The 67,673-nt window shown below is 45.4% G+C and overlaps 1 protein-coding gene across 1 annotated transcript; it reads left to right on the top strand.

Moving 5' to 3' along the window:
- The first annotated feature begins 21,924 nt into the window (after window positions 1-21,924).
- Window positions 21,925-62,502, top strand: prr35 (proline rich 35). The gene is made up of 3 exons (XM_033041021.1): window positions 21,925-22,447; window positions 57,963-59,681; window positions 61,407-62,502. The coding sequence occupies exons 2-3, from the start codon at window positions 58,105-58,107 to the stop codon at window positions 62,344-62,346; spliced, it is 2,517 nt and encodes an 838-aa protein (XP_032896912.1). The 5' UTR covers window positions 21,925-22,447; window positions 57,963-58,104; the 3' UTR covers window positions 62,347-62,502.
- Window positions 62,503-67,673: the final 5,171 nt, after the last annotated feature.

Here is a 67,673-nt window from a genome sequence, read left to right as displayed (position 1 = left end):
CAACTCCTAAGGAATCCAATTTCATCCTTCCCTCTGTACTTTAACACTATCATACCCTCTTATTGACTTAAAGCCCCCTGTTAGACTATCTCTCATCTTTTCCCGACCTTTCAATTCTGGCTTTTCATTCCATTACATATTTGGCAACGTGTTTGTTATTTTACATGATACAGGGACCAGAACTGTGCGCGGTGCTCCATGTGTGGTCAAAGCAAGGTTCTACAAAGTTTAACATAACTTCTCCAGGCATTTTCCCTCTTTACCCTCCCATGAGATCCATCTGGGAAGCACGTAAAGGTCGCTCAAAACTGGAATCACAACATATGTACTTGTATTGCTTTCTAGTCAGACTATTTTGCTTGGAATCAAGCAATTTGCAGCACAGAGAGAGGCCACAGGGACACTGTGCATGCGCCTGGTCTTTGTGATGCCAATGGTAGACACAGAGTGCTGGAGTAACTCAGGGGGTCGGGCAGCATCTCTGGAGATAAAGGATGGGTGAAACGTTTCAGGTCGGGACCCTTCTCCGGTCAAAGATAGGCACAAAGTGCTGGAGTAACTCAGCGGGTCAGGCAGCATCTCTGGAGGAAGGAGATGGGTGATGTTTTGGGTGGGACCCTTCTTCAGACTCAAAGTGGGGGGATGGGGGGGAAGGGGGAGGGGAGGTGAAGAGTTAAAGGTGAGATAAGACCTGGACCGACCAGTGCCAGCCATAAATGACCTCAGGCCAAGCGATGCCTGGTAGGACCATTGGTAAAGGTGTGATCTCAAGAGAAACAATGTGGAGAACTTTTCACCACAGTTTCATCATTGTTTCTCTTGAGCCACAGTCGTTTCTCAGATAAAGGGCCAAAAACTGCACACAATATTCCAAATGTGGCCTGACCAGAGCCTGATAAAGCCTCAGCATTGCATACGAAAGCCCTCAGAGGCAGTGGAGGGCGATTCTCTGGATGCTTTCAAGAGAGAGTTAGACAGAGTTCTTAAAGATAGTGGAGTCAAGGGATATGGTGAGAAGGCAAGAACGGGGTACTGATTGTGGATGATCAGCCGTGATCACATTGAATGGCGGTGCTGGCTTGAAGGGCCGAATGGCCTACTCGAATAGTGAAAGGCTTAGATAGACTGGATGTGGAGAGGATGTTTCCACTAGTGGGAGAGGCTAGGACTAGAAGTCACAGCCTCTTGAATTAAAGGATGTTCCTTTAGGAAGGAGATAATGAGGAATTTCTTTAGTGGGTGGTGAATCTGTGGAATTCTTTGCCACAGAAGGCTGTGGAGGCAAAGTCAATGGATATTTTTATGGCATAGATCGATAGATCTTGATTAGTGCAGGTGTCAGGGGTAATGGGGAGAAGGCAGGAGAATGGGGTTCGAAGGGAGAGATACATCAGCCATAATTGAATAGCGTAGACTTGATGGGCCGAATGGCCTAATTCTACTCCTATCACATGATCTTATGATACCAGGCCCGCAAAGTCGGCCTCGGAAGTCGGCTATGGGAAGCCATCCACCAGCTCCGGCCGGGCCAGAGTTCCGGAGATCCGGAGCCCCAGCCGCAGGGGGCAAATTCGACCCGCCGATCGGCCGTGGAAGTCCCAATGAGGTTGAGATTGGCTGCCTCTCCTGGCCGAGGTGCCACATTTTCAGGGGGATTTCTGGGGAGGGGGGGGGGGGGGGGGGAGATTTCATGGAATTGTAATTTTGTCCAGATTAATGGAAGTGCTGGACCATCAGTCGTCGGAAAATCATGGATCTGTAAATTACACGATGTCTTTAAATGAGTGGAATAGTGGCAGAGAAAAGTTACTGCAAAATCGTAAGCATCCTTCACTTTGAGGGGAAAACGGGAATCACACTTACAATACTAATGGTGCAAAAATAGTGGTGCCCTTGAAGGAGATACGCTGCATGGCGAGTTACTGTACAACATCAGTGCACCAACGTACAGAAGACCAAATTCAATTCATATCAATTCCAGAAAGCCGGCAAAAAATTAACAATGAACTTCAGTAGAAGCAGGCATCATCTAAGGCTGCAGAGTGGTGCAGCTGGTAGAGCTGCTGCCTCACTGTGACAGATAGCCAGGTTCGATCCTGACCTCGGGTACTATCTGTGTGTAGTTTACACGTTTTCCCTGTGTCAGCGTGGGTTTCTTTTGGGTGCTCCAGTTTCCTCCCACAGCACAAAGACGTGCGGGTTTGTCGGCAAATTGGCCCCTGTAATTGCCGCTGGTGTGTGTGGGCGAATGGACGTGAAAGTGGGATATCATCGAAAGTGGGCTGAAGGGCCTGTTTCCATGCTGTATCTCTATACTAAACCAAACTAAACTAATCATGTCAAGTTGTCAACTCATCGTCTGCCTCGACATATGAAAACAAGCTGTCAGATCTCAAATGTTAACAGGAAGGTTTACACCACAGTCCTTCACTTACATTTGGACGAGAAGCCTGAGGGACAAGCCCAAATATTTCAGGCTTCTGCTTTGGGTACAGACTTTCAGTGGGATCATGAATCGCAGCCTCTATGAACGCATTGAAATTTTCAAAAACAAAGTATGCAGTCTGATTCAATTTAAGCATTTTATTTCAAATTTTTTTTTTTTGCTTCTCCATGGATTGTCACCTTGTCGTGGTGGAGAAGCTTGTGTGGTCCTGAGATCCTGAGAGTGATGCCGTCTGGACCTATGCTCCTGGTAGGGCCACCCATCCATAATCCTTGGCATCTGTTCTAATCAAGAATCTGTTTATCTTTGTCTTAAAAATATCCACTGACTTGGCCTCCACAGCCCTCTGTGGCAATAAGTTCCACAGACGGACTACCCTCTGACTAAAGAAGTTCCTTTCTAAAAATGTGCCCTTTAAGTCTGAGGCTATGACCTCTGGTCTAGACTCTCCCACTAGTGGAAACATGCTTTCTACATCCACTCGATCTATGACTGCTGTCGACATTGTCGGGAACGTCACCCTTTTGTTTTGTTTCATCACTGTAGTTCATATCTTGGTTTCCAGTGCCATTCAGCCTTCCAATATTTGTGTTTTCATTGGATTTATTTTACAAGAGCTTGGCCAAACTGGTCAATTAACAGCAGCAGCAGCAGCAGCAGCAGCAGCAGTAACACAGCTGGGATCAGGTGGAGGACTGAGACTTGGCAAAGTCATGTTTTTTAGTCAAGTATAAAGTGATGTTTGAAATAGACACAAAATGCTGGAGTAACTCAATGGGTCAGGCAGCATCTGTGGGAAAAATGGAGTAGGTGACCTTTTGGGGTCGGGTGCTGTGTGTACGGAGTTTGTACGTTCTCTCCATGACTGCGTGCGGTTTCCCCAAGTGGTTTCCTACCACACTTCAAAGACATACAAGTCTGTAGGTTAATTTGGCTTCGGTAAAAACTGCAGTGTGTGGGATAGTGCTTGTGCGCGGGAATCGCTGGTCAGCGCGGAATCGGTGGGCCGAAGGGCCTGTTTCCCCTGCTACATCTCTAAACTAAACTAAACTAAACTAAACTAAATCGATCCCTAGAGTTCAGACCCACGACTACTGGCAACACACTCGTAAATGTTACTTAAGAAATGTAAGATAAGACTGCTTCCGCTGCGCGTGGAAGACTTACAGATTTTTGAAGTGCTCATCAAACAGAGAGGTGTTTCAAACTGGAAGAATGGCTACACTTGACTTCGTGTAAGTCTGTTAATAGTTTGCAGCTCTATTAATAGTTAATAGTTAATAGTCTGCACCACATCCATTACCTGTTCGGCTGCTCACAAGATCCTGTACCTCCGATCCAGGCTGATTTAGTGCAGACCTCGAACTAGGCCGTCAAGTCCAGCTCGCAGTGTCAGGGGCAGCCTCAACATACAAAGTGACAGCATAATTTTACTCCCGGGGGCACAGACTTTACTCGCAAAACTAAATGCAGATGGATCAAAGCCACTGCTTTATCAGAGAGATGGATACTCAGACAGCTAGGAAATTTATTCAAAAACATTTAAATGTCCTTTTTAGCTCTGATGTAGCTACAATCTTTGGCTTCATGCTATTCGGGTTTAATTGAGGCACTGCTTAAAGTCATATTAGCAAAATGTAAATAGCTCTTAGGGGTTATTAATTATTAAATACCCCTTGCACGCTTGGATTTGTAATGGCAAAGCCTGTCTTGCACAGAGAATGTATTCAAGTTCCCGAGATGTGATGTATTCTCACTCTGAGCTCCACGCTTTTCCTTTCTCTTCCCCAATGCTTCGAGCAGATCGAAATCCACATTCTCCTTCAAATCCTTTATCCATTTGTCTACATTTTGCAAGCTTTTGGCGGCACAGTGGTGCAGCAGTAGAGTTTAGTTTAGTTTAGGGATACAGCACGGAAACAGGCCCTTTGGCCCACCGAGTCCGCGCCGACCAACGATCCCCACACATTGACCCTATCCTACACCCTTTGGGGACAATTTTTGTATTTATACCAAGCCAATTAGCCTATAAACCCGTACGTCTTGAGTGTGGGAGGAAACCGAAAATCTCAGAGAAAACCCACAAGGTCAATAGACAATAGACAATAGGTGCAGGAGTAGGCCATACGGCCCTTCGAGCCAGCACCGTCATTCAATGTGATCATGGCTGATCATCCACAATCAGTACCCCATTCCTGCCTTCACTCCATATCTTCAAGAACCCTATCTAGCTCTCGCTTGAAAGTATCCAGAGAACCGGACTTCACCGCCCTCTGAGGCAGAGAATTCCACAGACTCACAACTCTCTGTGTGAACTCCTCTGTTGCGGGGAGAATGTACAAACTCCGTACAGACAGCACCCGTAGTCCGGATCGATCCCGGGTCTCTGGTGCTGCAAGCACTGTAAAGGCAGCAACTCTACCGCTGCGCCACCGTGCAGCCCTCAAAGTAATTTGTACGTTCTCCCTGTGACCGCGTGGGCTTTCTCCGGGTGCTCCGATTTTCTCCCACATTCTAAAGACGTAGAGGTTTCTAGGTTAATTGAACTCTGTAAATTGCCCGAGTGTGTCGGATGCGAAAGCGGGATAACATTTAACTATTGTGAACCTGTGATGGTCAACGTGGACTCGGTGGGCCGAAGGGCCTGTTTCAAGGCTGTATCTCTAAACTAATCTGAACTTTTATAACGTGGTTTAATGTTGTGCCTATAGGTTCACTATTTTTATCCAGGGATGGACTACTTCTTGTTGGGAACTCCGAGAAAACAAACGCGGCTGTGGTAGGTCGGAAGAAGGGTCTCGACCCGGAAAGTCGCCCATTCCTTCTCTCCAGAGATACTGCCTGTCTCGCTGAGTTACTCCAGCATTCTGTGTCTACCTTGGACTGCTTCCTTGTTGCCTCTGCATTCAGTTATTTAAATTCCGTTATCCAAAATAAAATCAGAGCTCCACTCAGAACCGTTCAATACACCCAGCTGCACTTTGACACTTGCCACTAGCGCCTACACTTTCAGACACACGTGTTTCCCGAGTTTGAATCTCACATTATTTTTCTACCAGGAAGGGAGTCAGGAAGGGGCTATCCACACACAGCCGGCGTGCAGTAAGGAAGGTGACCTCCTGCATTTCACTACTCTACCAACTACAGTTATCCGTGTCAGACCAAAGAACGACTCATAAATTCACCGGAGAGACATTGACTGGCCGGGACTTCCAGAAACCTTCAGCCAAACTTCTGGGCAAACTAAGAAGTCATGAAGGTCATTTCAATCCGGCGCCTATTTTTATCCCTATTCTTTTCCAAAGGCGATGGGTACATCAATAACATCCTGCAGTCTGCATCCTGGGATGCAGCAAGCAAATGATTTATCGTTTGCAACAACGAGCAATTGCATCATTCTCCCCTGGGGCAAGGGGGCCGGGAGAAGCAGAGAGACATTAGGCTTTTCCCAAAGGTTGGATTGCCCAACATTGATGGTGTAATTGGTGGAACATACTAGCCGATGGTGCTCTATAGGCACACGGTAATGCTTTATATCTGAACCACAAGGGATCCACTCAATCAATATCCAAACAACCTGTGACCTTCTGACTAGGGTAATGATGAATGCTCACTTCCCCAGAAGAATCGGGTTGACTGCATTCCCCTGTTGGCATGAATGGTGACTCAATTTCAAGACGACATTCTCCGTCATCATTATAGACCCCTATGCTGGAACACAGAAGATACCAGGTTGAGGACGAGACCCTTGTTCAGACTGAGAGTCAGGGAAGAGGGGAACTAGAGAGATAAAGAGGTTCAATGAAACAAATGATTGAAAGGTACGCAAAACCTTTCGCATGCCTCTCATTCATTTGTTCTTCCTGCCTCTTCATATCTCACGTCTCCCTCTCCCCTGACTCTCAGTCTGAAGAAGGGTCTCACCCCAAAAGGTCACCCATTCCTCCTCTCCAGAGATGCTGCCTGTCCCGCTGAGTTACTCCAGCATTTTGCGTCTATCTTCGGTTGAAACTAAACATAGAACAGGACAGTAGAGAACCATCCCTTCAGCCCACAATGTTTGTGTCGAACATGATGCCGGGTTAAACTGATCTCATCAGCCTGTACATGATCTATATACCTCTACCACTGCAGAGGGTGGTGAAAATTGCCCAACGCATCACTGGTTCCTCACTCCCCTCCATTGAGTCTGTCCAAAGCAAGCGATGTCTGCGAAGGACTGCTCTCACCCCAACCACACACTGTTTACCCTCCTACCATCCGGGAGGCGCTACAGGTCTCTCCATTGCCGGACCAGCAGGTCCAGGAACAGCTTCTTCCCTGCCGCTGTTACATTACTTAACTCTGCACCTCGGTGATTGCCAGTCACCCCCCACCCCCCCCAGACACTCCTTTCACCAGAAAAAATTGCACTACTACGACTGTATGTACGTAAATATATTTATTTATTGTTCATATTCTATGTCGCTCTTCTAGGGAGATTCTAACTGCATTTCGTTGTCTCTGTACTGTACACTGCACAATGACAATAACGTTTGAATCTGAATCTGAATCTGAATCTGAATCTCTATTTCCAGCACATCCATTTGTCTATCTAAAAGCCACCATGGTATCTGCATCCAACACCACCCCTGCTAATGCATTCCAAGCCTCCACCACCCTCACTGGAAAGAAAATGACCTGCGCTTCGCCATTAAACGTTCTCCCATCATAACAACCTTATAGTTGTCCCTCAGATTTGTATTAAGTAGCCTGGTTTTTGATTCCCCTACCCTGTGTGAAAGTCTCTTTGCATTCTCCTCATAACTTCATGCACTTCAGATGATCATCCCTGAGCCTCCTGCACTCCAAGGAATAAAGACCAAGCCTGCCAAACCTCTCCCCATAGCTCAGTCCTGCAAGTTCAGGCAATATCCTCGTTAATCTTCCATCAGTTCAGTTCAGTTCAGTTTAGTTTATTGTCACATGTACCGAGGTACAGCAAAAAGCTTTTGTTGCGTGCTAACCAGTCAGTGGGAAGACAAGACATGATTGCAATCGAGCCGTCCACAGTGTACAGATACACGATAAGGGAATAACGTTTGGTGCAAGATAAAGCCAGCAAATTCCGATCAAAGATAGTCCGAGGGTCACCAATGAGATTGATAGAGAGTAGCTTAGAACTGCTCTCTAACTGTGATAGGATGGTTCAGTTGCCTGAGAACATCTGGGAAGAAACTGTCCCTGAATCTGGGGCAGGTGTGCGTTTTCACACTTCTGTACCTTTTGCCCGATGGGAGAGGGGAGTCCCTCTCTTGATTGTGAACTAAATTGTGTGACGTTGCACCCAGGGATATTATGCCACATCCCCGGATGATCATATCCCTGTAACAGCCATGGGGAGAGAAGACCGGAAGCAAAATGAACATTGTGTTCCTGCGACAGGGAACTGCAATTGTGCTTCAGACATGATAGAGGAACAATTCAGCTCTCTGGATATAAAATGACTTTGTTGCAACCTACCTCCCTAAGGGCAGTCCTTGCAACCTACCTCCTTAAGGGCAGTCCTTGCAACCTACCAACCTAAGGGCGGTCATGGTGGCGCAGCGGTAGAGTTGCTGTTTTACAGCGAATGCACCGCCGGAGACCCGGGTTCGATCCCGACTACGGGTGCTGTCTGTACGGAGTTTGTACGTTCTCCCCGTTACCCGCGTGGGTTTTCTTCGAGATCATCGGTTTCCTCCCACACTCCAAAGACGTACAGGTTTGCAGGTTAATTGGCTTGGTAAAATGTAAAAATTGTCCCCAGTGGGTGTAGGATAGTGTTAATGTGCGGGGATCGCTGGTCGGCGCGGACCCGGTGTACCCCACGGACCCAGTATCTCTAAACTAAACTAAATTAAACTCCCATGGGTCATCAAGGATCATTGCCTCTTCCACAACAAAGAACGCAGGAGGATGAGGGGTGATCTCATAGTGGTGTACAAAATCATGAGAGGAATAGATCGGGGACAGGGGATTTAAGAAAGAACTGCAGATGCTGGAACAATCGAAGGTAGATAAAATTGCTGGAGAAACGCAGCGGGTGAGGCAGCATCTATGGAGCGAAGGAATAGGTGACGTCTGAAGAAGGGTCTTGACCCGAAACGTCATTTATTCTTTCGCTCCATAGATGCTGCCTCACCCGCTGAGTTTCTCCAGCATTTTTGTCTACCTTAAATAAAAAATAGATTTGGCAAGAAGGTCAAACTGAGCAAGTTGGTTAATAAACAACATAATAGATTATCCTCAGGGGTTGTGCTAAAGGTTTGAGCATAAAGGTGTCTTCAGAGAATAGTAAGAACTTCTTACCTGCTAATTCCACATCCCACATGTATATTTACTCAGTGGAAGTGGATCCAATAAAGACTGCATTCTTTAAATTTTTCCAGTTTAACAAAATGCAAGCTTTTGAATTTTTTTCTTAAGCAGGCCATCATTAGATTTCCTCAAAAACAGTCCAGTACAAAATGCACCAGACTTGGGCATGTAGCACCAACATTAATTCAGTTGAAATGTAATTAAAACAAAAGGAATTGCAGAAGCTGGAATAACTCAGTGTGTCAGGCAGCATCTCTGGAGAACATGGATAGGTGAAGCTGAGGCAGGTACTATCATAATGTTTAAGAGACATTTGGACAGGTACATGGATAGGATAGGTTTAGATGGGTATGGTCCTAGTGCAGACAGGTAGGACTATTGTAGATGCTGCATGTTGGTCAGCGTGGGGAAGTTGGGCCGAAGGGCCTGTTCCCATTCTATTTGACTATGACTTTATGAATGTGCTTTTCCATTCATGTGATCAAAGAGAGGAACCCCATAGATTTCTCACCCACTCTTCCCCAAGAAACGTGTAGGAAGGAACTGCAGATTCTGGTTTACACTGAAGGTAGACACAAGATGCTGGAGTAACTCAGCGGGACAGGCAGCATCTCCGGAGAGAAGGAATGGGTGACGTTTCGAGTCAACACTATTCTTCAGACTGAAGAAGGGTCTCAAGCCGAAGAGTTACCCATTCCCTTCTCTCCAGAGATGCTGCCTGGCCCACTGGAGTTACTCTGGTATTTTGTATCTATCTTCCCCTAGAAATGACCCATCAGGTCGGACCTTAACAAATTCTGGCCATTAATTTGAAATCATGTCCCAGTTTATTCTTTGAATTTAATAGAACCTGAACTAAGCTACTTTGTTATGCAAAATACTTGAAATTAAAACTGAAGGACTAAACCTGCAGGGCTATAAACCGATTACACACATAAGAAAAATAATTCTTTCCTAATGAGCTAAGAAAGTGCAATGTCACCTGCCATAAAATTTTGTGCATTTACATTTTTAGCACAATGGAACTTAAATCTACATTTGACAAAACTGTGCATCTGCATAAAAAGCACATTGCTTATATTTGTTTCCCAATTAGTTCACAAAAGAATTAAGACATTCCCAAGTGCTGTATTAATTGTTAAGAGTCAAAATTATTTTATTTTAGAAGAATCCAGTTTAGTTTAGTTTAGTTTACTTTAGAGATACAGCACGTAAACAGGCCTTTGGCCTAGCGAGCCTGCACCGACCTGCGATCCCCGCACACTAACACTATCCAACAGACAATTTACACTTATACCAAGCTAATTAACCTACAAACCTGTATGTCTTTGGAGTGTGAGAGGAAACTGGAGCACCCGGGGAAAACCCACACGGTCACAGGTAAGAACGTACAAAACTCTGTGCAGACAGCACCTGTAGTCAGGATCGAACCCGTGTCTCTGGCTCTGTAAGTCAGCAACATTACCGCTGCCCTCTCCCCTTTTATCTCCCCACGCCCCCCCCTCTCTCCCCCTCCCCCCCATCCACTGTGTGCCACCTATACTCACACCTATTTCTCCCCTCCCCTCCATCTATATTCCTTCTTCTGGCTTCACAATTTGCAGCTCTTCAATCCTTTTGGGTCACACTTTTTTTTCCATCTCTGTCCTTTATCCAATTATCTGCCTATCAATCTCTCCCCGTCACCTGTGTTTACCTATTACCTGTCGTGACCCTTCTCTCTTCTAGATTTCTCCCTCCCCACCTCCCCTCTACAATCAGTCTGAAGGAGGATGCCAACCCGGAATGTCACCTATCCATATTCTCCAGGGATGCTGCCAGACCTGCTGAGCTACTCCAGCACTATATGTAATTTTTGTTCCATTACTTCTCTCTTTGTGGGATCGTGGAGTATGCAACCCAACTACTGTGTTTGCCTACATAATATTGTGGTATTTTGAGATATCATGAAGGGGTGACAAGGTGCCAGCTTTAACAAGGCTGAAACTTTATGAGTACACCATTATGCGGCACGGTGGTGCAGCAGTAGAGTTTCATGCCTTACAGCGCCAGAGACCCGGGTTCGATCCTGACTACGGGTGCCGTCTGGATAGAGTTTGTCCATTCTCCCTGTGACCGTGTGGGTTTTCTCCAGGATCTCCGGTTTCCTCCCACACTCCAAAGACATATAGGTTTGTGAGCTAATTGGCTTGGTATAATTGTAAATTGTCCCTAGTGTGTGGAGGACAGTGTTCGCGTGCGGAGTGATCGCTGGTCGGCGTGGACTCGGTGGGCCGAAGGGCCTGTTGACGCGCTGTATCTCTAAACTAAACGAATCTAAAGTGCAAAATAGCAGCAGTCAAATTCTTTAATACAACGTAGAATTTCAGTTTTAAAGAAGTCAGTGACTGTTGTTGAAACTTGAAAAATAGAGTTGTTATTAGTGTATGAAAATTGCAACAGACACCATGGCCACGGAACTGCTGCAATGAAACTTCTGCCTCACAATATTCTTTGGCAAGATGATGCATGGACCAACAAGCAATAAAAATCTGTTTATCCAGCTGTCAGACCAAATTCGTCATAAAGTACATTTACTCAGGCTCTGCAAAGACTATGCTATGTCTTCCTGAGTAGCTACACCAACCTATGCTGTACCACCATCATCTGCCCACGAGACACCTTAACCCCTTGTGTTTAGTGGTGGTCATGGTCATTTACTGCAGGCTGGCATTTCTAGCCTGGGGTGCCCAAGCTACAATCTTCCCTCCTTGAGACTAAAAGATCAGCAATTCCCTTCAAACGCCAGGTCGATTCACACAAATTTTCTTCCTACATCTTCACCAAGATAACAAAGGCACCAATAAGAAAATAGCGATATCTACGCGTCTTTCCATCCTTCAAGCCACTAAATTATACCAATGTAGATAAACTGAGAGATAATAAGCAATCGCAATAAGCCTCCTTTGTGAACAACGTCTAATCCTACAACTAGAACAATAGATATGAATGCGTGCAAGAAGGAACAGCAGATGCTGGTTTACACCAAAGATAGACACCAAATGCTGGAGTAGCTCAGCGGGTCAGGCAGCATCACTGGAGAAAAGGAATAGGTGACGTTTTGGGTCGGGATCTTTTATCAGACTCGTGAGGTCAAACAGTCTGAAGAAGGGTCTCAACCCAAAACATCACTTATTCCTTTTCTCCAGAGATGCTAGCTGACCCGCTGAGTTATCCCAGCATTTTCAGTGTGCCGTGAACCAGCACATGCGTTGCTTTTTGTGGAGACCTGTGGTAACTCTGAACACAGCAGTGGCTGCCCCGCCAACAGTATGTCTGTCCTTTCTTCTTTTAGTTATTTTTAGCATGTGTTAAAAAGTAAGTTTTAGTGTTCCTTGGTTTGTTTTATTTTGGGGGGGAGGGGGTAGTTGGGGGAAACTTTTTATTCAATCTCTTACCTCGACGGAGATGTGATTATTTTTCCCGTATCGTATCTCTGTCCCCACTGCGGCCTAACACCGTGGAGTTGGCGGCCTTTCCTGGAGACCGGCTGGCACTCCAAGCCGCAGGAGTCTGCGGGACTTTATCATCGTGGAGTTTGCGATCGGCGCTCCAACAGCGGGGCCTGTGGACTTTAACATCGTGAAGCCCGTGGTCTCTGGTAAGAAGAGGCCGATTCGGGAGCTCCATGCCGCGGAGAGTGTTCCAACCGCCGCGATGCAGGGGTTTTGATCACCCCGTCTAGGGCTTTGATCGTCAGCTGCAGGGGCTTTGACCGCCCCTACTGCGGATGGTTTGACTGCCTCGACCACGGGAGAACAAGAGGAAGAAGATTCAAATTTATTGCCTTCCATCACAGTGAGGAATGTGGAAGCCACTGTGATGGATGTTTATGTTAACATTTATGTAGTTGTGTGTCTTGTTGCTTTTCACTTAGTATGGTAACGCAAATTTCACTGTACCTTAATTGGTACATGTGACAATAAACTGACCTTGAAACCATGAAACCTTAAAAAGGCTCCAAAAATTAAGATGGATCTTTTGAACATAAGGATGTAAATGGGTATGCTTAAACGGGTTTTGTGTTTTTTTCCCCTAAGAAATTTACCACTGCCTTCTCTCCTATTTCTACTTTACACTTTTTCTTTTTTTTATATACACACTTCACATTTTTCTATTCTCTACCATCTATTTTTCCTCTTTTTCCCCTTTCTATTGTTTTCTTTTTCTTGTCTTGCTTACTTCCTTCTCAAAACATAAAACTAGAGGCTGTACATAGAACGGATTACGGTATGACATAGTTGGCACCTAAAATTAGGTTCCACTGTACTGTTTTGTACTGTATTAACTTCTAATAAAATAAACAACAAAAAAACAAAAAAAAAGAAATTTACCACTGACACCAATCAAAATAAAAGCATTTTGTGTGTATTTTAACCGCTATCATTTCTTCAGAAAATCACTTCAAGTAGTGGACAGTGATTAAAATTGCCATACTAATATTAAACACAGTTTCAGCTGTTTTAATCCAATGTTAACAGATTATTGAGGTTTAGGTTTATCGAGGAAACTGTTTTAAAAGAAGATTATTTTTTAATGAATTAAAAAGCAGGCTAATATAGAAAGTGCTGGAGTAACTCTGCAGGTCAGGCATCATCTCTAGAGGGAATGGATAAGTAACATTGCGAGTCAGGACCTTTCTTCAGGATCCCCATGTGGAACGTCACCCATTCATCCCCACCACAGATGCTACCTGACCCACTGAGTTACTCCAGCACTTTGTGCTTTGCTCAAAATTCCGGCATCAGCAGTTTAGTTTAGTTTAGTTTATTATTGTCACGTGTACAGAGTTACCGTGGGTCTCCATAAAACGCAACGCATGTGCTGGTTCACGGCAGACTGAAAATTATCCAAAAGAGTTTGAGTTTAAACTAAAAGAAATAATCTGATTTTCAAAACAAATTAAGCTTTGGGAACTTCGCAGGAGGGGTAATGAGAAAATAACCATGTCAATGAATATTGTTGAGATGGAGATTGACAGATTCTTGATTAGTAAGGGCATCAGGGGTTATGCAGAGAAGGCAGGAGAATGGGGTTGAGAGGGAGAGATAAATCAGTCCTTGATTGAATGGCGGAGTGGACTTGATGGGCCCAATTGGCCTGATTCAGCTGCTAGAACTTATGAGTTTGAGAGCAGTGTGAAGGTTAGTTAGCTTACAGGGGGAAGCCGCTGTGGGGATCCACTGCATATAGTACCGTGGCCTGCAGGGGGAGGCGCCGAGGCAGCTCCGGCACGTCTCCCGAAGGCCAGAGAGCGGGAGGACGAAGCCGGCGATAATGACGGGCGAGGGCCAAGAGGAGAGGGGACCGGGATCTGGCCCACTGGGCCCTCGAGATCGGCTGTGGGAGGCTACCACCCCCCTCCCCCCCCAAGGTGGACAGGCGAGGAGAGCCTGTCCAGCCTGTCCAGAACCAGGGGCCACAGTTTAAGAATAAGGAGTAAGCCATTTAGAGCGGAGACGAGGAAACACTTTTTCTCACAGAGAGTGGTGAGTCTGTGGAATTCTCTGCCTCTCTCTGGATACTTTGAAGAGAGAGCTAGATAGGGCTCTTAGAAATAGCGGAGTCAGGGGATATGGGGAGAAGGCAGGAACGGGGTACTGATTGGAGATGATCAGCCATGATCATATTGAATGGCAGTGCTGGCATTAAGGGCCGAATGACCTACTCCTGCACCTATTGTCTATTGTCTATTGTCTATTGAGAGGGACGTGGGCTCACTGGTCGATCCACACTTCCAAGGAAGGCGATGGCTGGAGGCCTTGCAGCAGCCTGGGGCTCGCCTAGAACGGGCACCGTTCATAACAACTAGAGCTCAGACTGGACTTTGCAAACGGAGCACCCAGGAAAACTCACACGGTCATGGGGAGAACGTGCAAACTCTGTGCAGACAGCATCCGAGGTCAGGGTCGAACCTGAGTCTCTGGTGCTGTAAGGCAGGCGGCAGTTCTACCGCTGCACCACAGTCCCCCCCCCCCCCCCCCCCCCCCCCCAAGTAGTTAAAACCTATTAGTTTTGTTTAACAATCTTCTCCCAATAAAATGGTTCAGGTTTGAAAGAATAATTAGGGTTAGTTACTGAATGGGTCTTTTAAGCTCAGTTTGCTTCCAGTGTAGGGAGAAAACATGGTGGTGACATATGTATGCACCTAATTAGACCGCTTAACTAAAGCGAGAAAGGAAAAGAACAGGAGCCAAGACTTGGCTTCAGGGCACAGTTTGGATGGAAACATTCACAGGGCAGAATGCAGCATTTGCATACTTTGCAAGTATTTTATTTTGAGTGGACAAGTGTTTTGCGCCATTCACCATTGGGGAAAGATACTGCAATGTTTTTATTTAGACGTCAGTCTGGAAGCCCTGAATCGCAGAGAAAAATATTTAAACAGTGTATAAATATGTACACTGAAACATATCGGTAGAGTTGCTGCCTTACAGCACCAGAGCCGGAGACCCGGGTTCGATCCTGACACCGGGTGCTGTCTGTACAGAGTTTGTCCATTCTCCCCGTGACCACGTGTGTTTTCTCCGGGTGCTCCAGGTACCTCCCACATTCCAAAGACGTGCAGGTTTGCAGGATAGTTTCAGTTTAGTTTTATTGTCACATGTGCCGAGGTACAGTGAAAAGCTTTTGGTGCGCGCTATCCAGTCAGCAGAAAGACAATATATGATTACAATCGAGCCATTTACAGTGTATAGATACATGATATGGGAATAACGTTAAAATAAAGCCAGCAAAGTCTAATCAAGGATAGTCCGAGATTAATTGGCTTCTGTAAAAATAAAAATAAAATTCCTTTGCGTGTGGGATAGTGCTAGTGTACGGGGTGATCGCTGGATGGCGCAGACTCGGTGGGCCAAAAGGCCTGTTTCCGCGCTGTTTCTCTGAAGTATAAATGTCTAGACCAGCTGGTTGTAGATGGAAAAATTAAAGATATATTTAACATTTTCAGAGATGAATATGATTGCAATTATTTCCCAAACGGCCCCAGAAGAGGCGTCCACGGTTGCGTGGTAGAGTTAAGGGCCTGTCCCACTTGAGTGTCATTTGCGTGTCACGCAGATGGCGCACGAAGATTTTGTACATCCCAAAATCCTGGGGCGCCGCGCGCGACCGCGCATCACTGTCTACGTCACCACGCACCATGTGGGCGTCACGTGCTCGTCACGATGCGCGCGTCTTGCATCGTGACGCGTAAATGATGTAGCGTAAATAACGCGCAAATGTCACCCAAGTGGGACTGGCCCTTAAGTACCTTACAGCGCTTGCAGCGCCGGAGACCCAGGTTCAATCCCGACAATGGGTGCTGTCTGTACAAAGTTTGCACGTTCTCCCCGTGACCACGTGGGTTTTCTCCGAGATCTTCGGTTTCCTCCCACACTCCAAAGACGTACAGGTTTGTAGGTTAATTGGCTTGGTGCAGGTGTAAATTGTCCCTAGTGTGTGTAGGATAGTGCCAATGTGCAGGGATCGCTGGTCGGTGCAGACTTGGTGGACCAAAGGGCCTGTTTCCGCGCTGTATCTCAAAAACTAAACTAAACTAGAGTATAACGTGGGAGTCCTTCCATGTGTTTTTCAACACATCGATACATTTAATGCTTAACGTTCACTAAACATGGCCCTACAGTCATTAGCAGCAGAGTTATTTTACAATGAGTCTTCACACATTGAGATGTCCGTGGCAACTTGTAATGAGACCACAAGACCATAACTGACATTAGAGACATGGTAATATAGAAACTTACTGCATTGCTAACACAATCTACAAAGCAGAAATATGAAATTAATTGGAACTTCATAATTGGAAATACATACAATGTAGATTTTAAGCCAGTTGAGACTAAATTTTATTGTGTAAATTTAAATTAAGAAGTCTTTTCAGTGAAGGTGGAAGGTGATGGTTGGAATAGCGTCATAGAGTCATACAGTATGGAAACAGGCCCTTCGGCCCAACTTGCCCGCAACGACCCTATCTACACTAGCCCCACCTGCCTGCGTTTGGCCCATTTATATCTATCTATCTATATAATATTAAAACTGTGTGTGTGTGTGTGTTTCTGCCTGTCTTGTGGTTGCCAGCCTGTGGGTGTCAGCCTTTGATTCGTTGCTACGCTAACACCAGACCCACAGACGCCCAGATGTTTTCCATTTCGGTAGATATTTCACTTTTCATTCCAAGTATCCATTCCTCATTAAATTTCGTCGTGTTTATGTACACATTTTTAATAAAATCCTTCTCCAGTGACCATAACGGCTGCTGGCGCCCGCCTCTCGCCTCAAAGACGCCATTTAAAAACAGCCGCACTGCTGAGTGCTCGAATCTTCAGTTGGAGGACCACGTCTCCCGTGGGGGCTACGGGTAGGGAACGGCTGCGTTGGGGGAGCAGACCCAACGGGTCTGCACTTGGTCTAGTATCACTCTAAACCTGTCCTATCCATGTACCTGTCCAAATGTTTCCAAAACATTGCGCTAGTGCCTGCCTCAGCCATCTCATCCGGCGGCTTGTTCCATACACCCACCACCCCTTTGTGTAAAAATGTTACCCCTCAGGTTCCTATTAAATCTTTTCCTGCTCACCTTAAACCCATGTCCCCTGGTTCTCGATCCTCCTACTCCAGGCAAAAGACTCTGTGCATTTAGCATATATCTGGCATGAAAGACAAAGACAAATTAACAGTGCATCCTCTTACTAATACAGTAAATTATCCAGCAGGTTTAAGAGTTTAAGAGATACACCGCGAGTTGTGAATCTTCACAGACTATGATTTACACCATTGCACTCAAAGCTAAAACTTGCCCTCAGCCTCTCCATTATTCCTAAGATCTTGCGGGATTTACATATTAATTGACCATTATACTCGCTACAGAAAGTTAAGTTTCACAAATAATTGTGTAAGTACCTTTTTAATAACATGGTAGTTGTTATTGCAATGCCAATCAAACACCCTCTTCCAGAAATTGATGAATTTATTTGTGCAATTTCCAGTCTTTAATGGTGTAATTGTTTGCAATCTTTTTTTTGTTATGTGTCAGTTATGTCTCTTTCTCCTTTTTCTTCATCAGAACCGTCTTCCCACATTTTAGTTTTCTTTTTGGACCTAAATTGATTGGACCTAAGGGTCTGAAGAAGGGTCTCGACCCGAAACATCACCCATTCCTTCTCCCCAGAGGGGCTGCCTGTCCGATTGAGTTACTCCAGCATTTTGTCTCTAAATTGATTCTTGTTCTCCCTGCTTATCTGTCTAAAAATACTTTTAGACTCTAGACTTTAGAGATACAGTGTGGAAACAGGCCCTTTGGCCCAATGAGTTCGTAGTGACCAGTGATCACCCCGTACAGTAACACTATCCTACACACGAGAGACTATATACAATTGTTTAATGTTTGATTGTTTAATCTCATTGTTAGAGTCATATAGCACGCAAACAGGCCCTTTCTACCAACTCATCTGGATGGCCCATTTAATCCCATCCCACTTTTGGTCCATATCCCACTTTTCCGGTCCATATACCTGTCCAAGTATCATTTCAACACTGTTATGGTATCTGCCTCAACTATCTCCTCTGGCAGCTCCTACCATTATACCTACCACCCTCTGAATGGAAGCTGGAGGCTTTGCTCAGACTCACTGTGAGCCCCTCCGCGAGGCGTGGACTTACCATCGGAGCCGATTCCTTGCCTGCGATCGTCGCTCCAACCACGGCTTGCAGGAGCCTGCGATCGTCGCTCCAACCACGGCCTCAAGGAGCTCGCAATCCCGGGTAAGAGACCGAGGTCGGGAAGCACCAAAGGCCGCACGACGTACAACAAGCCCCGAACCGGGGTAGATCGCCCGGCGCGGGGGAGCTCAGATACCCCCCCCCCCGATGCAGGAGCTTGATTGCCCGACGAGAAAGCCCGCAGTCGGCTACGAGAGTAAGATCATCCCGTCAACGGAAGGTGAGAGGCCCCTGACCGCTGGAGGACAAAGAAGGGAAGAGACTGAACTTTTATTTTGCCTTCCATCACAGTGAGGAATGTGGAGGAGTCACTGTGGTGGATGTTCATGTTAAAATGTATTTTGTGTGTTTTGTTGCTTTTTATTGGTATGACTGTACGGCAAATCAAATTCCTCGTATGTTGCAAAACATACTTTGCTAATAAAGTCTGATTATGATTATGATAATGCAATAATAACAAATCATACAAACCGCAAATAACCTAGAATCTTATCAAAAATCAATACTAACCAGGTTATTAAGCTTATGAGAAGGGTAAGAGGGAAGGGTAATATGGAGGTAGCAGTGCAGAACAAGTATACAGTGACTCATAGTGATCAATGGACGTTCAAAAGGGTGGACTATTCATTTATGTGTTGCCCCATCCCCTAAAAGTGTCAACGCCTCATCTATGAGGCTTTCTATGCATTTACATTTATTCCACATTGTAATTTTACTCAGAGCTGACTTGGTCCATTTTGTTGTATTCAAAGATATTATGGAGGGAATGCCAGGGAGAGGGGGTGATGACCAAATTTCAGCCGTAGCATCTTGCCAAAGAGCTACTTCACTGGGTCCACTCGTCTGCTATCAAGCAAATCAGACAGAAATAGATTGTTGGCACACAAAATTGCTGGAGAAACTCAGCGGGTGCAGCAGCATCTATGGAGCGAAGGAAATAGGCGACGTTTCGGGCCGAAACCCTTAGTCTGAAGAAGGGTTTCGGCCCGAAACGTCGCCTATTTCCTTCGCTCCATAGATGCTGCTGCACCCGCTGAGTTTCCCCAGCAATTTTGTGTACCTTCGATATTCCAGCATCTGCAGTTCCCTTTTGAACAGAAATAGATTGTTAATTTAGTTTAGAGTTACAGCGCGAAAACAAGCCCTTCGGCCCACCGAGTCCGCGCCGACCAACGATCCCCGTACACTAACACTATCCTACACACTAGGGACAAGTTACAATTTTTACCGAAGCCAATTAACCCACAAACCTGTATGTCTTGGAGTGTGGGAGGAAACCGGAGCACTTGTGGGACATCCACATGGTCATGGGGAGAACATACACAGACAGTATCCGTTGTCGGGAGTGAACCAGGGTCTCTGCCGATGTCAGGCAGCAGCTCTACCGCTGCGCCACCATGCCGCCCTGATCTATCATGAAAAATTATGTCTCTGGTTCCTCTGACTTATACAAAATATCATCTGCATTGATGCAACCGCAGAGGAGGCAACAAAGAGTCTGAAGAAGGGTCTCGACCCGAAACGTCACCTATCCCCTTTTCTCCAGAGATGCTGCCTGACCTGCTGAATTAGAGAGGTTCATCTTCGGTTTAAACCAGCATCTGCAGTTCCTTCCTACACAGTATCTGAACGCTGGCCTAATGAAGGATGTGTTTACTGCAAGTGGGTATCTAGATAGGGCCAAACCTTTTAAATCTGGTCATACAGATGCCAAAAGTACGATGCACTATTTGAATAATAACTACACAATTTCAATGCAAAATCATTAGTATCTCCGCCATGATCTTTTGTCTATCTGACTTTGCTTTTGGTTCAGATTGGAAAGATTTCCAAACCCATGTACCTTGGCAAATGACAGCTGGTGCTCCTGACAGGGAACATTTGATTTCCCTGCGCTTTATGCTTAAGGCTTCTTGTTTTAATTCTGTTCAAGGCAGACAGATGTGTATTCAATTTGAATATTAATTTAAAAAAAAATAACTTTATTGCAAAAAATGTAGATTGTAAACCTTGTGCGTTGAGGTCAGTGGTTTAGCACAAAAGCACATAGGACTTAAATAAAGAACGTATTTTACGTTTCACTTTTTTCTCCAGCAATTTTTTTTCTCTCTCTCTCCCACAAATTTGCCCGCTGACAAATTTGGTACAGATGGTTGGAACAGTGGAGGAGGCTGTCAAGGCTGATTTACCACTGCGTACATGACAAGAGGTCTGATTGTATCTGAAAGCCTTCATGAAGACCACATGGACCCTGACATTTTGTGATGAGCCCTGGAGAAGCCTTCCAGTGGACTGGAGGGAAAGGCTGCGCACCCTGAGCTGCCTGCAGGCCGTGAGACGCAGCACTCAGAGCTCGCGTCGGGCCGGGCTGGATCCACCGCCGCTGGACCTGAAGCACAACCGCACTCTCACAACTCACTGGAAACTGCTGCCAAACCGAAACTTGGAGGCTGAACCCCTGCTCCCTTCCATAACGGCTCGCCTGAACCCGCCAAGCTGAAGTGCTCCTGGAAACCGAGAGATTTCGGTAAGCCCTGTCCTTGACAAAACATTGTATTGACATTTATCGGTCTGAAGAAGGGTCTCGACCCCGAAACGTCACCCATTCCTTCTGTCCAGAGATGCTGCCTGTCCAGCTGAGTTACTCCAGCATTCTGTGTCTATCTTTAGAATTCTAATCAACCTGGCCTTGCAAATCCCTTTAGTATTAAAATAATAAACCATTTATGAAATTGCCTCAACTTTTTTTATAATACTGGGAATCACGAAAAAACATAAAAGTGAATTTTGCTAGCCTGCTTCATTTATGATCACCTAAATTATAAATAATGCACAATTTTGTTTCCTTAAATCTCTGGTTAAAGTTTATTCCATACTCTAATCCAGTTTGAATATCTTTCACAGCAGATGCATTTTATCAACAGTCACTGACAAATGTTTATGATGGCACCCTTTTTAATAGCTTGCTGCTTAAGTGCATTCTGACTAATTAAAGAAAAACACTTTGATCAGTATGAAACTTTACAATAATTCATTAAAATATTTTGTGGTACACTTGAAAAATGTGGTCTATGCATTGTAACGTAAATGGCTTTAAAATAATGATTTTACTGCTAAATAGCCTGTGAATTATTTGCACAATGTTCTGTCTTCCAATATTCTAAGTGAAAATGGACTCCAGACATTCTATATATTGTCTAAAGTTGTTGAAGTTCTAAACAAGATAATAAGAATCTCTTCAGTCGCTTGGCTGTGCATCACAATCTTTAACCCCTTTCAACATATGACCATTTATTATGCTGAGGACCTTTGTGTTTTCCAATTGAACGCTACCCACTAAACCCTATTTTCTCAGGTTGCTATTCAAGGGACGATTCTCCACGTGAAACCCCTTTCTCAATACGATCTATCGCCGCGATGCCGGAGAGGAATTGGCAAACGGAGAGAAGAAAAAAATGAACAGTAAAAGTTTGAAACGTTGCCCTGAGAAAAAAAAACTCTCCTTATTTCTCCAGCACGACGGTCTCATTAAGAAGACACGAAGGCAGCAACAAAAAAGTTCTGGTGTAAGTTCGGGACCAGCTTTGCAAACAAAATGGGAAAAGTGTGCGTCTCTTGCCGTGTGCTAACAACTACATCAAAGGAGCGAACGGCGTATTTATAAAGGTTTTGTGACTGAAAGGGAAATAGCTTGCAGGCACAAGGCACATGACTACTCCATTTAGGGGAAAGGGGCAGATCAGCTCAATCAGTACAGCCTCGGGGCTCAAATCCTAGACAATAAATACCTTACATAACATTTAATTGTTTTCCTTTTCAGTTAGGGAGATCGAAGTGAAAAGCCACTGAACACATCACGCTGGTGAACATAAACTGCAGAGCCAGAGAATAGCATTTTTCGAGGTAAGCCGTTCGGTTATTTGTATAAAAGACTGCACGATAACCTGTCATATATTGCAAGCATGCAGCATTCTGTTTGCAGATAAAGTTTGGCACGTCTGCAAAATAAAATGATTTATAAGATCCCCCCCTCCCCCGTTAAATATTATTTCCCTGTCTCACGGTTAAGATGGTGATGGAGGAAAACTGAAATTATTTATATCTCGGTCCGTATGTAAATATAATCCAAACTGTCTGAATCTGCTTTTGACTTCAGTTAGATATTGTGGAAAGTGTATGAAATCTCCAAGCTGAGGTGGATCTGTGAAAGGTGGTGATCTCAGAATGCACCATGCTCAATAGTTTTTGCTGGCTAAATGTGACATATATATTAGGGATGCTGTTAAGAGAGGTAGGTGGAGGACGTTAGTTGACCTGCATGGTGCTAAAAGTGTTGTATGTTCCTTCTGCAGCCTCCAACTGCTGCTGTGTGGACAGATCAGGACTTGACTATGGATTGGGGATTGGAAAAGTTTAGCTCGCAATAGCAAAGCCTCGTATATCAAGTACAACTTCATTTTCAAGTATTCTTCGCTGTGTCTCAGCATTCAGTAGCAGAGACATTTACACAATGGTTCAGGTGTAGTGGTTGGAGCAATTATATGATTATCCAGCAGTTGGAGAATCGGAAACAGAACAATAAGTGTGACATGCTTTTTTCACCGATGCTTTACAGCCACTGAATGGTGCTTTATGAAAGTGCAGCCATTTCTGTAAATGCCTGAAGCTGGCTTCATTTGGTGCAATGACATGTATGTGTGCAACGGGAGATTATCAACACCAGTTTAAAGAAATGATTAGCTGTCATCCGTTAAAAGATGTGTATTTCAGTAGGGAATTGCCGGCTCCCTGTTCCCGGGCTGGTTAACATTTGAAATAAGAAAAGACAGAAGCATTTGCACAAATGCATCAGATCCCATCACCCATTGACTTGGAGATTGTCTCATGTGCAGGAAGGAACAGCAGATGCCGGTTTAAACCGAAGATAGGCAAAAAAAAAAGCTGGAGTAACTCAGCGGGTCAGGCAGCATCTCTGGAGAGAAGGAATGGGTGACGTCTCGGGTCGAGACCGAGTCTGAAGAAGGGTCGAGTCTGAAGAAACTTCACCCGTTCCTTCTCTCCAGAGATGCTGCCTTTCCCGCTGAGTTACTCCAGCTTTTTGTGTCTATCTCCGGAGTTTGTCTCACTGTTTATCATCAGTGACTCTGAATTTTGCCATCCGGGCTCTTGCATCAAACCTTATGAAGGCTTCTTCGCTATTCCGTGGGGAGAAAGGAAGATTGCAGGTGGGCAATGTGAAACGGTGGCACAGGATCAGTCACTTGTAACACTGCACTTTTTAATTTTCACTCCAATTTAATTTATAGATTTGAAAATGAAGTAGCTGGGTAACAGGTCACCGAATCAGCGTAGCTTATTTTACACTATCTACCAGTCCGAAGTGCACCCATTGTGCATCTAGCATTGGTAGAATGTCGAAACAAGGAACTGCAGATGCTTCTTTACAAAAAGACACAAAGTGCTGGAGTCAATCAGCGGTTTAGGCAATCAAAATCCCCCCTCGCCTGTGTTCACCTATTATCTGCCATGCTTTCTGCTGCTTCTCCTCTTTCCTACTTTATTCACCCCCACCCCCTATAATCAGTCTGAAGAAGGGTCCCGAACCGAAACGTCGCTTATCCATGTTCTCCAGCGCCTGATCCGCTGAGTTACTCCAGCACCTTGTGCCTTTTTTTTGTTAGCATTGTTACAAGTTTGGCATCTAGAATTGGTGGTGTCACTTTAACAACTGTGCTCCACGATCAACACCTTCCTCTCTTTGGGGTGATCGCTGAATGTCAAACGTGCCAGAGAGTCTGTTTGTCCCTGTGGGGGAAAAGCACATACAAAAAAACAACGCTGTCTTGAACAATGAACTTTTCTTCATTTAGTAATCTCCCCCTGTTGATAGTTTACATTATTATCCAGCATCTTGCATGAAGACGTACTGACATCAGTAATGAAACTATAATGAGTCATTGGGTTGGTGCTGGGGGAATTGGCTATAAATATGATTATTTACAAACAAGGAAATGCAGCTGCTGGTTTAGAAGAAAAACGCCATAGAGTGCTGGAGGAACTCAGCGGTCAGGCACATCTCTGGAGAACATGAATAGATTATCCAATTGGCTGCTGATTTCAACCATTGCATTCCCTCCCTCCCCACTCTAGTCATCCTGCTAGTTCCACTGTTCACATCGTTGTATCCCTTCATTATCACCTCATCCCCAGCCAACAATGGATCATTATGGGCTCCACCCTTCCTTGGTCATCTGTTGCCGGTCCTGCTTTTCTTACCTCCAGTTCCCCCCCACACCCCCCACTCTACTTTCAATCTTCCTCCCACAATATGTAATATGTAAAAGAATATGTGATTCTGTTCCATTCTGTTTATAGTTTGTTTGTTTGTTTTTTGCACAAAGTCCGCGAGCATAGTCACTTTTCATTTCACTGCACATCTCGTATGTGTATGTGACGAATAAACTTGACTTGGCTTGACTTGACTTGAAGAAGGGTCCCGAATCGAAACGTCACCCATCCTTTTTCTCCAGAGATGTTGCCTGACCGGCTGAGTTACTCCAGCACTTTGTGTCTATCTTCTTATTTGATTGCCAACTAATATGATTATTTAATTGGCTGTACTATTTTGGAGCATTCCTGCAAAATTCACTTTCAAGGCGCACATCATTTAGTTTAGTTTAGAGAAACAGCATGGAAACAGGCCTTTCCGCCCACCGAGTCCTCACTGACCGGCAACCCCTACACATTTACACTACCCCACACACACTAGGGACAATTTTAACATTTACCAAGCCTGTACATTTACCTAAAAACCTGTGCGTCTTTGGAGTGTGGGAGGAAACTGAAGATCTTGGAGAAAACCCACGCAGGTCACGGGGAGAACGTGCAAACTCCGTACAGACAGCACCCATAATCGGGATCGAACCCGGGTCTCCGGCGCTGCAAGTGCTGTTATGCAGCAACTCTACCGCTGTGCTACCTGCCCCACCTTATAATTATTCAGTAAGAAATTTGTGATGCTTAAGAATGAAATAAATGTGAAATATTCCTATTTCCCCTAAGCTGAGAAAATAGATAGTTAACAGAGAGATCTGGAAAGTGGATTTTGCAGCACAGATTATTTTGTGCTCCACGTGATAGAGAAAGTCAGGCAGGGGCTCAATAAGGTAAATGATTTCCCTCATATTGATATCCCAGGTTTGTAGATCAGTTGGCTTCTGTAAATTGTTCAAGAAGGAACTGCAGATGCTGGAAAATTGAAGGTAGACAAAATTGCTGGAGAAACTCAGCGGGTGCGGCAGCATCTATGGAGCGAAGGAAATAGGCAACATTTCGGGCCGAAACCCTTCTTCAGAATTTTGTCTACCTTCTGTAAATTGTCCCTAGTGTACAGGGTAGAACTAGTTTAGTTTAGCAAAACAGCACGGAAAAAGGCCCTTCGGCCCACCGAGTCCTCACCGACCAGCGATCCCCGCACGCTAACATTATCTTACACACACTGGGGGCAATTTACAATTATACCAAGCCAATTAACCTACAAACCTGTACTCCTTTGGAGTGTGGGAGGAAACCGGAGCACCCGGAGAAAACCCATGCATATCCGGGGGAGAATATACAAACTCCATACAGACAGGCACCCGTGGCCAGGATCGATCCTGGGCCACTGGCACTGTTGCTTAGCAACTCTGCTGCTGCGCCACACAGTGTGTGGGTGGTCATTGGTCGGGACGGACCCGGTGGGCCGAAGGGCATGTTCCCACGCTGTATCTCTAAAACAACAAAAAAACTAAGAACAAAGGTAAGCAGATATCACCTGGATTTCATTCATCGCTGAGGATGCTTGGCCAATAGATGGCGCTGGCATCTGCAGATGGAAACCATTGAGGTCTATGTGGTCATGAATTATGGAGCCCAGTGCTGAAAACCTACCTCAATGATCCCCATTGCCATGTCCCCATCATCATGACTCCTATTACCTCCCCCATTTCCTGCATTGCTTCACCTCCCAATGCTCAACACTTCCTCTACCTTCATTGCCTGACTCCTCTGCCGACCTGTCTTCTAACATTCTCAACAATGTCTCCTGATGATCTGTGAAGGACGGATCTGCAGATGCTGGCGTACACTCTGGAGTTTAGAAGGATGAGAGGGTATCCCATTGAAACATATAAGATTGTTAAGGGCTTGGACACGCTAGAGGCAGGAAACTTGTTCCCGATGTTGGGGGAGTCCAGAACCAGGGGCCACAGTTTAAGAATAAGGAGTAAGCCATTTAGAACGGAGACGAGGAATCGCTTTTTCTCACAGAGAGTGGTGAGTCTGTAGAATTCTCTGCCTCAGAGGGCGGTGGAGGCAGGTTCTCTGGATGCTTTCAAGAGAGGGCTCTTAAAAATAGCGGAGTCAGGGGATATGGGGAGAAGGCAGGAACGGGGTACTGATTGGGGATGATCAGCCTTGATCACATTGAATGGCGGTGCTGGCTCGAAGGGTCAAATGGCCTACTCCTGCACCTATTGTCTATTGTCTATTGAAGATAGGCACAAAATGTTAGAGTAACTCAGCAGGTCAGGCTAGCACCTCTGGAGAGAAGGGATAGATAACGTTTCAGGTCGGGATGAAGAAGGGTCTTGACTCAAAATGTCACCTCCCCATGTTCTCCAGAGTTGCTGCCTGACTTTTAGACTTTGGACTTTAGACTGCAATCCTAGAGATACCGCATGGAAACAGGCCCTTCAGCCCACCGAGTCTGCGCCAGCCCACCGAGTCTGCGCCAGCCCACCGAGTCTGCGCCAGCCCACCGAGTCTGCGCCAGCCCACCGAGTCTGCGCCAGCCCACCGAGTCTGCGCCAGCCCACCGAGTCTGCGCCAGCCCACCGAACCAGCGTTCACCCCACACACTAACACTATCCTACACATTGGGGATAATTTACAATTTACAGAAGCCAATTAATGTACAAACCCGCACGTCCATGATTGGACGGTGCAGTAGACTTGATGGGCCGAATGGGCTAGTTCCACTTCTATTCCTTATGACATCTTTGGAAACCGGAGCACCCAGAGGAAACTCACGTGGTCACTGGGAGAACGTGCAAACTCCTTGCAGACAGCACCCGTAGTCAGGATTGAACGTGGGTGTCCGGTGATGTAAGGCAGCAACTCCAACGCTGTGCCACCGTGCCACACAGTTACTCCAGCATCTTGTGACCTGATGTGGATTGTGCTAGAGAGATGGTATTCATTGCACTGTTGTGCTCAATCCAGGAGCCATTGTATCACAGGTTCAAACTAAATGCTTGAAGAGTTGCTCCAACTAGCTAGCATCAAAATAAGCAAACGCATTTCTGTGCATTTTCCAATTTGCTGACACGCTGTTTTGAGAAATATTCATTATTTCCTGACTTCTCTACAGCATCTGCTGTTTGCTGCAGCCTTCTGCCAAATTTAACTTCCATCAATTCAAACTCTTTTCCAAATTTTAGTTCCCCTCGGGTCCTGTCCATCCTGCAGTCTTAAGTGGAGGAGTAACTCAATGGGTCAGGCAGCATCGGTGGAGGGAATGGGCAGACGACGTTTCGGGTCGAGACCCTTCTTCAGACTGATCTGCTGAGTTACTCAAGCTTTTGTTGTTTTGCTCAAGGTTGCAGCATCTGCAGTTCATTGTGCCTGCAGTTGAAGTGACTGGATGTGGGTGGTGAATCGATGGAATTCTTTACCCCAGAATTCTGCGGAGGCCAAGTCAATGGACATTTTTAAGGCAAAGATTGATCGATTCTTGAATAGTATGGGTGATGGGGTTGGATAATGGGGTTGGAGGGAGAGATAGATCATCCATGATTAGTTCAGTTTAGTTTATAGTCACGTGTAATGAGGTGCAGCGAAAAACTGTTGTTGACTGCAGAAAGACAATACATGATTGAATGGCGGAATAGACTAGATGGGCCGAATGGCCTAATTCTGCTCCTAGCATTTATGAACATGAACTAACAGATTAAGTTGTAAGCCTGGACAGTGGTCTAGCACTACGAACATGGCTGAAAATACATGTGACAGGAGTAGTGGGCAGGGAAGAGAGAGAGGGAAGGGGAAGGGATAACTGGTCAGTCCTTAGGGAGGCAAAGCCCTAACCTGGACAAAAACTCTTTCCTTTGCAGTCATTTCAAGTAATGGAGATCGTAGATGAAATGGTTTGGCAGCATCCATATGTATGAGTATCAGACACTACATCTCAGGTCAAGTGAGATCCAAGTGTACTATTTTGTTAACATTTAATGAGAATATTATTATAGTTGTTTATTAATGATTTAGATGAGGGGATTACAAGTAACATTAGCAAATTTGCAGATGACACAAAGCTGGGTGGCAGTGTGAACTGTGGGGAGGATGCAATGAGAATGCAGGGTGACTTGGACAGGTTGGGTGAGTGGGCAGATGCAGTTTAATGTGGATAAATGTGAGGTTATCCACTTTGGTAGCAAAAACAGGAAGGAAGATTATTATCTAAATGGTGTCAAGTTGGGAAAAGGGGAAATACAACGGGATCTTGGGGTCCTTGGTCATCAGTTAATGAAAGTAAGCATGCAGGTACAGCAGGCAGTGAAGAAAGCGAATGGCATGTTGGCCTTCATAATAAGAGGGGTTGAGTGTAGGAGCAATGAGGTCCTCGTGAGACCACACCTGGAGTATTGTGTGTAGTTTTGGTGTCCAAATTTGAGGAACGACAATCTTGCTATTGAGGGAGTGCAGCGTAGGTTCACAGGGTTAATTCCCGGGATGGCGGGACTGCAAATGCTGAGAGAATGGACCGGCTGGTCTTGTATACTCTGGAATTTAGAAGGATGACAGGGAATCTTATTGAAACATATAAGATTATTAAGGGTTTGGACACACTAGAGGTAGGAAACATGTTCCCAAAGTTGGGGGAGTTCAGAACTAGGGGCCACAGTTTAAGAATAAGGGGTAAGCCATTTAGAACGGAGATGAGGAAACACTTTTTCATACAGAGAGTTGTGAGTCTGTGGAATTCTCTGCCTCATAGGGCAGTGGAGGCTGGTTCTCTGGATACTTTCAAGAGAGAGCTAGATAGGGCTCTTAAAAATAGCGGAGTCAGGGGATATGGGGAGAAGGCAGGAACGGGGTACTGATTGGGGATGATCAGCCATGATCACATTGAATGGCGGTGCTGGCTCGAAGGGCCGAATGGCCTACTCCTGCACCTATTGTCTATTGTCTATTCTGCTGACTAATGAATCGTTTTGTTTAGTTTAGTTTCGAGATACAGCGCGGGAACAGGCCCTTCGGCCCACCAAGCCGTACCGACCAGCGATCCCCGCACATAACACTATCCTACACACACTAGGGAAAATGTTTACATTTACACCAGGCAAATTAACTGACAAACCTGCACGTCTTCTGAGTGTGGGGAGAAAACCCACACAGGTCATGGGGAGAACATACAAACTCTGTTCAGGCAGCACACGTAGTCAGGATTGAATCCGGATCGCTCGCGCTGTGAGACTGCAGCTCTACCGCTGTGCCACCCACCATGCCACCTAAGGTGTTTACCTATTAAATAGTAATCAGAAAATATTTAAGCTTGCCAAGTGTGGAATCTTTGTCTATGACCACTGAAAAGAACGCAAAATGACGGCGCTTAAATATTAATTCAGGATTTGTTTATTTTCCTAGCATTACCAGCAGGGCAGAAAAACTGCAATATTCACTGAACAATATTACACTATTAACAAAAAATTGTAAATTTGTGACTGTAAGCATAATTGCTAAAGATAATCAGGGATGCCATTGATAAGTGGCATCAATTGATGAAAAAGTTGAGATAAAATAAAAATGAAAATTATAAATCAGAGCATTGAGTATAGAAGTTGGGATGTAATGTTAAAATTGTACAAGGCATTGGTGAGGCCAATTCTGGAGTATGGTGTACAATTTTGGTCGACTAATTATAGGAAGGATGTCAACAAAATAGAGAGAGTACAGAGGAGATTTACTAGAATGTTGCCTGGGTTTCAGCACCTAAGTTACAGAGAAAGGTTGAACAAGTTAGGTTTTTAATCTTTGGAGCGCAGAAGGTTAAGGGGGAACTTGATAGAGGTCTTTAAAATGATGAGAGGGATAGACAGAGTTGACGTGGATAAGCTTTTCCCATTGAGAGTAGGGAAGATTCAAACAAGAGGACATGACTTGAGAATTAAGGGACAGAAGTTTAGGGATAACATGAGGGGGAACTTCTTTACTCAGAGAGTGGTAGCTGTGTGGAATGAGCTTTCAGTGGAAGTGGTGGAGGCAGGTTTGATTTTATCATTTAAAAATAAATTGGATAGGTATATGGACGGGAAAGGAATGGAGGTTATGGTCTGAGTGCAGGTAGATGGGACTAGGGGAAAATAAGTGTTCGGCACGGACTTGAAGGGCTAAGATGGTCTGTTTTCCGTGCTGTAATTGTTATATGGTCACCAGACTGATTCCTGGGATGTCAGGACTTTCATATGAAGAAAGATTGGATAGACTCGGTTTGTACTCGCTAGAATTTAGAAGATTGAGGGGGGGATCTTATAGAAACTTACAAAATTCTTAAGGGGTTGGACAGGCTAGATGCAGGAAGATTGCTCCCGATGTTGGGGAAGTCCAGGACAAGGGGTCACAGCTTAAGGATAACGGGGAAATCCTTTAAAACCGAGATGAGAAGAACTTTTTTCACACAGAGAGTGGTGAATCTCTGGAACTCTCTGCCACAGAGGGTACTCGAGGCCAGTTCATTGGCTATATTTAAGAGGGAGTTAGATGTGGCCCTTGTGGCTAAGGGGATCAGAGGGTATGGAGAGAAGGCAGGTACGGGATACTGAGTTGGATGATCAGCCATCAGCAGGCTCGAAGGGCCGAATGGCCTACTCCTGCACCTGTTTTCTATGTTTCTATGTTTCTATATAACATTGCAAAGGGAAGTCAACTGCAAATCAATAAAATGTATTACATTAGAGCCACATCACAAGCTGGTTAGCAATATCATATTCAGGGACAGTTTCTTCCCAGCTGTTATCAGGCAACTGAATCATCCTACCAGAGGCCAGTGCTGAACACCTATCTACCTCTTTGGTGACCCTTGGACTATCCTTGATCGGACTTTGCTGGCTTTACCTTGCACTACACGTTATTCCCTTATCATGTGTCTATGCACTGCGAATGGCTCGATTGTAATCGGGTATTGCCATTCCGCTGGCTGGTTAGCACGCAACAAGGGCTTTCCACTGTACCTCGGTACACGTGACAATAAACCAAACTGCACTGAACTGATATTTCTCTGCACAATACATTTTCTTCTGCCACCATCTCCATAACAAATTAAATAACGTTTCTGTTCAGCGAAATCGCCCACAATTACAAATCGAGCATTTCAGAAAAATATACCCAGCTGGAGATTTCCTCAAGTAATTCTTTGATTTGGGCAACAAACACAACAGGACAAGAATATATATGTTGTAATCATGCTGCAATTATTGTAACAACAATACCTGAATAAGGGAGACTATTTTTCCAAACAATATGTGGCAATCGTTTATGCTAACCTCTATTTTTAGCTGGTGACCAACTTGTATTTCACTATCTGCCTTCATTAGAATGCTCCAGGGCATTCATTTCAGATTTTTCATGCACCACCTATCTTAAAAGGGGAAATTTCAGTAATTTGGATCTCTCCTGCAACATGACGGCTGTACTAAAGTTAAACCAACTTCGTTTATTTTCAAAGGGAGAAGGTCTCGTTCATTCGTGGTGGCAGCAATGATTATTCTTGTTTCTCCGATGGACGATCACTGCACCAGGTTCCCGATTAACATAGGACATAGAACAGTGCAGCACAGGAACAGCATGGTGGCGCAGCGGTAGAGTTGCTGCCTTGCAGCACCAGAGACCCGGATTCTGACCACGGGTGCGGTCTGCATGGAGTTTGTACATTCTCCCCGTGACCTCGTGGGTTTTCTCCGGGTGCTCCGGTTTTCCTCCCACATAGGTTAATTGAAATCTGTAAATTGTCCCTAGTAGTGGAGTCAAGTCAAGTCACTTTTATTTCTATAGCACATTTAAAAAAACAACTCTCGTTGACCAAAGTGCTTTACATTGGTGGAGGTATTAACGTTTTACAACAGTGGTTCATAGATTAAGTACATACATAAATACATATATATATAGCCCTCCCTCAGAGGACGTCAAGAAAGGCTTGAGAGTAAAGATGAGTTTTAAGTCTCGACTTAAAAGAGTCGATGGAGGGGGCAGTTCTGATGGGAAGGGGGATGCTGTTCCACAGTCTAGGAGCTGCAACCGCAAAGGCGCGGTCGCCCCTGAGCTTGTGCCTGGACCGCGGGATGTTCAGTAACCCCAAGTCGGCCGATCTGAGGGACCTGGAGGTGGTGTGGTGGGTAAGCAGACTTTTGATGTAGGTGGGGGAACGCCCGTTAAGGGCTTTGTAAACATAAAGAAGGATCTTGAAATTTATTTGGAACCGCACAGGGAGCCAGTGGAGAGAGGCCAGGATCGGGGTGATGTGGTCCCTTTTTCGGGTGCCCGTCAGGAGTCTCGCTGCGGCGTTTTGGACCAGTTGCAGGCGGGACAGGGTAGATTGGCTGATGCCAGTACGGATGATTGTTGGTCGGTACGGACACGGTGGGCCGAAGGGCCTGTTTAAACCACATCACATCACTAAACTAAACTAAACTAACCTAAACTAAAGCAAACTAAACTAAACTATGGGGCAGCAGAGTAAAGTTGCTGCCTTACAGCACCAGAGATCCGGGTCCGATCCTGACTACGGGTAGGCCGTCTGTACAGAGTTTGTACATTCTCTCCATGACCTGCGTAGGTTTACTCCGGGATCTCCGGTTTCTTCCCACACTCCAAAGATATACAGGTTTGTCGGTCAATTGGCTTGGGATTGTCCCTAGTATGTGTGGGGTAATGTTAATGTGTGGAGATCGCTGGTCGGCATGGACTCGGTGGGCAGAAGGGCCTGTTTCCGCGCTGTATCACTAAACCACAATGTTATGTGACGAACTTGATGCCAAGTTAAATCCTTCCATGTGCCTATCTAAAAGCCTCTTAAACACCACTGCGGCAGCTAAATCACGTTTCATATAGGTTTCACGCTGCTGACAGCACGAGTGAGCGGAATTACAGCGCGTGGACACATTCACCAACTAAGGAAGCATTAGTCATCACACCATCCCAATTATGTTTGTTTGGTGAGCAGCCTCATTAAGTTAGTTCCCAAGTGATGTCATCAGGACTTGCTCCTAATAGAAAAATAATTTGTTTTCTCGAAGCAGATAGACTTCCCGAAGGACAGGCAAAGTTCATTGCAATTCCTTTTTCTCCTCAAACAGTTTGTTTTTGGTAAAGATGGTGACATTCTTTAATTTAACATGTTTTACATAGCTGGTGGATGCCTTTAATCCATCCAGTCCAGCGATCAGCTGTGCAGTGTCAATTAAATGTGATCTGTGGTATGTGTACCCCATCTGGAAATGGAGTCAGAAATAAACTGTGAAATTTGTGGTTAAAAGGCAGGAAGCACAACGTGGTCCAATGCTGCACTGCACGGACTTCAACCGTATCGCATACTCCGGCCCTGCGACCTAACGGAATGAACATTCATCTCTCCAATTTTAGGTAACACCCCACCCCATTTTCACCCTCTCTCTTTCCTGACCCTTGTGTGCACCCATTCTCCCACTATATCATCCCCCTTTCCCCTTCCCACCCCCCGCCCCCTTCCCCCTCCCTCAGGCTGCAGATTTCGCTCCCCTTCTCAACACTCTTTTGACTCCTCAATTTCTCCTCTTTGGTCCCCATTTGTTACCCTTTTGTCTTATTTTCACATCTAGCCTCTGTCCACCCATCTGCCAATTAAAAAAAATAATCCCTCAGCTGTATCCACCTATCACTCGTCAGAATTTGTAACTTTGTAAGCACCCTTTAAGGGGACTATTTGCATTCAAATATTTGCAAGGTATGCAAGCAAAGAAGTCAATTCAATTCAATGTTATATCTTTGCACTAAATGCTGTAACCTTTATCCTTTTATTCCGCACTGTGCATTGCTTGATTGTATTCATGTACAGTCTGTTCTTTGACTGGATAGCACGCAAACAGGACGGTGGCACGGTGGCGCAGTGGTAGAGTTGCTGCCTCACAGCGCCAGAGACCCGGGTTCGATCCTGACTGTGCGGAGTTTGTACGTTCTCCCTGTGACCGCGTGGATTTTCTCTGAGCGCTTCGGTTTCCTCCCACATCCCAAAGACCTTTGAGTTTGTTGGTTAATTGGCTTCTGTAAATTACCCCTAGTGTGTAGGATATGAAAGTGGGACAACATGGAACTAGTGTGCGGGTGAGCAATGGTTGGCTTGGACCTGGTGAGCAGAAGACCTCTGTTCCCACGCTGCATCTTGACACGAAACTAAACTAAAAGCTTTCCACTGTACCTTGGTACACATAACAATTATAATCTAAACTAAACTAAACTATACATCCCCATTAAAAAAAAAATCCTCAAATCAGTTTTGAAAGAGATGGTGAATATGTCATTGTAATTAGTGCTTTTATTTGGATATCGAAGATTTTGGACAGCTCACACAATACCTTAACGAAATAATGCGCGCTGACTAGCACATGTTATTTTCTGTTTTGCTCTCTGCCTCTGTACCAGCCTCCACCGAGTGTGCTCTCTCCCTCTCAGTGTTTTCCTCCCAGCTACTTAGATCCACACAGGTTAGAAAACATTTTGAGTAGCGACAGCTCTCGGCAAACAGTGTTTCTCCTGGGCTGTCTCCAGTCAGCGATTTTTAAAAGCCGCAACTCCAGGGATGCTTCGACAAGCGTGCTTGCAAGCTGCCTTCTTGAGATGATTAAATACAACAGAAACATTTTAGTTTAAAAAAAAAATCTCATTGGAGAAGGAGCCAATAGTTAAAGTGTTCGCCAGTAGCCGTCAGCTCCGACTGCAAGTTCAATACCTCAGCTGCAAGATATAATAAAAGGAGTATGTGTGGGAAGGAAGATGCTGGTTTAAACCGAAGATAGAAGAAGGGTCTCGACCTGAAACGTCTCTCCAGAGATGCTGCCTGTCCCGCTGAGTTACTCCAGCATTTTGTGTCTATCTGCGATATAATAAGAGGAACTGGTTCCTCCATAGGATCTGGACTTACAGCTTCAGGTACACTTTGAAAATCATTGAAATAAGTTTGATTTTGAAGGATTTTTCTTTAATTCTAATGAAGGCAATATTTTTTCAGAGTATTGCTTACTGTTTTCAGATGGATCCTACTTCAACCATAATGCTTATATATATATATAAGACTTCAATACAATGAAATATAAAATAATTCTAAACCTTCTTAGCTGAAAGCAATTGTGTTGAGGACCTGCTGATGGAGGTGTTCATTTTTAAGTTGTGACATTATTTGACAAACCTTATTTCTTTCCAAGATTAATATTTGCAGATTGGATCCTATTTTCCATCTTGTGTCGCATGTGTTTGTAAATCTTTTTCCAAAATGTAACTTTCTAAATGAAATTCGGGAGCCACTATTTGTATTTAACTCCATTGATAAGATCACTTGTGTCTGATTTTGAGCAATTCCTGTCAGTTGTTAGTATATTTGCTCAAACTAAGATATTGCAACTAAATTCATGAATTATCAATTCCTGCCATAGAATAGTTTTAACAATGACTTGTCTTCGCTCCAGGGATGTGAAATTTGGCTTTGTTTATCCAATCTATGCGAGCTGAAATTCCGTACATAGTTTCAATATGGTGGCCATGGCAAATACTTTTTGAGTTGAGTTTAGTTTATTGTCACGTGTGCCGGGGTTTAGCGTAAAGCTTTTGTTGCGTGCTAACCAGTCAGCGAAAAGATAATAGATGATTACAATCAGGCTATCCACAGTGTGCCAATACATGATAATGCGAATAATGCTTAATACAAGATAAAGTCCAGTAAAGTCCAATCAAAGATAGTCCGAGGGTCTCCAATGAGGTAGATGGTAGCTCAGGACTGATCTCTAGCTGTTGGTAATGGTTCAGTTGCCTGATAACAGCTGGGAAGAAACTGTCCTTGAATCTGGAGGCGTGCATTTTCATACTTCTATACTTTTTGTCTGATTGGAGATGAGGGAGTGGGATTGTCTATGATTATGCTGGTGGCCTTGCCGAGGCAGCGTGAGGTGTAAAAATAGTCAATGGAAGAGAGACTAGTTAGAAGCTATGTTAAGTAAATTAGTATCCTGTGTGTTATGTTGTAGAAACATTCAGGGCTCAAAGTTGGATTGCTGGTCATGGAGTCTTACAACGTTCAGCCCAACTTGCGCACACCGGCCAACCTGTCCCATCTACACATGTCCCATCTGCCTGCATTTGGCCCATATCCCTCCAAACCTGTCCTATCCAAGTACCTGTCTAAATGTTTCTTAAACGTTGCGATAGTAACTGCCTCAATTACCTCCTCCGGCAGCTCGTTCCATACACCAACCACCCTTTGTGCGAATAAATTATCTTTTAGGTTCCTATTAAATCATTCCCCCCTCACCTTAAACCTATGTCCCTGGGTTCTCGATTCTCCTACTCTGGGCACGAGACACTGTGTGTTCACCTGAACTATTCCTCTCATGGCTTTTGGTCTTTCTTGGATCCTATTGTTGGCGTCGGTAATTTAAGATTAAAAGAGTGTAAGAAGCAGTAAGTCTGAAGACGCGTCTCGACCCGAAACGTCACCTATTCCTTTTCTCCAGAGACTCTGCCTGACCCCCTGAGTTACTGCAACATTTTGTCTTCATCTACGTAAGACGCAGTAAACCTGATTGTCTATTTTCACACTGTGAAAATTGACATGTAGGTAACACAATTAAATAAAACTTATGGCTTTTATTTGACTTTTAAAAGAAAATCGGTATGTTCACCTTAAGTATACATTGAAGAGGTATACACCTATACAATGTATAAATATTGTTGGAATAAGCATATTATAAAGTCAATTGGCCTGCAATACTGATTTCATGCCACTGTTGCCATTTGGGAATAAATAGGGTGGGCTGAAATTGGTATCTATTGTACCCGATTTTTAGACAAAGTGATCTCGAAGCAGACTAATCTGCCAGTTGAATGGTCGGGACTTTGTCTGTTTAGTCTCGGTTCAAACTGGGCCCTAATGGGCCTGTCCCACTTAGGCGACTTTTAAGGGGACTGCAGGAGGCTATGCAGTCGCCACATGTTCGCGGGTGGTTGCCGGGGAGTCGCCTTCATGGTCGTGAGCAGTTCCCGCATTCTGGGAACTAGTCGCGGCCTCATTCTGGTCGCCGCGAATCTTTCAACTTGTTAGCGGCGACTAGAATGAAGCCGCCATGGAGAGTAGCGAGAATTCTCGTGCCGTAGGTGGGTCGCCAGGGAGGTCGAAGGTTGAAGGTTCTCGGAGGTTCTCGTAGGTTGTAGCCGGTGCTGACCGGTGAATTTCATTGGCTCATTGGGGAAAAAAAAGTTAGGAAATAGTTTTCAGAACCAAGGATAACCGACCGGTAATGTTAAATATCCGCCAAGCTTCACAGCCGTGTATCTCTGGCTTCTTAAAAGTTGTCCCCACTCCTTCTCCCCCCTCTCATCTCCCTCTCCCCTCCTCTTTTAAAGGACTTACCGTACACTATGCCTTATGCCCCTGTCCCACTTAGGAAACCTGAACGGAAACCTCTGGAGACTTTGCGCCCCACCCAAGGTTTCCGTGCGGTTCCCAGAGGTTGCCGGAGGTTGCAGGTAGTGGAAGCAGGTAGGGAGACTGACAAAAACCTCCGGGAACCGCACGGAATCCTTGGGTGGGGCGCAAAGTCCCCAGAGGTTTCCGTTCAGGTTTCCTAAGTGGGACAGGGGCATAACTCTCTCTTGAAAACATTCCAGTGAATAGGCCTCCATTGCCTTTTGTGGCAGAGAATTCCACAAATTCACAACTCTCTGGATGAAGAAGCCTTTCCTCATCTCAGCCCTAAATGGCCTACCCCCTACTCTTAAATTGTGACCCCTGGTTCAGGACTCCCCCCAACATCGGGAAAATTATTCCTGCATCAAGTCTTTACGAATTTTACGTGCTTCTGTAAGATGGGTTTATCGAATTTGCTTCCCCCTGTCCGTTCTTGTGTTATTGTGGACTGCTTGAGAATTGCGCACAGTCATTTCATGGATAATAAACGAAGGCTTGTAAATGCCAGTTACAGACTGTTAAATTTGACAACTAATTAAGGGATCTCATTACTTAGTAATTTCCCACCTAGAGAGTGAAGCTTCAGCGAGCAACTCAGTTTTGTAGGTGCTGCATCCACTTAATTGAAGTCGCCCATTCTAGGTGTCACTTCAAAGCACTGTGCAATGATTCTACATTTCTTCCTCAAAGGAATGGAATAGAATGGGATGGAATATTTTATTGTCCAATGTGACAAGGCACGGTGAAATTCTTTGTCTGCATACCTAATGTGTGCAAATAGTAGCCACAAACTGCGCAGACAAAGTTACAAAGCACGCCGGCTCCTCCATTGATCTCCCCCCCCCCCCCCCCAATGAGTCCCCATTGTCCACTGTTCTTCCCCCTCCCTCACGGCGGTCCCTCCCACACTCTCATCGACCGTTGACCGCGGGTCGACCCGCCAGACTTTACTGCTGCCGAGGCCCCATCACCGCGAGGCTTTACCGCCACCGAGGCCCCACCGCTGCCGACGCCCCATCACCGCGAGGCTTCACCGTCGCCAACGCCCCACTTTACTTGTCCGTCTCGTCCGTCGGTCGGCGCCATTATCGGCCGCGGCACCGACCCCTCGGACAATGGGACCAGCAACACTGGGGCCAGAGCCCCTTAAATTTAAATTATTCCTCTGTGTCTCCTGCAAACTACCCTGAATATCTTCCCAAATTCTCCCTCCTGGCACCAATTACCTTTGCCTCATGGTTCCCATGTTTGTGATCCAAGTTCGTAAGTGGTAGGAGCAGAATTAGGCCATGCGGCCCATCAAGTCTACTCCACCATTCCAATCATGGCTGTTCTATCTTTCTATATCTAACCTCGCCCCTCCTTCATCCTAAATAAGCAATGCATGCACGTTAACTTATGCCCCTGTCCCACTTAGGAAACCTGAACGGAAACCTCTGGAGACTTTGCGCCCCACCCAAGGTTTCCGTGCGGTTCCCGGAAGTTTTTATCAGTCTCCCTACACCTACCTGCTTCCACTACCTGCAACCTCCGGCAACCACCTGCAACCTCCGGGAACCGCATGGAAACCTTGGGTGGGGCGCAAAGTCTCCAGAGGTTTCCGTTCAGGTTTCCTAAGTGGGACAGGGGCATTACAAACAATCACTCTATTAAAGTGAAGGAATAATTTCACACTTCAGCTTGCAAAGAAGGGTAGATGTTGGTGTCTACTATAAGATCCCTAGTTAGTCCTTGTTCAACCAAAGTAATTAACTTCACTGAACTCGTAAGTCCTTTTAATCGCATTCTACACTGAAAGGAGTTTTGGACATTAAGAATTAATCACTCGTTACCGTGGCAATTTTATCCCAAATGTACTGAGCTACATAAATAAAATTAGGAAATACTACGAGCACCCATTCTAAGGGAAGTAGGGAACAATGGTCATGATTAAAGAAACCTTGTAAGGGAAATAAAAGGGGAAAAAAATGGGAATGCTCCAGATCTCAATAGCTCTGGCAAACGTTTTTGAAAAAAGGCTCAGACTTAATGTTTCAAGTTGAAGACCTTTAGGTAGTTGTCTTTCGGCCAATCGTGTCCGCGCCAAGCTGCAGTCACCCCGTACACTAGCACTATCCTACACACCGGGAGCAATTTTTACCAAAGCCAATTAACCTACAAATTCGCATATCTTTGGGATGTGGGAGGAAACCAGAGCACCTGGAGAAATCCCATGCGGTCACAGGGAGAACATCTGAGGCCAGGCAGCGAGCGTCTCTGGAGCAAAGGCATGGCTGACGTCTCGGGTCGAGACCCTCCTTCAGACTAGGAGAGTCAGGGGACTTTGACAGAGTTGCTGTCTGACCCGCTGAGTTACTCCAGCTCTTTGTGTCTATCTTTGGTTTAAACCATCTGATCCCCACACATCTGACTGAGGTCAGGATTGAACCCGGGTCTCTGGCTCCGTGAGCCAACGACTCTACCAGCTGCGACACCACGCGCCACCCTTTGAGGAACTGTTTGCCTGAATCACTGGTAATCCCTCTTCAACAACAACAAGACTTGTTAAAAAATATTCTGTTGTTACTGCTGCAAACCTCAAAGGACTTAATTAGGGATTTCTTTCCCCTTTTCACAGTCGACATCTAGCTTGGAAAATATTTTGCGCATCACACTTTATTACTGTCTATTTTGGACAAAGGACATCTTATTTACTTCCAGTTACAGCCTAGACTCAAGCAGGATGCACATTTCTGTGCAACATCTGGATCTGGATCTGGATGAGGATGTAGTATGCTGAAAACCTCTGGGTAGAGCATCACTCAGCACTATGGTGGTGGTGGATGTACTAGTCGAAGTGGAGATGCTTTTGGAGTTGCATCTTTGTGTGTGTTGATGTTTTGGTGATCTCTGATGCTGGCTGGTAGGGTGTTCCAATCCCTTGCTGTCTTGAAGAGAAATGAGTTAGAAAGTGCTAATGAAGTGCCGTGCGAAATGAAACATCTTATTGATGTTCCCTTGAGTGAAAAGATCCCGCACATCCACCCCGCTCTCTATCTGTAAACTAAACTAAACTAATAGCGGTTAGGAAGGAACTGCAGGTGCTGGTTTACACCAAAGATAGACATAAAAAGCTGGAGTGACACAGCAGGTCAGGCAGCATCTCTGGAGAAAAGGAATAGGTGATGTTTCGGGTCTTCTTCAGACACTTCTTCAGACTGAGAGTCAGGGAAAAGGGATACGTTCAGCCATGATCACATTGAATGGCGGTGCTGGCTCGAAGGGCCAAATGGCCTGCTCCTACACCTATTTTCCATTGTCTATTGAGAGGTATAGAGGGTAATTGAATGAAAGATATGCAAAAAGCAACGATGAGCAAGGTAAGGTGGGGCCCACAATGGTCCATTGTTGGCAGTGGGTTAGGTGATAATGAGTTATACAGATGGTGGAAACGCAACAGGGGGACAGTGAAACTAGTACGACTGGGTTGGGGGATTGATAGAGAGAGAGGGGATGCAAGGATTACTTGAAGTTAGTGACATCAATATTCAATTTCCAAACCCAATCAATACTGGAGAAAAGGAATAGATCACCTATTCCTTTTGTCGAGAGATACTGTCGGTCCCGCTGAGTGACTCCAGCATTTTGTGTCTACCCGTACATTTATTCTATGTTATCCCAGTTTCGCATCCTACACACTGGGGGCAATTTACAGAACCCTACAAACCTGCATGACTTTGGGATCTCGGAGGAAACCGGGGCACCCGGAGAAAACCCACGTGGTCACAGGGAAAACGTACAAACTCCGTACCGACAGCACCCCTGTAGTTAGGATCGAACCTGTGTCTCTGGCGCTGTGAGGCAGCAACATTACCGCTGCACCACTGATGTAGTTATATCGCATTAACTGGACTGAATTTCTGACAAATGTCGATTTGAATGCCCATCGATCCTTGATCTGGATGGACCTTTGATACCTTACCACAATTACCTGTATTTGATATGGTGACAATACTGTCTCCACTTCCCCCAGGGTCCTGATTTTGAAACACTAGTGCTCCCATTGCACAAACTTCCTGTTGCTATTATTGTTATTTGTTCCTTGCCTGTATGTTTCACCCCACCATCTTTGCCATAGCAACTGACTGATAGTGTGCAAAAGAAATGATTCATACACCCGACCAACTTATGTCTTCAGCTGGCAGTTTGCCTCGATATTGATTGAATGTAAAGACACAGCTTAGAAACGCTCCCTCCCCCCCCCCCCCCCCCCCCCACCCCCATTGAGTCCAAACCAACCATCGGTCATCCATTAGACACCTAGTTCTACATCCTCCTACTCTGGCATCCACTCCCTACACGCTACAGGAATCAATCACTCTGCGGACCTTCACGTCTTGGGGATGTGGGAGGAAACCGGAGCACCCGGAGGAAACCCACGCAGTCACAAGAAGAACGTGCAAACTCCGCACAGACAGCACCCGAGGTCAGGATCGAACCCTGGTCTCTGGCCCTATTGAGGTGGCAGCTCTCCCAGCCACGCCACTGTGCCGTCCTTTAATGTGTAAAAGTCTGTCACATTCCAACAAAAGAATATGATTAAAAAATATTCTCAAGTGTAAAGTCAGATTTCCGTGGCTGAGGCATGGTGTATCAATAGAGACCCAGAAAATCCCCAGTTCTGGCAACATAGTGGCTACATGGTAACATTCAGAGTCGCGTTTTCTCCACTATTTATCTTCCTAGTTTCCTGGTTTGGATGGGAGAACCTACATGCCATGTATAGGCACATACAAGCAAATCACATGCATGACTAGAGCAATTGGTTTTAGTTTAGTTTAAAGGTACAGCATGAAAACAGACCCTTCCCCCCCCACTGAGTCCACGCCGACCATCGATCACCCGTTCACACTAGTTCTGCATTATCCCACTTTCTCATCCACTGGAGTCATTTCCCTGTCAGACTTTGACATTTGGCTCACAACCAAGTGCAATCAATACATATATCTTTCTTTATATATGTGAAAAGAACCTCTAAATTGATGCATTCCTGCAGGATGGCAGGGGTTATGGGGATAAGTCAGGAGAATGGGGTTAGGTGGGAAAGATAGATCAGCCATGGTTGAATGGCGGAGTAGACTTGATGGGCCGAATGGCCTAATTCTACTCCTATCACATGTTTATGGTGGTGAAGGCAATATGATAGTGGCGTTCAAGGCACAAGGAGGAACAGGGAATGGAGGGATATAGATCATCCACAGGCAGGTGAGATCAGTTTAAGTTTGGCATCATGTTGGGCACAAACATTGTGGGTGGAAGGGCCCATTCCTGTGCTGTACTCTGTTCTATATTCTATAATGAGTGGCTCCTCAATTGGAGGTGGATGCAAATACGTCAAACCATGTGCAAAATGCTTGTTCACTTTGCATGATTTAAGGCTCCCAGGGCAATTCTATAAGCATCAGGTTACCGTACCCACCATGGTGTGTGTTGCCTTGCCGGGCTCCAAGGGAATGTCGCATGGGGAATTACATCATTCTATCTATCCCTGGTGCTGAATCTCTATCAGGAGTGTCTAACAGGAAATACTCAAGTGGTGCGAAACGACCACGTCTAGGGTGGCTCAGCGGTAGAGTTGCTGCCGTGCAGCGCCAGAGACCCGAGTTCCATCGTGACTACGGGTGCTGCCTGTATGGAGTTTGTGTACGTTCTCCCCGTGACCTGCGTGGGTTTCCGCAGGTTGCTCCAGTTCCCTCCCACGTCCCAAAGACGCGTAATTGGCTTCGGTAAAACGTTGCAATAGAATGTCCATGGTGTGTAGCTCTTCCCATCAGAACTGCCCCCTCCATCGACTCCTTTAAGTCGAGACTTAAAACTCATCTTCACTCTCAAGCCTTTCTTGACGTCCTCTGAGTGAGGGCTATATGTATGTATTTATGTATGTACTTAATCCACGAACCAATGTTGTATAACGTTAGTACCTCCACCAATGTAAAGCACTTTGGCCAACGAGAGTTGTTTTTTAAATGTGCTATAGAAATAAAAGTGACTTGACTTGTAGGATAGTGCTAGCATACGGGGCGATGGCTGTAGGATGGCTCGGTGGGCCGAAGGGCCTGTTTCCTGCACTGTATCCCTCGAGTCTAAAAGTAAAAGTCTACATTGACATTCTGTCCCACATTGTGAAGACTAAAACAAATCCTGTCTCAACCTCCTGGATAAAAAGGATTCCACTCCCTCAAACAATACGCAAGCCATTGCAACAGATTCTGTAAGTTAATACCCAATTTGTAGGGAGTTGCCGTGCAGGGTTTGTTTGAAGAAACTTCCAGCCTCCCAGCTTTGTTGTGGGGAGACAGTGCAGTGTTAGCAAACGCATCTGCAAAATGCCGACTTGGCTTCCTCCTGCCTTTCGCCCGAGGCGACCCATCGGAGTGTGAAGCTGAAGCCATGATGAAGACTCTTTCACAAAAAGTAGGAAGGAGCCTTTTGATTAGAAATTACTGCCATTAAACATCCTGACAAAAGCTGGAGGAGACAGAAAACAATTCTTACGCCACCTCCAAAATCAGCTGGTAATTAAGCTGCCGCCGGCTTTTAAACGGCCCAGCACCAAGTGTTATCTCCAGATGAGTTGCCCAGATACAGGCTGGGTTGCTGCACCCCTGGTCCGCTATTAAAATATAGTAAAAAAAGGGCCCCATCTGTGCAGCTGATGGTGCGATACTTTGATTGTGGGAGTCACACCCTCCAACATAACTGGAGCGCAAATATGTCGATTCATAGGTTCTAGGAGCAGAATTAGGTCATTCAACCCATCAGGCCTACTCTGCATGGCTGATCTATCTTTCCCTTTCAACCCCATTCTCCTGCCTTCTCCCCGTAACCCTTGACAGTGTTACCAGTGGGCAATCTCCACCTTAAAAATATTATTAACTTGGCCTCCTCAGCTCTCCGTGGCAAGGAATACCACAGATTCACCACCCGCCTGGGCTAATGAAATTCCTCCTCATCTCTTTTCTAAAGGTACATCCTTTTATTCTGAGGATATGCCCTCTGGTCCTTGACTCTCCCACTAGTGGAAACATCCTCTCCACATTCACTCTATCCAGGCCTTTCACTGAATGGACATTGATGACGCTCTGGTAGTTTCACAGGCATCTTTATTGACGGTGGATTTCTTTCAGTTCAAGCGCTTATTTGAATTATTTGAATTTAAGGCATCTATTAGGCAACTGCACATCCTCTAGTAACTAGAGCGTAGTCCTGACCTCCCATCCACCTCAATGAAAACCCTTTAACTTTCTTTAATCAGACTTTATTGGACCTCAATGGTATATAGACAATAGACAATAGGTGCAGGAGTACGCCATTCGGCCCTTCGAGCCAGCACCGCCATTCAATGTGATCATGGCTGATCATCCCCAATCAGTACCCCGTTCCTGCCTTCTCCCATATCCCCTGACTCTGCTATTTTTAAGAGCCCTATCTAGCTCTCTCAAGAGACCTGCCTCCACCGCCCTCTGAGGCAGAGAATTCCACACTCACCACTCTCTGTGAGAAAAAGTGTTTCCTCGTCTCCGTTCTAAATGGCTTAAACTGTGGACCCTGGTTCTGGGCTCCCCCAACATCGGGAACATGTTTCCTGCCTCTAGCGTGTCCAAACCCTTAACAATCTTATATGTTTCAATGAGATATCTTTGCACGAAAGGTCGTACCCTTTATCCTTTGGCTTTGCACTGTGGATGGCTTGATCGTATTCACGTATAGTATTTTTTCGACTAGACAACATGCCAACGAAAGCATTTCACTGTACCTCGGTACACGTGACAATAATACACTAATAATCTAACAAACTCAAGTATTCTGGGCTCCGTGGTAATATTGAAACTCAGCCTTCTGGATGCTAGTCCAATAAGATAATTATACGCTAAGGGTGATCAATGCTTAGTGTGGACTCGATGGGATGAATGGCCTGTTTCCATGCTGTATTTCTTAAGTATAAGAAAAGTCTAACTGCTAAAAAACATTTAGCAGTGGTATCAATAGTCAGTTCGTGTGACAATTAAACTTTCTTGACAGTGCGTGTGTGTTAGTTAGTTTTCATTGTTTAGTTTTAGAGGTACAGAGCAGACACAGGGCCTTCAGCACATCGAGTCCGCACCGACCAGCAATCCCCGCACACTAACATTATCCTACACACACTAGGGACAATTTTACATTTACACCAAGCCAATTAACCTACAAACCTGTACCTACCCACCGTGCCGCCCCATATGTATCATAACATTTTACTAAATCGTATCTCTCGCGTATCGTGCTGGTCTTCATAATTACAAAAAGATTTACTGGAGTAATAACAGAATGTTATAGACCAGGAAAGGTTGAATTTGCAAGGACTCTTTGCTTTACAAATGTGAAGACTGAAATGCAACTGGCTTGAAGTGCTTTTTTTAAAATAAATTTGCCGGGCATTTAAAAAAAGTAAAAATAGACAACATGAGGTAATTTTGACATGAGGTGATGTTGGGGAGATGATGGGAGGGTGGGTAAATTTTTTTTTTAAAAAGCCAACCATCGGTCATCCATTGAAAAAGGTTTAAATTCACTCAACACGTCTTTCTGCTTTTAACAGTTCATAAGTGATAGGAGCAGAATTAGGCCATTCGGCCCATCAAGTCTACTCCAACATTCAATCATGGCTGATCTACCTTTCCCTCTCAACCCCATTCTCCTGCGACAGATGGCACAATGGGCTAAGTGTACGGCTGGCAACCGGAAGGTAGCCGGTTCGAATCCCGCTTGGAGTGCATACTGTCGTTGTGTCCTTGGGCAAGACACTTCACCCACCTTTGCCTGTGTGTGAATGTGTGTGAATGTGTGTGAGTGATTGGTGGTGGTCGGAGGGGCCGTAGGCGCAGATTGGCAGCCACGCTTCCGTCAGTCTGCCCCAGGGCAGCTGTGGCTACAGAAGTAGCTTACCACCACCGAGTGTGACTGAGGAGTGAATGAATAATGCGATGTAAAGCGCCTTGAGTATTAGAAAGGCGCTATATAAATCCCAGCCATTATTATTATTATTATTAACCCCGTAACCCCTGACAACCATATTAATGGTGAACAGGGTGATGTTTTGGGAGTGGACAGGTGAGGGGGCATTGCGTGGAATCCTGGGCAGATAACAACATGATTATTGGAGGCATGGTGCAAATTTTAAATGTTTTTTAGGGAGTAGGAGAGATTTCATGCCTTCCAGTTTAGCCCACATTGCCACACCTTTGGCAAATAGATCCTAAAATGAGTAAAGATAAACACAAAATGCTGGAGTTAGGCAGCATCTCTGAAGAAAGTGGATGGATGGCGTTTTAGGTCGGGAACCGCTCTTCGGAATAAATGAGTAAACTTATTTGCTCCAGGGAAAGTGTGTGACCTCCCTATGGGCAATCTCATTCCTCACTTTAGTTATTGCCACGTGTACCGAGGTACAGTTAAAAGCTTTTGCTGACTGCTAGCCAGGCGGCGGAAAGACAATACATGATTACAATCGATCCATTCACAGTGTATAGATATATGATAAGGGAATAACGTTTAGTGCAAGGTAAAGCCAGCAAAGACTGATCAAGGATAGTCTGAGGGTCACCAAAGAGGTCGATAGTAGGTCAGCACTGCTTTTAAGTAGACTGAAAGAACCATATATCCTACTTTAAGCAAGGTCTTGCAAAGAAGCTCTGAACAGTCCCTTAATATCATGTATGTAGGTAAGTGTAGGGAGGAACTGCAGATGCTGGTTTACACCGAAGATAGACACAAAATGCTGGAGTAACTCAGCGGGACAGGCAGCATCTCTGGAGAGACGTTTCGGGTCGAGACCCTTCTTCTATCTTCGGTTTAAACCAGCATCCCACACATACTCCTTTTATTATATCTTGCAGCTGAGGTATTGAACTTGCAGTCAGAGCTGACGGCTACAGGCGAACACTTTAACTATTGGCTCCTTCTCCAATGAGGTTTTTTTTTTTTAAACTAAAATGTTTCTGTTGTATTTAATCATCTCAAGAAGGCAGCTTGCAAGCACGCTCGTCGAAGTATCCCTGGAGTTGCGGCTTTTAAAAATCGCTGACTGGAGACAGCCCAGGAGAAGCACTGTTTGCCGAGAGCTGTTGCTACTCAAAATGTTTTCTAACCTGTGCGATCTAAGTAGCTGGGAGGAAAACACCGAGAGGGAGAGAGCACACTCGGTGGAGGCTGGTACAGAGGCAGAGAGCAAAACAGAAAATTACATGTGCTAGTCAGCGCTCATTATTTCTTTAAGGTATTGTGTGAGCTGTCCAAAATCTTCGATATCCAAATACAAAAGGGTCAGGGGAGAGGGAAATTAGTGGTGTGGGAAAGGGAAGGTGTGAAAACCACAGATCAAAACAGTCGTGTTTAAAAAGGAACTGCAGATGCTGGAAAATCGAAGGTAGACAGAAATGCTGGAGAAACTCAGCAGGTGCAGCAGCATCTATGGAGCGAAGGAAATAGGCAACGTTTCGGGCCGAAACGTTGCCTATTTCCTTCAGATCAAACCAGTCGATGGTCAAGGAAATGTAGAATGGTTTATTGTCGACTGAGGGGAAGCTGACAACGAGGCTTGCAAACAGTAAAATCAATCAGGAGGGCAGTGAAACCAGTTAACTTTAGTTAACTACAGCGAACTAATGACTCAGCCTTGATGATACTGCCACTTCCCACCCCCCCCCCCCCCCCCCCCCAACCACACGTACAATCACAAATCAAGCTCACAAGCCTTTAAAAAAAAAAGGAATTTAGGTTCAGCCACAGTTCATCAAATGTCTCAGGATCACAAATTTTCTATCAATGTGCAGTGTCCTGACACACAATCAGTTCAGAAATTTTCATTAAACTGTTAGTCAATAACGCTCAATCAATCAGCCGCTCCTATGCTGAAGTGAAATGGGGGATAGAAGACACATTATCCCACTGTATATGCAATCAGCCATCTGCTGTAATATTGTATTGACTGTTAAAGTTAGCTCATTATTACCTTACTCCAATAAAACGTGGTATTTTTTAGAAAGGGAAAAGCAATAATGAAAACGGCCAGAAAGTATTTTATTTTACAGTATTTGCATAAGCAGTCCTGAACGCGGGGATCAGCGAAATCACAAGGATCACAGTTTGTACAGAGAAAGCTGCGGAAATTGTGTCCAGTTTCAATAACGCCAGCTTGTGAAAGCACAATCCAGCCGCATATATGTACCATATTTACTAGAATGTTGCCTGGGTTTCAACAACTAAGTTACAGAGATAGGTTGAATAAGTTAGGTCTTTATTCTCTGGAGCGCAGAAGGTTAAGGGGGGACTTGATAGAGGTCTTTAAAATGATGAGAGGGATAGACAGAGTTGATGTGATCAAGCTTTTCCCTTTGAGAATAGGGAAGATTCAAACAAGAGGACATGACTTCAGAATTAAGGTACATAAGTTTAGGGGTAACATGAGGGGGAACTTCTTTACTCAGAGAGTGGTAGCAGTGTGGAATGAGCTTCCAGTGGAAGTAGTGGCGGCAGGTTCGTTGGTATCATTTAAAAATAAATTGGATAGGCATATGGATGAGAAGGGAATGGAGGGTTATGGTATGAGTGCAGGCAGGTGGGACTATGGGAAAAAAGTTGTTCGGCACGGACTTGTAGGGCCGTGATGGCCTGTTTCCGTGCTGTAATTGTTATATGGTTATATGGTTATATATATATTGTACTGATGAAATACGATGGGTTTAGATTCTCAAAAAGTTATAAATATTATAGTGTGTATGTTTCTTTGATTGATGCATGTACTCCTTGGATTATTTTCAAAAGGTATCATTAATACATACATTTTTTTGGCTTTTAAAAATACGTCATCTATAATAATTGTAAGTGGTCAAAACATATAAAAGGGAATCGGCAGGAATTTGGAACTGAATGCTCTAAAAAATGGAAGAAAAATAAGCTGGAATGGGTACAGTGAAGATTTACGAGGATGTTGCCAAGCCTCAAGGACCTGAGCTATAGGGAGAGGTTTAGCAGGCTAGAACTTTATTCCTTGGAGCGCAGGAGGATGACGGATGATCTTATAGTGATGTATACGATCATGAGGAATGGATCTGCCACAAAAGGTAGTTGAGGCCAGTTGAGGCCAGTTCATTGGCTATATTTAAGAGGGAGTTAGATGTGGCCCTTGTGGCTAAAGGGATCAGGGGGCATGGAGAGAAGGCAGGTACAGGATACTGAGTTGGATTATCAGCCATGATCATATTGAATGGCGGTGCAGGCTCGAAGGGCCGAATGGCCTACTCCTGCACCTATTTTCTATGTTTCTATGTTTCTAAACACACAGAGTCTTTTACCCAGAGTAGGGGAGTCGAGAACCAGAGGACATTGGTTTTACCTCCAGATTCATGTACAGTTTCTTCCCAGCTGTTATCATGCAACTGAACCATCCTATCAACAACTAGAGAGCGGTCTTGAGCTATTGTCTACCTCACTGGAGACCCCCGGGACTATCGTTAATCAGACTTTACTGGACTTTATCTTGCAGTAAAAGTTATTCCATTTATCATGTATCTGTACACTGTGGATGGCTCGATTGAAATCACGTATTGTTTTGCCATTGACTGGTTAACACACGGCAAAAGCCTTTCACTGTACCTCGGTGCATGTGACAATAAGCTAAACTAAACTTAATAGGTAAAAGGTGAGAGGGGAAAGATTTAATAGGAACCTGAGGGGCAACATTTTTACACAAATGGTGGCAGGTGTTTGGAACAACCAGAGGAGGTACTTGAGGCAGCTATTATAACAATGTTTAAGAAACATTTAAGAAAAAACTGCAGAAGCTGGAAAAATCGAAGGTAGACAAAAATGAAGGAGAAACTCAGCGGGTGACACAGGATCTATGGAGCGAAGGAAATAGGTCTCGACCTGAAACGTCACCTATTACTTCGCTCCATAGATGCTGCCTCACCCGCTGAGTTTCTCCAGCATTTTTGTCTACCTTAAGAAACATTTAGATAGGTATATAGATAGGAGAGGTTTAGAGGGATATGGATCAAACGCAGGAAGGTAGCACTAATATAAATGGGACATGTTGGTCGGTGTGGGTAAGTTGGGGCGAAGGGCCTGTTTCCACACTGTAAAACTCGATGACTCTCTATGACTCTATAATCTTGCTACAAGATGATGACTTTTACCCAGGATAGAGGATTTGAGAACCAAAGGACCTAAGCTTAATGTGAGAGGGGAAAGATTAAAAATGAAACTGAGAGGCAACTTTTTCCATTTAGACGGTGGTGGGTAGATGAAAAGAGCTGCCAGAAGATGAAGCAAGTACAATAACAACATTTAAAAGATATTTGGACAGGTACATGGATAGGAAAATATTTCTAGGGATGTGGGCCATATGCAGGCAGGTGGGACGAGAGTAGATGGGACATGTTGGGTGATGTGGGTAAGGTGGGCAAGTAAATGGGACTAGCTGAGATGGGACATCTTGGTCAGCTTGGACACAACGAGCTGGAGTAACTCAGCAGGTCAGGCAGCATAGAAAGGTGACGTTCCTTGTCGTGACCTTTTAGACTTTACTTTAGAGATACAGTGCGGAAACATTCCCGTCGGCCCGCTGTGTCTGCGCCAGCCAGCGATCACCCTGTACATCAGCTACACCCTAGGGACAATTTACTTTTTTTTTAAACAAAAGCCAATTAACCTACAAACCTGCACGTCTTTGGAATATGGGGAAATCGGAGCGCCCAGAGAAAACCCACGTGGTCACGGGGAGCACGTACAAACTCCGTACAGACAGCGCCCGTAGTCAGGAACAAATCCGGGTCTCTGGCGCTGTGAGGCGGCAAATCTACCGCTGCACCACCGTGCCGTCCCCCTAATCTAGAATTGATTTGGTAAATGGAAATCCTCATGAGTACATTCTGTAAACAAAGCAAAGATCTGAGCTAAGCTGAAGTGTAGAAAGTCCCACGACCATACAAATCGCCATCCTCTCGGACTGCTGCACTAACAAACAAGGACTAATGGCTAAGCCTGCTCTCAACATGTCAAGCTATTTTATAGTTTATTTATTCACTGGAAAGATGCCTAAAATCCTCGAAATGTGGCTCCCTCATTACCTGCAGCAACCCCTATCATACGGCACAATGGTGTATTACTTATTCACAGTGGTGCAGCGGTAGAGTTGCTCCTTACAGCACCAGAGACCCAGGTTCGATCCTGACAGCGGGTGCTGTCTGTACAGAGTTTGTACCTTCTCCCTGTGACTGCGTGGGTTTTCTCTTGATGCTCCGGTTTCCTCCCACACTCCAAAGATGTGCAGGTTTGCAGGTTAATTGGCTTCTGTGAATTGTCACTAGTGAGGAGGATAGAACCAGTGTACAGGTGATCTTTGGTTGGCGAGAACTGAATAGACAACGGACAATAGGTGCAGGAGTAGTCCATTCGGCCCTTCGAGCCAGCACTGCAATTCACTGTGATCATGGCTGATCATCCCCAATCAGTACCCCATTCCTGCCTTCTACCCATATCCCTTGACTCCACTATCTTGAAGAGCTCTATCTAACTCTCTCTTGAAAACATCCAGAGAATTGGCCTCCACTGCCTTCTGAGGCAGAGAATTCCACAGATTCACAACTCCCTGAGTGAAACAGTTTTTCCTCATCTCCGTTCTAAATAGCCTACCCCTTATTCCTAAACTGTGGCTCCTGGTTCTGGACTCCCCCTACATGAGGAACCTGTTTCCTGCCTCCAGCGTGTCCAATCCCTTAATAATCATATATGTTTGAATAAGATGCCCTCTCATCCTTCCAAATTCCAGTGTATACGAGCCCAGCCGCTCCATTCGTGCAACATATGACAGTCCCGCCATCTCGGGAATTAACTTTGTGAACCTACGCTCCACTCCCTCAATAGCAAGAATATCCTTCCTCAAATTTGGACACCAAAACTGCACACAATACTCCAGGTGTGGTCTCACTAGGGGCCCTGTACAACTGCAGAAGGACCTCTTTGCTCCGATACTCAACTCTTGTTATGAAGGCCAACATGCCATTAGCTTTCTTCACTGCCTGCTGCATCTGAATGCTTGGTGGGTCGAAGCGCCTGTTTCCATGCTGTGTCTCTAACTAATTAACTATTCTCAAGATGATAATTACAGACCTTGCATTGATGCCCCTGCGTTGCAGGTAGAACTGAGATGTTTTGATCAGCTGGGTGATCAAAGTGCTGTTCAATAGAGAAGTCAAGGATTAGAACCAACAACAATGGATACACTTCTAGTTCAATATGTTGTGTAGCTGGTATTAAGACATTGTGGTGGATATGCTCTTGTCGTCTACTGGATGGTAGAACTCACAAGGGTTTGAAGATGCTAGTGTAGGGACACCCAGTAAATTGCTTCATTGCATTTTATACATAGTACACACTATAGACACAGTCTGAAGAACGGTCTCGACCCGAAACGTCACCCATTCCTTCTCTCCAGAGATGCTGCCTGTCCCGCTGAGGTACTCCAGCATTTTGTGTCCACCTTCAATTTAAACCAGCATCTGCAGTTCTCTCCTACACCATAGTGGTCGGAGTGAATATTTAGAACAATGAATGAAGTGTGCGTCAAGTAAAAGTTAAATATAAATGAATCGAAAAACAAAAGTAGTTCAGTTTAGTTGAGTTTCTTTATTATTGTCGCGTGTATCAAGGTGCAGTTAAAAGCTTTTATTCGCTACTATCCAGTAAAAGAAAAGACTGTACATGATTGAATGTAGTCAAGAGTCCACAGTGTACCACTAAAGGATAAAAGGTACAACATTTAGTGCAAGGCATAACACTGAAGTCCAATAAAGTCAGATTAAAGATGAGCTCAACAGTCTCCAATGAGGTAGATGGGAGACCAGGGCTGCCTTCTAGCTGATGAGAGGACGGTTCAGTTGCTTGATAACAGCTGGGAGGAAACTGTTCCTGAATTTGGAGGTAGTTACTCTTCTTTAGTCAGAGGGTAGTTAATCTGTGGAACTCATTGACACAGAGGGCTGTGGAGGCCAAGTCAGTGGATATTTTTACGGCAGAGATAGACAAATTCTTGATTAGAACGGGTGTCAAGGGTTATGGGGTGAAGGCAGGAACATGGGATTAGGAGGCAGAGATCAGCCACGATTGAATGGCGGAATAGACTCGATGGGCCGAATGGCCTAATTCTACTCCTATAACTTGTGAACGTATGTGTTTTCAAACTTCGGCACCTCTTGCCTGATGGTAGAAAGGTGAAGAGGGAGTGACTGGGGAGAGATTGATCCTTGATTATGACTTTAAAATTACTTTATCCTGGGTAGCAAGGAACTTCTGCTGAATGCGGTGGTGGAAACAGATTGGAAAGTGGCATTTAAGAGGCTTTTAGAAAAGGCACATGAATGTACAGGAGTGGTGGGATATAGATTGTGTGCAGGCAAATGAGATTAGTTTGATATGGCATTGTGTTCAGCACAGGCCTTGTGGGCCTGAGGGCCTGTTCCTGTGTTGTATTGTTCTATGTCCTATGTTCTAACATAAAGTCATGGCTCAGTGATCAGGGTTAACTATCCTAGAAACCACAATCTGTTTCCCTGTACGAATCCTGGGATCACGTCCAATGCAGCAACTCGTCCCCAAATGCCCCAGCTGCCTCTATTAGTTATCCCAAACTCAAGCTTCCAAGAAGAACTCATTTCAATCCAGATTCTTCAATCCTACATCTTGAGCAGACAATCAGCTCGGCACGATGGCACAGCGGTAGAGTTGCTGCCTTACAGCGCCAAGAGACCCGGGTTCCATCTTGACTACGGGTGCTGTCTGTGCGCAGTTTGTACGTTCTCCCCGTGATCTGCGTGGGTTTTCTCCAGGTTCTCCAGTTTCCTCCCACACTCCAAAGACGTACAGGTTTGTAGGCTGATTGGCCTGGTCGAATGGTAAATTGTCCCTAGTGTGTAGGATAAAGCTAGTGTATGGGGTCAGCGCGGACTCGGTGGGCCGAAGGGCCTGTTTCCGTGCTGTATCTCTAAACTAAATAAACTAAACTAAAGCCAAAGGACAACAAGGAATGACGATCGGCAGATCCATCAACTCCGAACATTGTTACATTGGAAACTGTGCAACTCTAAAGGGCCTGTCCCACTGTACGAGGTAATTCAAGAGTTCTCCTGAGTTTTCCCCTGATTCGAACTCGGAGAATGCCCGTAGCGGGTCCGTAGGAGTTCGTGGATGTCTTGTAGCGGCTCGTACGAGTAAAAAGTAACAATTCTTTTTAATCACGAGTATTTTATTTTACTCGTGGACATTTTTCACAGTGTTGAAAAAACGTCACGATTTTACCGGATTTCCAGAGTACCTACCGTTAGCATTACGAGCCACTACGACACATCCACGAACTCCTACGGACCCGCTACGGACATTCACAGAGTTCGAATCATGGGAAAACTTGGGAGAACTCTTGAATTACGTCGTACAGTGGGACAGGCCCTTTAATATGTCCCCGATCTATGATGTAGTTTAATTTCTGATTGAACAGCATAACACACATGCATAGCATGGCACTGGGCAATTCAATCATATTAGGCATTTGATTTTTTTAAAGTACGTCTCCACATTGAGAGGGAACGGGGAAAGCCATCAGGCCTTTCTGCTTTGCCCGCTTCTGATTCCCACCATTTCCCTACTTTTGAACCAACCTCCAAACTTACTTGGAGCTTGTTTGGAAAGATCAAATGGACTCTCCTCATTAAATAAAAAAATTAGCTAACAAACCAATCAAAGTACTATTATTATTATATAACTGTGATCGAGTCCTATTACAATGCATTTGAATGCGGGTAGTGCAATGGCTTTAGTCTTTAGAGATACAGCGCAAAATCAGGCCCATCGAGTGCGTGCTGACCAGCGATCACCCCATACACTAGCACTGTCCTACACACAATGGACAATGTACAATTTTACCAAAGCCAAACAACCTAAACTGCTCTCTTCGGGTCAGGACCTTCCTTCATTCTGAAGAAGGGTCCTGACCCGAAACGTTTTTCTCCACAAATGGACGTTGCCTGGCTCGGTGAGTTACCCCAGCGTTTTGTTTAAGTGATGTGTTGTCCATATTTATTGCCATCGGGTTGAGCTGTCCTGAAAGAAACAGTTATGAGCAATTAACACATGGTACCTTGGAGAGAGTGCTCCCAGAACAGGTGTTGTTCATAAGCATTGTAATGCCTGAGGGAGGGCAGTGTTGCACCTTTTTACTTTGTCTTGTAGTCAGGCATAAATAATGCATTGTGCCAGGCAGGTAAGCATGAAATCCGAACATGGTTTGTCATATTGTGTGAAAGAACACAACAAGCGTTAAAGACCCTTGTGAATGAACCAGCCGCAAACACTCAGCTCTCAAATGCAACCTGTTGGCTCATTTTCTTTACGGAAATCATCTTTCACAGTTTTGTCCTCTGGCCGAGGTAGATAATGAATTTACATCCATACATCGAAAGGCCAAGTGTATTCACACACAATTTTTGCTAGATAATTTAAATATGGTTTAAATACTATTCTGAGCATCGGTGCGGCACGGTGGCGCAGCGGTACAGTTGCTGCCTTACGGCGCCAGTGATCCAGATTCGATCTTCACCACGGGTGCTGTCTGTATGGAGTTTGCACGTTCTCCCCGTGGCCACAAGAGTTATCTCTGGGTTAACTTTCTGGTGCCTTTCCCCACAGTGGAAAGTTTTGATTCTGCTGTGGGGGGACGTTTGTGTTGAACTCTAAAATGTGTTGTGTCCATTTTATTCTTTTTTTAAAATTTTTTTTTTTTAAATTTATTTATTTATTTTTTTAAACCTTTTTCTATGGTTTGTAATGGAACTTATTATTTAATTTATGTAAAGCACTTTACTGTTATGTTGTCTGTTTATGATGTCTTGTTTATTCTTCTGTACAGCACTTTGGTCAACATTGGTTGTTTTAAAGTGCTTAACAAATAAAGTTGGATTGGATTGGATTGGGTACTCCAGTTTCCCCTCAGACTCTAAAGACGAACAGGTTTGCAGGTTAATTGGCTCCCGTAAAAATTGCCAATTGTCGCTAGTGTGTAGGATAGTGCTAGTGTACGGGGTGATCACTGGTCAGCGCAGACTCAGTGTCTATTTTCACACATGTAAGACACCTGAATGATACTTATGGCTTTTACTTAACTTCTAAAAGAAAATCACCATGTTCACTTTAAGTATACACTAAAGAAGTACAATTATGATGTACAGCAGAAGCAAAGAACTGCAGATGCAGGCTCATAAGGTCATAAGTGATAGGAGCAGAATTAGGCCCATCAAGCCTACTGCACCATTCAATCATGGCTGATCTACCTTTCCCTCCCAACCCCATTCTCCTGCCTTCTCCCCATAACCCCTGATACCGTACTAATCAATAATCTATCTATCTCTGCCTTAAAAATATCCACAGCCTTTTGTGCAATGAATTCCACAGATTCACCACCCTCTGATTGAATACACAAAGAGACAGAAATGATTATTGAAAATATTTGTTGACTTTCTTCACCAATAATGGTTATTATTGAACTAAACTGGTGTTAAATTAAATGTTTTCATTCAAATATTAAATATCAGCTCATTATTTATCTTGTAGGTTCCGGATTGTATTCTTGTAAGGATCAACAGTGCAAGTGTCCCGTCGCCAATGAAATGTCTTTCTAAAGGTGGATACAACAACTGATCTGAAGCACAATCTTGACATCACAAAGACATCTCTGCAGTATTCCACGAGCAACATGTCCAAAGACGAGGTAAGCTGCAAGATTAGTGCGGTTTGCAGGCACAAGGAACGCAAGCCAAAGAAGCCCCATTACATTCCCAGGCCATGGGGGAAACCATACAACTACAAATGCTTTCAATGCCCCTTCACCTGCATGGAGAAATCGCACCTTTACAATCACATGAAGTACAGCTTGTGTAAAAACTCCCTCTCGCTGCTGATAGAGTCGGACTGGCCTTACAAGAAGAACAACATTCTCAATTCTGATCTCCGCTCGCTGCAAGGCGCGACAGACCCGGGGCGGTCGGAGAAACGCAGACTGGAATTGGAAAGCAACGACGATGTCTCCATTGCAGGTGACACTTCTATCAAAGGCGCCGACAGGTGGGACGCCTGCAGAGCCAGCGTTGAGCTAAGCACTTTGGAAGGACCTGACAAACGGACGTGCTCCTCAAGAGAAAGAGAGAAAGTAGGCTTCGGCACGGAACCGAAATCAATGGACCACTCCAAGAAAACACAGGAGGCAAGGTGTTTACCCAACGCTGACCTACAAACGCCCTCCAGAAGCAAAATGGCCAAACTGAGCAAAAAGGCCGAGACTGATTTCATTATAACTGATGTCTTTTCCCTGAAGGACTCGGTCATGAAGAATAAGGTTTTACCAACTGCAGGACTGGAAGCCAAGCTAAAACACTACAAGCTTCCGAGGAACTGTGTGAGCAGTAATGGGATTCTCATGGAACAGTGGAAGCTGGTCACATCTGGGCAGAGAAAGCACGCAGCTGACATTTCTTCATCGTGTACTGAGACAAATATAATTCCGTGCTACCCACCACCGGCGTACAGCGACTACCAAGAGCCGCAGGGACTGAATCTCTCAGTGCTCGGGGTTAATTACCCCATGAACCACAGTCTGTTCTCCTATTTGAGTCCTGCCATCAATCCCAATGGAACGACACCTGCACAGGTGGCTCAGCTGCCTTTCCTCAGCTCCTCGGCTCAGTTAGTCCACCCACAGTCTGGACATTTGCAACCGGCACATCTCCCAGGACGGTCTCCGGTCCCGCCTAGGTTCTTCTACCCCCTGTTATTCGAGCAGACCCTCAGCACAGCAGAGAATAGATCGACAACCAGCCACAATGACCAGGACCTAACAAACCCGGCGGCTCCAAATATCCTTGCATCGCGGGCGCTCGATATTCCCAACAAAGCCTATTTGCGTAAGGTTCCTATCTTAAGGCCTCATGTGAGCAAACCTTCTGTGCAGGCGGATGGCGGTTCAGCTGATGCCAACTACAAGTCCTTCTTGACACGGGCCCCTGACCAGAAATACCCGGCGCCCGCCGGGGAAAATCCCGCAGTAACTCACAAAAACGCGTTTGTGTACAACTCTCCAACTTGTAAAAACTCCCGGGACACCGAGGATAGGTTTATCAAAACAACAATTGGAAACAACCAAGAGACGTCTTTGACGGTTTCCCCAAGAACAAGCGAAACATCAGCAAGCCTGGAGGAATCAAAAGAAAATCCAAGCCCGTCAACGTTACTGTCGGTTCCTCTTTCATCGGAAAATTCCAAGCAGCCAGACAATAGGTTAGTTCACAAAAGTTTTACGAGGATGTTGCCGGGACGCGAGGGCCTGAGCTATAGGGAGAGGTTGAGCAGGCTAGAACTCTATTCCTTGGAGCACAGGAGGATGAATAAGAATAACGAATAAGTTGAGTTTATTGGCCAAGTATTCACATACAAGGAATTTGCCTTGGTGCTCCACCCGCAAGTGATAACATGGCATACAGTGACAGTTGGGAGTGGAGTGATCTTAGTACAACATCATGTGAGGAATAGATTACAGTCTCTTGCCCAGAGTAGGGGAATCGAGAGCCAGAGGACATGGGTTTAAGGCGAGGAGGGGAAAAGATTTAATAGGAACCTGAGGGGTAACTTTTTTCACACAAAGGGTGATGGGTGTATGGAACGGGCTGCCAGAGGAGGTAGTTGAGGCTAGGTACTATCGCATTGTTTAACACACATTTAGACAAGTACATGGATAGGGCAGGTTTAGAGGGATATGGGCCAAACGCAGGCAGGTGGGACATGTTTGCAGGTGTGGGCAAGTTGGGCCGAAGGGCCTGTTTCCGCACTATATGACTATGACTCTATGATAAACATAAAATAAAATGCTCACCTTAGACTTTACTTTAGAGATACGGAAACAGGCCCTTCAGCCCACCGGGTCCGCGTATCACCGCGTACAAAAGCTGCAATCACCGCATACACTAGCGCTATCCTACACACTAGGGACAACTTACAATATTTTTACCAAAGTCAATTAACCTACAAACCTATATGTTCTTGGAGTGTGGGAGGAAAGCAGAGCACCAGGAGAAGACCCACGTGGTCACAGGGGAGAATGTACAAACACAGTACAGACGGCACCCCTAGTCAGGATCGAACCAAGGTCCCTGGCTCCGTGAGGCAGCAACTCTACAGCTGCGCTGCTGTGTTGCACCTTTGGCCGCAATTGAAATGTGTTTCAGTTACTGCTCTAACTGGGTGAACATGTTTCCTCCTACACACCTTAAACATTCAAAGGTCTTTTATTGTCACATGTACCAATTAAAGTACCGTGATATTTGATTTACCATGCAGCCATACTAAAAAAAAGCAACAAGACACACAACTACATAGAAGTTAACATAAGCATCCACCACAGTGGATTCCCCACATTCCTCACTGTGATGGAAGGCAATAAAGTCTAATCTTCTTCCTCATTCTCCCGTAGTCGGGAGCGGTCGAAGCCCCCACGTCGTGGCGGTCGAAGCCCCCGCGTCGTGGCGGTCGAAGCCCCCCGCGTTGGGGCGATCAAAGCCCCCTGAGTCTTGGAGCTCCCGAGTCGGTCTCTAGCCAGGGACCGCGAGCTCCAGGATGTTAAAGTCCGTAGGCTCCCGCGGTTAGAGCTCCCAAAGTCGGTCTCCAGCAGAGGCCGCCAACTCCTCGATGTTAGGCCGCAGTGTGGATGGAGATACGATACGGAAAAAATTGCAACTCCGTCGAGGTAAGAATTTAAAATAAAGTTTCCCCGCTCCACCCCCCACATAAAGAACACTAAAACATACATTTAACACATACTATAAGACAACAAAGAAGGGAGGGACAGACAGACTGTTGGCGAGGCAGCCATTACCTCAGGTGGAATATGGTGACTCTCTGCGTGGACCTTTTGTGCTCATGTGTAATATGGGCCCGTGGTGGAATCTCTGTTCAGATCAAAGACTCCATTTCGTTGGCATAACCCTAACTTTACATTTTTCTCACCAGTGAGCCGCCTTGCATCGAGAGCATTTCGTCATCGTACCAAAAGATGCCACCACAATGGACCACAGAACTGGAGGAAACGACAAAGGAAAATCCAAGGAGAAGCCCTGAGTTCAGAAAGTTGTCCCCAACTGCAACTTCCCCAGTAAGTAACAACCTCTGCAAATCGGGTAAAGCATCTAACTGCCTTCAGACAGGCAAAGAGAAGAATGGCTCTGTGGTGCTGATAAACGACCTTTGTAAAGTCATCCACGAATACCAAGATGTTGAAGAGAAGTTGTGCTTTGTGGTCGATGAGGATACACCCGGCCAGAAACAACTCAGGGGACAACTAACTAAGATTAGAAAAGAATTATACCACATCCGTCAGGTATTGGAGAAGACATCCAAGCAACATGAAGGACCCTTGGACCTCTCTGTCAAGAAGTCACAGGATGGGGTTGCGAGGAACCGTAAGAACAGCGAATGCCCGGAAGAAACGTTCGAAAATTGCGGCACGCGGGACTCGAGCCTAGGCCGAGCGGAGCAAAGTGCGGGCAAGCGTGCAGAAAGCGCAGTGAGCAAAGCGAAAGCAGCGCAAAACTGTTACGCCAACGCTGACAACAAGTCGTTGGATTTGTGCGTGAAAGTGCACGAGTTTGAAAGACTCGGAACCTCCCCGGAAATGGACACCGTCGCGACTCACAGGGCAGATCTAGTGAGAGCCAGCGGCCCTCAGCTGCCAAAGAGCATTTCAACAGAGACTACTTTCACAAACAGAGCAACCAAGTGCGAAGCAGACTCCAGTGTACCTCTGAGTGCTGAGGGGAAGTTTATTTCACACCTGCTGCCAGTGGCTGAGGAGAGCTGCAGCAAGGGTGAGGCTTTGAAAAGGGCACCGTCAGGTGATGATCAGAAGGGCGGGGTGAAAGTTGTGTGTACTCACCCCTTCAGTGGCAGATAGGTTAGGATCAATAAAACAGAATAGGATAATATGAACCCAGCAATGTGAAGATACGAGCACAGTGGTTGTGTCGGTAATTAGACAGAATGGCTTAATTAACGGCCAGCACTGGAACAGGTTTAGTTTAGTTTAGAGATACAGCGCGGAAACAGGCCCTTCGGCCCACCGAGTCCGCGCCGACCAGCGATCCCCCCGTACACTAGCGCTATCCTACACACACTAGGGACAATTTACAATTTTTACCAAAGCCAATTAACCTACGAACCCGCACGTCTTTGGAGTGTGCGTGGAAACCGGAGCAGCCGGGAAAAACCCACACAGGTCACGGGGAGAATGTAGAAACTCTGTACAGGCAGCACCCGTAGTCAGGATCGAACCCGCGTCTAAGGCAGTAGCTCTACCGCTGGCTGCGCCTCTACACAATATCTGAAATGAACATAGAGCATAGAACAGCACAGCACAGAAACAGGCCCTGTGGCTTCCGATGTCCATGCCGAACATGAAGCAGAGTTAAACTAATCTCCTATACCAGCACATGACCCATCTCTCTCCATTCACTGCATTTCCAAAGTCAAAGTCAAAGTCAAAGTCGCCTTTATTGTTATTCAGACCTTGCGGTCTGAACGAAATTTCATTTCCTTGCAGTCCTACATATAGTAAAAATGACAAAAACACAAATTAACATCCACCACAGTGAGTTCACCAGGCACCTCCTCACTGTGATGGAAGGCAAAAGTCTTAAGCCTTTGTCTCTTCCCTTCTTATTCTTCCTCTGCGCCGAGGTGATCTAGGCTTCTGATGTTGTGACCCCGCCGGGTGATGGTAAGTAATGTCAGTCCCGCGGCTGAATCCGAGCTCCGCTTCGCTCCAAATGGTGGGTCCATTTAAAAGCCTCGTAAACGTCACTATCGTATCTGCCTCCATCACCACCCCTGGTAATGTGTCCCAGGTATCCGCCACCCCCTATCCAAAAAAAAACATGCCCCGCACATCTTCTTTCAATTTTGCCTTCTCACCTTAAAGTAACTGTAGAGTCTGGTTCGCTAATTAAAATAAAATAAAGTTAATCTTCCTTAAACTGCATCATTTGAACAGTCCCATTAATCTCATATTTCAAACGAAGTGCATATTATGTTCGTTATTATTCATGTTCATAACATCATAGGAGCAGAATTAGGCCATTCAGCCCATTGAGTCTATTCCGTCTTTCAATCATGGCTGATCAATCTTTCCCTCTCAACCCCATTCTCCTGCCTTCTCCACATAACCCTTGACACTTTTGCTAATCAAGAATCTGTCGATGTCCTCCTTAAAAATACCCAATGAAGGCCTCCACAGCCGTCTGTGGCAATGAATTCCACAGATTTATCACCCTCTGTAAAGAAATTCCTCCTCATCTCCTTTCTAAAGGTATGTTCTTTTATTCTGAGGCTGTGCCCTCTGGTCTTGGACTCTCCCATTAACATCCAGTTGCTTTGCCTGTTGCATTACTGAATACAGAAAGTTATATCTTACATGCTTATAACTGTTCTAATTTATCTATAATAGACACAAAAAGTTGGAGTAACTTGGCGGGACAGGCAGCATCTCTGGAAAGAAGGAATGTGTGAAGTTTCGGGCTGAGACCCTTCTTCTCGACCCGAAACGTCACCCATTCCTTCTCTCCAGAGATGCTGTCTGTCCTGCTGAGTTACTCCAGCTTTTTGTGTCTATCTTTGGTTTAAACCAGCATCTTGCAGTTCCTCCTTACACACTAATTTACCTATATTTTCCTGTGTTCACGCACCTGTTGACATGTTTTGGGAAAACTACAGGGCATAAGTCACAAAGCATCTCACATGGGTCTGAAATTGGTGCCTCGAAGTCAAGCTCAGGAACGGGTCACCATGTGGAGGGAGTGTGCGTGCTGCTATATTGTCCCATGTTCTCAACAGCCTTCCATGGCAGCTGCCTGCAACATCATTTAAACATGCTATATCTGAATTAGTGCTTCGCAATCAAACAGTGACAATGTTCACACAGCACATCACGGTGTGAGTTTTCACGAGCAGCTTACAGGAGTGATAATTAAAGAGGTCCTCCTTGTTATTAAAGTAAAGGACATGAAAGGAAAAAAAACACTGCAGGGTCTGTCTCTATTACTGCTGAATGCCGGGTCCATGATACACCACTTGCCCAGATAATCAATAACGTTCTTTTTAAAGAGAGGCAACATGCAGAAATCTATTGAACCAAACACTGCAGATGCTGGTTAATACACTATGTGTCCTTTCATGCAGAAATTTGCTCCTTTGCAGTTTAATGTAAGCTGCACACTCGGATAGAATGGGCCAGAAAATAGTTACAGTACGTGATCAGCGGTGCAGATGTATTGGCAGAAGATGAAGGACTAGGATGTATGCCACAGCGATTCATAGGAGAGTGTCTGTATTTTACACTGGAGATGGTGCCACGGCTAGATGGAACCATACACTCTATATGTGTTGGTTCCGCCACTATGCTGCCATGGTCAGGAGGGAAGGTAGATGCTCAAAATGCTGGAGTAACCCAGCGGGACGGGCAGCATCTCTGGAGAGAAGGAATGGGTGACGTTTCGGGTTGAGACCCTTCTTCAGGAGGGAGGACCGGTGGGTGGTGGTCAGCAGAGGGAGCCACCGAGCCCGAGGACCAGAGAACCAGAGAGGAGGATGGAGAGAGCTGGAGATGTCGGGCACGAGAACAAGGGCCGGTAAAAGAGCGAGCCAGAGTCCCACCTTCCTTCCACGCCCTCGTGGTCGGCTGCGGGAGCCCCCCAGCTGGGGCACAAAGGCTGAAGGTGGCCGGGTGAGGAGAGGAGAGGGACGACGGTTCGCTGGACGACCAGGACGGAGAGTGATGGCTGGAGGCCCTGCCACAGCCTGGGGCTCGTCTGGATCGGGCACCGCTCCAGAAGTCCGAGCTCACGGACCAGACTGCACTTTATAAATGGCACCAAAACCTTGCAACTCTTGCTTGTGGTCTCAGTAGACTAATTCAATACACTAAGCAAGGATTGTGCTTAGGTCAGAGTCATAGAGTCATATAGCGTGGAAACGGGCCCTTCGGCCCAACTTGCCCGCACTGACCAACATGTCTCATCTACACTAGTCCCACAGTTTAGCCCATATCCCTCTAAACCTGTCCTATCCATGTATCTGTCTAAAGGTTTCGTAAATGTTGAGATAGTACCTGCCTCAACTACCTCCTCCAGCAGCTCATTCCATGCACCTTCTTCTTTCATGTGGCGTGCACAGCCTAAAGTTGTTGGAGAACTTGTTCTATTTGATCTTCCGTTTGTGCACGTCGAGTTGATTGCATTAGTCGAAACAGGGCAGACCACGTGAAGGTTGCAATCTTCCACCCCATTCCATACACCCACCGCCCTTTGTATGAAAAAGTTACACTTCAGATTCCTATTAAATGATTCCCCTCACACCTTAAACCTTTAGTCCTCTGGTTCTCAATTCACCTACTCTGGGCAAGAGACTTTGTGCATCTACCCGATCTATTCCTCTCATGATTTTATACACCTCTATAAGATCTCCCCTCATCCTCCTGCGCTCCAAGGAATAGAGTCCTAGCCTGCTCAACCTCTCCCGACAGCTCAGATCCTCGAGTCTTGGCAGCATCCACGTAAATCTCCTCTGCCTCCTTTCCAGCGTGTGCATAGGTATGGCGATAACTTCACTGAACTGTGAGCAAAAAAGACTGTGTGTCTGTACATGTGGTAACAAAAGAACTGTTGGACCATTCACAAGTCAACTTCCCTGGATGTCTTCTCATGACCTGGCTGATCAAGGACGTCCCACGTGCGGCTAACCTCCTTCGCCAGAGCCTCCCGCAGAAATGTTCAAAGACTGAAGATCCCTGGCATCTCCTCCTCCGCTGGTCATCACCTGCACCGTTCAGTGAAAATAGCTTTGTTCATGTGAGAGCTACACTCAGTCTTCAGGTTACACCAGGATGCATGAAAATAATGGGCCCCACAAACAAAGCAACCTGTAAACTAGCCGTCTAGTTTATAAAGTTATACAAAGTTGGAGTCCTCCTGTGATATATTTGTCCTGAGCAAGAAAATGTACTCAAACCAATTTCTATTTTTATGTCTTTGAAAAATGAATAAGCCGGCTTTAAAGCACTGATAATTCTGTAATATTCAACCTTTGCTATTTAATATACAGATAAGCCTCATTATAATGGACTGTGGGTGGGGGGTGAATGGTGTCCGTTATTGCTGATTGTCCGCTATAACAGAATAAGGGGGTAAATATTAATTGGTTTTACCCCACGGCTGGGAGGGAAGGGGCGTGGAGCTGGGATGGGGTTAGAACCAGGGGGGATTCACAGGGCGGGGAGCCACAGAGACCCCCCCCCCAGTTCCACACGCGGTACGCCAAGGACGGGCACCGTGCTTATGCTGCCTTCATGCTGCTAGTTCTCGCCCCGCCACCGCCTTTCTACTACCCAATACTACGTTACGCACCGCCACGAATCGTCTGTGGAATTCTCTGCCTCAGAGGGCGGTGGAGGCCAGTTCTCTGGATGCTTTCAAGAGAGAGTTAGATAGGGCTCTTAAAAATAGCAGAGTCAGGGGATATGGGGAGAAGGCAGGAACGGGGTACTGATTGGGGATGATTAGCCATGATCACATTGAATGGCGGTGCTGGCTCGAAGGGCCGAATGGCCTACTCCTGCACCTATTGTCTATTGTCTATTGTCACCTCGTTCCATTATAACCAAAAGTTCATTATAACACCTGCCCCCATACCTCCAACCCTCGACTCTGGCCATGGACCCCGACAGTCCTTTCAGGTTAGGCAGAGGTTCACTTGCACCTCCTCCAACCTCATTTACTGTGTCGGTTGTTCCAGATGTGGACTCTTGTACATCGGCGAGACCAAACGTAGACTGGGCGATCGTTTCGCTGAACACCCGCTCAGTCCACCTGAAATTACCTGATCTCCCGTTTGCTAAACACTTTAATTCTCCTTCCCACTCCCACACAGACCTTTCTGCCCTCGGTCTCCTCCATTGTCAGTGTGAGGCTAAACGCAAATCGGATGAACAGCATCACATATTTCGCTTGGGCAGCTTACAGCCCAGTGGTATGAATATTGATTTCTCTCACTTCAGGTAGCCCCGCGATTCCCTCTCTCTCTATCCCTCCCCCACCAAAGTCATGCCAGTATCTCGTTTTCACCCAACAAACAGCTAACAATGGCCTGTTTCCTTTATCATCGTTAGCTTTTTGCATATCTTTCATTCATTGTTCTTTATCTCTCTACACCATCCCCTATATCTCTCGTTTC

The sequence above is a fragment of the Amblyraja radiata genome, chromosome 22 (genome assembly GCF_010909765.2).
Source record: "Amblyraja radiata isolate CabotCenter1 chromosome 22, sAmbRad1.1.pri, whole genome shotgun sequence".
Taxonomy (NCBI): Eukaryota; Metazoa; Chordata; class Chondrichthyes; order Rajiformes; family Rajidae; genus Amblyraja; species Amblyraja radiata.
Note: the sequence above shows the minus strand (reverse complement) of the source record. Positions and strands in the feature narration are given on the sequence as shown.

Coding starts and splice junctions, on each gene's coding strand:
- prr35 (XM_033041021.1), top strand. CDS start 58,105: ATGTCCAAAGACGAGGTAAGCTGCAAGATTAGTGCGGTTTGCAGGCAC. Junction 59,682..61,406: donor TCCAAGCAGCCAGACAATAG/GTTAGTTCACAA, acceptor TTTTCTCACCAG/TGAGCCGCCTTGCATCGAGA.